Below are 72,089 nucleotides of genomic sequence, written 5' to 3' on the forward strand. Positions count from 1 at the left end.
GGAAACTCATCTAGGTAGATCCTTCCAGTTTCATTGACAGTGTTTTCTTAGTTCAACACTGATTCTTTTTTTCTTTTTTCTCCAAAATGCACACTTTCTATGTGTGTACATTTTCTTTACTGGTGGATCAGTCTTAGTCTTAGTAGTTTCAATTGATTAAGTTATTTTAGTCACATAACTCAGTGTATCTGAAGATTGAGAAAATCATACAACTAAAATTATATATGACTATTTTGATAGTAAGTAATTATGGAGATTGAGTGATAGACTGAAAACTTCATTTGCATAAATGGAGATATACTAGATTGTTGATGGCTTGGAAGGAACCCCACAGCAGAGAAGTTTGTAGTGCAGATGGATACTTTGACGATAATGCATTGAAACCCTACAAGTCTCCTTACTGGAACTCAATGTTCCTAGTGAGAATATGGAATTTGACGGTGACAATATGGTGAAACCCTAGAAGCCTACTTGATGCTACTGGCAAGAATAGGGAGACTCGGACACTCTTTGAGGACAATCGAATAGGAAACCTTCGTCACAAGAACTCACTCGATATTGCTAGGCGATTTTCGACTAGAAAAAAAGATCAATTACAGTGATGGAATAGAAAATAAAAATTCAGAGATAAAACGTCATACACCACCGATCGCATCTATTTGAAAAGGTAAAAGCATACGATAAGAAATTACTTCAAGTAAAGCTGTTTTTTTCTTAGGTTTAAGCCTATATGAACTTAGTCGATTTTACAAGGATAATTTTATTTTATTTTTTAAATAAGGATTTTCTGTAGAAAAAATTTAATGTAAAAAATGCTTTGTGAGAAATTCTTAAGAGTAAAGATTTTTCATGAAAATTCACCCAAGAAAGAGTGATAATAGGAAAAAAAAAGTAACAGGAAAGCGATGACTGTGATCTCTACGTGCATGTTAATGCATGCAACGTATGTAGATGTGACGTGGCCTCAGGGAAAGATCTATTCATCTACGGTCACTTGTAAGTTAAATTGTACATTAATATACTTCATATGATGAGGAGGTCTACAGTCACTATTGACCAAATATGGAACATCAAAATCATTACTAAAATCAATTTAATTCTCTTTAAATATTAGAAAAAAAAGATAGATGAGAGAATTACATCATATTGAACTTGTAACATTCAGTTCACTAGAGAGAGAGAGAGAGAGAGAGAGAGAGAGAGAGAGAGAGAGAGAGGTGCTCAAATTGTAAATTTTTTTGAAGGAAATTCTATTTGGATGTTAAAAATCCAAAATGAAATGCAAAACTAAGTTACATTCACAAATTTATCTGTGTTAAATTTGTATCTTATGGTGATTCAACCACTACATTTGGTCAATACAGCTTATAATATTCATCAACATTTTTAGAATAATTAGTGTTGTTCATTGATGGTATGCTAGATTTCTAAGAAACAGTAATAATTTTCCTTTTATTTTTTTTTTTCTGTTGATCAGACTATGACTACGTTTTGTTGCAAAGTCCTTTATAGAATTAATTTTCGAATATAAAAAAATTGATTTTAGGATACTATATTTAAATGACTAAAATATTCAAAAGTTCTACATCTAGGATCAAGTTCTACAAAAATTATTCATGGCTCAATTTTTTTTTGTCATAAATCATATTTTCTCTCTGATTAAATTATTTTACAAAAAATCATAAAAGTTTTAACTTGTTAAACAGTATTGTACTCAGGCTACATTTGAAAATATATTTATAACTTTTATGTATATTTAGAGAGAGGGATTTGAATGAATGTGTAGTTGTCAAATATTTTGAGTGTTTGATAAATAATAAATAAAAACTGTATTTTAAATGTGCATTGACATAAGTGTTACTTGGTAAAATTATATTTAAAAATCTATTAATTATTATATGATAAATCTATCTTTCTAATTAAACATATTTTTAATTTAAATTAATAAGTATATATATATATATATATATATATAATCTTACAAAAAAAATTATATGGTTTAGATATATAATAAATATAAATTATAATCATATAAATAAATATAATTTTATCTTATAGAAGATATAAATTGTTTTGGTTTCTCACCAAATCATATATATAGCTAGTCTTATGATATTATAATCATATGATATTTTAAAATTAAAAAAAAATTATATTATCATTTCATAAATTCTGAAATACTAAGACAATAAAAAAAAATATATATATTAAACATCAATTCATATTTGAAATATGCATTGGACCTTAATACACATTTCATTTTCAAACATACCCTTACTATCACTTATATCCTCATTTAATTATTTTGTCCCTTACATCCACTCTCATCAGTTGCTTCTGCGGTCTGACCTGACCCAAGTCAATTTCACCTAATTGCAACCCTTATTACATTTACACGAACCCGAACCCAAATCTAACTCAACGATTGGGTCTATTTGCGAACCCAAATCTCGCCTCGGATACCACCCGTTTTATCTTTCGCTATGTTAAGAACACTCCTAATTGAAGCACAAAAGTATACAGCATTTACGCTACCAAGTGTGCCCCCTCCCCACCCTTGACGTTGTTTTTCTGTCATCTCCAAGACAGGAAACTTATTTCCTACAAATCACATGGATACAGCTCGACGTAGTTCTTGGGTCGGTACCATCTATTTGACGGAAAAATCGTGTTTCCTACTCTTCATGAAACAGCACATCTATAACGCCCTTTTTATCGCTCGACTGCTTCCCTGGACGATTTTCCTGTATTTCTCAACCCAGAGAATAGAGATTTCATCGAATCAGATAGATAGAAGCCGACCTATGGAGTGGGGTCCATCTGCTCTTCGCGTAGAGCATGAGTGTTTCCTACAATAGAAGATGCAGGCAATCTGAAACTAGTGGTCGCTCGTTCGCCTCTTCACCCACCACTCTCGCGGGGCCACATATTTAATGCGCTTCCCCCTTCTCGCTTTATAAACAATTGTAAGAAAAAGGCAAGAAGGAACGCGAAAGCGAGAAGCAAACGCAGTCACTCAGCCCCCATCCTCCCCCAAAACACAAAATCCACACTGCCTACAGATTCGATCCCTTCGCTCCGGAGTCGGGATCCGTCGTCATTGTCGTCGATGTGAGCTCCCTCATATGGATCCGCCGCCATTGATGCCGCAGCTGCCGGAGATGTGGCGGTTCCCGATGGTCGCGGCGCCGCCGCCCTCGGCATCGGGGCCCAGGGCTGGGCGGACGGGCGGCGACGCCTCTGTGGCGGGGTCCACGGTCACGGAGCAGAGCGGGCGGAGTAGGGGGCGGCGGCGACGGGGGGACCCTCCCCCCGGTCGCGCCGCCGAGGACGAGTCCTCCAAGCTTGAGTCTACCAGCAGCGGGGACGACCTGGTAGTTTCTTGGGAACCTTGTTGATGTGGTTATCTTTTCGTGATTGGTAGCTCAATGCGGTCGTGATCTGTGCTTTATTGGTTCGAATTGTGGCCTGGATTTACGTGACATTATGACGCGATGGGTCAAAGTCGTGACTTTTAGTTGTTAGTTGTTTCGAAAAGTTGATATTTTGATTGTGTTAGTTGGTATTTCCACAAGGCAGGTCTATTTGGTTGTATTTGATGCTGATGGCGTCATAATTGTTGTATTTGGTTTTTCTTGTTTGCTTAAATTAGCTATTAGGAGCTTTCCCGTCTTTCAAGTCCTTATTTCATTTTTGTTTATCACCTGCTGCTATTCTAACCATTGAAATAGCAAAAAACACTAAGGTGACAAATTCTTTTACTCACTTCAAGTAAATGAGGTTGTTTCTGAGTACAGCGCAGTAAGCTTTTAAATTAAGCTTGTAAATCAAGCTTTTAAAGACTATAGGTTACATGAAGGATTCACTTTTAAGTCCTTTATCTTTTCACAATTGTAATAAATGACCTGATGGGCATATTCACAATACACTTGCTTGATTTTTGTTATGTGCTAATGATATCGTTTAAATGAGGATAGTTCAATTGAAGCTAATTGTAAGCTTGTGATGATGTCAAAATTGGAAGCTAAAACTGAATATACGAAGTGCATTTTAGCAATAATAAGAGAAGAATAGAGGATATGCTGACATTGATGGATAAGAAGTTCTAAGAACATGAATATACAGGACACGAAACTAAACAGGATGATATCAAATGGAGATGGATCCCGACTTTTGTGTGGTCGTTATGTGCTTTTTAAGTTAAAAGGAATATTTTCATATTGTGGAGATAAAGATGTTGAGATGGATATGTGGTGTTACTAGGAGAGAAAACAAGAAATGTCTACATTCATGATCAATTGAGTGTACTTTTCATAGAAGATAAGATGAGTAAAATCCATTTACAAGTGTATGAACATTTCCAAAGGAGACTTAATATGTATTGGTCATATAGTATATATTAATTATGATCACCGGTGTGAGAAAAGGTATAGGAGTAACTAAGAAAAAATTATCATAAACCATAAAGATGGTCTGACTGTCCTTAGTAATTGCAAAAAAGAAAAAAAAAAACCCATATAGTTGGCCCAAATAGGATGGACACTATGGCTTGTCACTGTTGTTATGTACTAGATGTGTTTATAAAAGTACAGAAAGTCATAGTAATCATATTTGTTTTGATATGTTATGAAAAATGACATGGTTTCTTGAAACCATATTTCAACCCACTTTATTGACTAAAAATTACAAGTTTTATAAGTTAGAGGATGTCTTTTGTAACTTGTAGTCATTTTTGGGGCTCAACATGCAATTTTAATTATGCCATTTTCACATAAATGTTTTATGCCAACTGTAATTTTCTAGAAAATCACTGATATCATTGTTTATAAAAAATATCCCTGTTTGTAGAATCTTATTTTGTAAAGCTTTTAGATAGGTTTTTCTTCTAGCAACAACTCAATTGAAAATGTCATAGGTTCCTTTATAATGTTAGTTATATTAGGCTATAATCATATAGATTGAGGATGTCCTGCACGTAGATTCTGTTGATGGGCAAGATCATTATATTGAGCAATTAGAGATGTTAATGCATAGTTATGCTTGTCAATTATTACCCTCGTAAAATCTTGTACTGTTTACTCGATTCCTTTTATAGGCAGCTTGTAGTCTCCTTACAACCCAAAGCATGTTAAGTTTGAGCTACTGAGCTGATTGTTAGCATTTTTTTTCTCTTAAGACATAGCTGGAATTTTAACTATAGTTAGCCTTTCTAACTGCTCCAGTTTTAGTTTGAAGTAGACAACTTACCTCACATGCTGTAGTTACATTAAAAAGAGAGCTGCCAAAATCAGACTTAACACCTTTCACTACTAGCTCAACAACAATAGGAGGAGAATGTCAAAAAGCATCTGAAACAATCTCTTTGATGGATGTCCCATCTTTAATGAGTATCCATACCAATATTCTTTTATGTAAACATGGGTTACCATTTTGAAGCATCTGTTCATGGTACACTTACTGCTGCAAACAACTAAGTTATTTATACATGTATTTTTCAGCATTGCCTTGTCCTTTATTGTTTCTTTCCTTTTGAAGGATTTATTGCATAAGTATGCCATGCAAACACCCCATGTCAATCTGCTGCACCTTAGCTGCTAAATTATTCTGCTCATATTTCTATATTGTGACCTTTTTTGTGCATGCACCTGCCAAATTCTTTTTCTCTAGTCAACTTTTGCCCCCCTTAAAAAGTTTATCAGTTTTAGATGGTTCTTTTTGTATGGCAAGTCAAAATATTATGCAGTACCTGTTTTCAAGATTAAATGTATCATGCCTTTTTACTTCAATTTACCAATTGGAGAGATATTTATGAGAAAGTATCAGCATGAATATGATTATACATATTCCAAGATAATTTTTTAAATAATATTATTAATTTGTTCGGATTTTCTTTATATTTGATTGGTTTGTATATTTGTGCAGACTGATACTGAGGCTAAACGTCTAAAGACCTTTAAGTCTACTGATGAAAATGACGATATAAAAACTGAGGCTGAGGCAAGTTTGGGCATCTCTAGCAAGCTAGCTGACCAAAATCCTCAACCTCCTGAGGCACCAAAGCAAGATTATATCCATGTGAGAGCCAGAAGAGGTCAAGCAACGGATAGTCACAGCCTGGCAGAAAGAGTAAGCATGATTGCTATTAGCATGATCGTAACCAATACATTGGTATCACCAATTTTTTATCAAAGTTTTGAACATGAACATTAAATGCCATTTTTGAGTTAAACTTTGATATTTTGGAAATAGTAAAATTCATGGATGATAAAACATGGAAGCATTGCTTAGACAAAAAGTAATAAAACATGCTTAAGCACTTTCTGGATTATTGGTTGCTGAAACTATAGACCAAAAATTCGTTGGTATTATTTTCCATCATGAAACATTGAGTCATTATAATGATGTGTATGATTTATCTGTAGGCAAGGAGAGAAAAGATAAGCGAGAGAATGAAGATTCTTCAGGATCTGGTGCCTGGTTGTAACAAGGTACATAGCTAATTCTTCAGTTCGCGTTATTCTTCCGCAGAATATATGAAGGGAAATATTTTTTATGATTTATTTACTTATGATAGTTATGTTAGTCAGGTTTATGTTTGGTTGAGCATTTCTAACAGTATTCTTTCTGAGCAGGTAATTGGTAAAGCATCGGTTCTTGATGAGATAATAAACTATATTCAGGCTCTACAGCGTCAGGTTGAGGTATGTGATTTTCAAGCATTTCACATTATTTTTTCCTATACCTCAATGATTCTGCAGTTAATTGGCAATCTTGATGTTGTAGTTTTTATCTATGAAGCTAGAAGCTGTTAATTCCCATATGGACACTGCCATTGAGGCATTTCCTCCCAAAGATGTAAGTCTAACATCACACAAACACCAAATGTTCACTTTATTCATGTGCCTAAATATTGATTAAGTAACCTTAAACTCTTTATTGACACTTTATTTGGTCTGAAGTAACATTAAATATGCACTTTTTATGGTCTGTCAATAGGGTGTTGGAATTTTTTTTTTTAATCTCAAAAACCTATGTTTATTGACTCTAACGAGTATTATTCTATTTCAGTTGCATCTAGCTGGCCAAATATGCTTCTTGAATAATTTGTCACTGAAGCAATGATTGCTATTATATTTCGTACCACTCCTAGCCTGAATGCTCCATATTTGTGAACATTTGCTCTGTAGCTATAAATGTATACGTGATTTAGTCAAGCACATTTCCACATGGTAGTGAGGCTTGACCTGACTCAACTTTTTTCCTCTAGAAGATTATTGAAATGCCACTTTGACCTTTAAATCCTTCCAGTAACAACCAAAGTTTCCTGACCACTTGTTATGCAGGTAGGTTTTAGATTAGGGAACCTTTACCTGTATCTGGGTGTAGGTCAAGTTCAGATTGTACTGATCTTGTGAAGTATACTCAGATCGCGTCATTCAAGATGGTTTTGTGCTGCACATTTACAATTGCATGTCTGTATTGTACATTCACCCACCATGTGGGTTAAACTAACCAAGATATATAAAGCAAAATTGTTGAACTGGTGATGTATGCTTCTTTGACTCAATGGGCCATAGCTTTTTCTACAATTTGTGTGCTTTTTTAAATTTAGTTTACAAAAATCAGCCTAATGTTTCTTTTTGTTTTTTCAGTTTAATGCTCAGCCATATGATACTACCTCTAGTTTGGCATTCAGCTCGCAAGCAACAAGGGAATATGAGCAAGTTTCAGGAACAGAATGGCTTCATATGCAGGTCGGGAGTGCCTTCAAAAGGGTGACATGATTGCAACAGACTACTCTCTCATGGATAATAAGGGCATGTAGAAGGATGAGGTTTAGGTTACTTGTCTTCTCTTTCCTAGGTTAATTATCTTCATGATTTGATTATGCTTAAAGATGTTATGCGGTAATGTCTTGCCATAAAAGAAACATCAAGTAGATCCACTTTGTAGAACTGGATAAGCTAATTTTTGACTTATTTCCATCAATTCTACATGATTTCCTTATTCAGTGGAGTAGCACCCAGATATTAGAAACTATGGAATAATGTAAATTAGCCAATGGATCAATCCAATATCAAGCTCCTCCAGGTACTCCTTGCAGCCACTTTCTCTAATTTCATATCAGGTACACAATTATGGACATGAGTCCTCAGTGCAGTGCACTAGTGCTTTGCTGGTACCTAGAACTGCTAGTTTTGAATTAAAAGTACTGTTGTTTTTTCCTTTTTTCCTTATCTTTCTTGTCTCGTTGATTTTAGTTATGAGCAATATTCTATTTTTGGTTTGATGCTATGTCACTGTTAGTTAAGATGTGTGCATTACATTCTTGCCTATGTGGATCTTATGAGCCTAAATTTATCATATTAGTATGATTTGGAATTGTTACATTAACTATCCATGATTTAAAAGTGCTAGATACCAAAAGGCGCCAAGGTCCAAAAATACTTGAGGCGCTAGACGCTAGCCCGAGCGAAGTGAGATGCTAAAATATAAAAATATATAATATAATTAATAAATATAATTATTTATATAAAAATATGATATTAAATTAAGAAAATCTTATAAAATCACAATATCACATTAACAAAAAATCTTAAAATTTAAAACAATAACAATAATTTCAAATAAATAAAAATTAATAGTATTAAAATCAAAATAATATATTATTAATCTAATAAATAAAAATATTATTGCTAGTATACAGTTAGCAGGATATTGTTAATATATTGTTAACAGTATACTATCGAAGTGAGAAGAGTGTGAGTAAGAGGAAGATCGAGGCTGTTGACTAAGAGCAGTGGCAGCGACAGCGGCGAGCGACGATAGTGGCAGCGACAGCGGTAACAGTGAGCAGCGGCATCAACGAGCAGCGGGTGCGGCGAGCAACAACAGTGGCAGTGGGAGCGGGAGCATCGAGTAGGGTTAGGGTTGGGAAGTCACGAGAGGAAGGTTGATATCAATACTTTAGTTGGTTCGATTGAACCAACTAAAGCACCGGAGATCGAACCAAACCCAAAACGTTGGTTCGGTCGCTTGGTTTAACCCGGGCGCTCGCCCGAAGCACTCGACGCCTAGGCTTGGGCGAGTGCCTAGGTGACGCCTCTTTGAAGTGCACCGCCTGGAAACGAAGCGAGGCACTTGGGTCTCGCCTCGCCCGAGCGCCTAGACGAGCGCCCAGTTATAAGTTCTCTTTCTATACACTTTGGCTCACTAGCCTAAGATTCCTTATCCAAGTTAACTTGAGATAAAACACCAACAGCAATAGTTCTTTATTTTTCTCTCTCCACATAGTTTGATCTGCTACGATATTATGTTGTTTTTCTTGCCAAAGATCTTCTGCTTATGGTGGAGACCTAAAGACTGTTAAGTCTTTTAGTGCGAGTCCTTTTTGCTTCTAGCGACAGTGTATGGAGAGTTAAATGGATAATAACTTGGACCTTCGTGAAACCTGTGGTACCATTTATCATTCATTGTCTGATAACTTGTATGTACCTCAATATGTTTCTTGTACATGCTAAATTAGGTTACTAAAGCTCTTCGATATCCAATAGTTTTCTTTTAATAATCTGTCATGACATGTATTGTAACACCCCTGATTAGTCCCAAATCGAAAGTGGGCAGGATTAAGATTGACTTATAAGAGTCTGATGAGTGTACTATTATCAAGTTCAGCTTAAGCATTTTGGTCAGTGGTTTAGACCAAACGAAATTGATAGGCCAGTTAGCCCATCAGGCCCATGTCTTCAATTATGAGCTCCATATTTAGATTTAAACCATGTAGTGTTTTCATAAATATGTGCTTGATGTTGAAATTAGATAATAGTCTATTTTTGAGCTTAGTCAGTACATAGTAGTACTTCATAAATATGTGCTTAATGTTGAAACTTGATAATAGTTTATTTTATTGAAACGGTAATTACATTACCAAACTGGGCTTGAAAGTAGTTTCTTTTCCTCAAATCCATAATAAGATTGCTTCAAGGTTTAGAACTTGTTAGGAATCATGAGGAAATTTTGAAGATGAATTTCATAGGAAATTTACCTTAGAAGAAAGTAAATTTCCTATGAAATTCGTCTTAAGATCCTTCCCCGCTGTTTCTAGCATTTACTTTCATTCTGTTGTTCGCTGCTAATGGTTAGCACAGCCAGAAGAACAGCAACTTTTAGAGACTACAGTTATTTTTGAAGGTACCAAAGACTCCCTGTTAGTTATTGAAAATAATATTTTGCATGAGGTGGGCAATAATTTTTGCTCATATTTTTAGACCCAAAAGCTTCTTAAAACAAACTTTGGATTCATAGAATGCTTTCCTTTCCATCAAACTCTTCATGCCACTACTGAAAATATACACAAATTGAGTTCTGGGGTGCTTCTACTCGTGCTATTGTTATGCTTTTTTCTCTTTCTTTTTTGTTTCTGATCAGAAAACTTGTAATATAAATTGTACGTGCTGGGATTAAGTTTGACGGAGAAATATTCATCTATTAATCGTTCTCTCAACCCACTTTTCATTTAAATCTTTGCATGGACATATAGGCTTATGGATCTGCTCAATTTAGTAGAGTTGATAACATTCATTGGTATGTTTGGGTGCTATTAAACAAAAAAATACATTACACAACAGTAATAATGGAATGTGCATTTTTTTTGGTTTTTCTGATAGGGGAATGCATAACCAAAAAGTAGTGCGTTCGGTGTAGATAAGCTAATTTATGACTTACATTAGTCGAATGTTGAGCAGTCGATATTTGATTTGTACTATCACTAGAAAGCTCGTGTATAAGGTGAATGAGGGTAATATAATGTGGTGAGAGCATTGGACCATTTGAGGTTTTTTTTTTCTTCGCCAGTGAAATAAATTTTGTGATGCTTTGATCCAATTCAAAGGTTACCTAAGAAGGGTTCTCATGAATCTTGACCATTTTTTTGCATGATTTCTATGCTTAGATGATTTTTTTGGTTACACAAAAGATGTTTTCACATGGTAGATGTGGTTTCATATTTGAAATCCATCCTATATAATTAATCAAATATCACAGGACTATTTATCCAAAAAAAAAAAGAAGTTTTAGAATTTTAATTCGTAGCATCTTTTTGGAATTTATTTTTGAACTGTTAGATCGGTAGTTATTAAATTAGGTAAAAAAACTGCTAATAAAGATTAATGAAATTTATAAATTAAGAAAATACATCTACTATTTAAAATATTAAATAAAGATAATGTTTTGGATAAATTGACTAGATTTATTGATAAAGATTTTGGCTGTTGTTTGAAACTTGTTGCTTAGAGGACGTGCAAGAAATAGTGAAATAACTTTTAATATTGAAAAAATATAACCTGTGGTACATTTGTTGTTTATATGAATGTTGAATTCTCGTTATAGAGAGAAAAACAAAGGCTTATATTTTACTATTAAAACTGCTATTATATTTTTATTGCTACCTTATCATATTTCATACTTATTTAATTATAAAAAATATTGGTTTATTATTTTCACGTCATCCAATGTTATAGATTTTGTGGATTTAGTTATATTTTCTATTAACATTAATTATTATCAAATATATAAAGTATTTAGTTACCTTAAACCAGTCCAAGAAATACCCCAAAAGAAATATGAACGTCTAAATTGGTGAAAGTAGAAAAATTAAGTCACTGTAAAAAGAAGGAATATCTTTTAAACGTATTTTAGGTATTTGGAAAAGGGTTAAATATTCTCCGTTGATTGATATCTTATTCCCAATATATATATATATATATATATATTATCAACATCACTCGTAATTTATGTTATTCGATCTCATTCATTGTATCCTTGATTTCATCCAACAAGGATTAAGGGAAGAAAAAAAAGCCAAGGAAGAAGAAGATGAGGAGGGAGAAAAGAAAATTATTTATATTTATTTTATAAAAGTAAATTTATAAATATTAATAAAAAATAAAAAAAATAAAAAAATGGACTATAAATAGAAATATTTAAAAAATAAAAATTACGTTCTAATATCCCCATAATTCCCACTTGTGACCTCATAAAAAATGAGAGTAAGAGATAAAATAAATATAAAAAGATTAGTTTAATAGATCTGAAATCCTCTGATGCCCTCCTCTCATCCTCCCTCCCCCGATAACAACGAGAAAAAGACCAAAGTTATAGGAAATTACCATAATACCGTCAACTACCTCCTAAAGAATAAATAATGAAAAAAGAGAGAAGTACTCGAGGAAAAAAGAGTAAAATGTCTATATTACCCGCCGGCGTCGTCCAAAATGAGAGAGGAAGAAAAACACAAGTTAAATTGATCCGAAATCCCCATAATACCCTCCTCCAAGCTCGCCCCAATGCCTCTTCCCTCCCCCTCTCTTATGGCCTCCGCTTCTTCCCCATGCCGTCGCTTCCTCCCCGCCTGCTCTTCCTCCTCACTCGAACCCTTTCCCGCCTCCGCACCCGCTTCCCCGCTGCTCCCGCTTTCCCGATCTCTACCCTTTAACCCCTCCCTTCCCCTATGTCCGACGATTCCCCTACCGCGCCGGCCCCGCCAGCGGACGGATCCTCCCAACCCGAGGACGACTTGCGGCCCCTTCCGCCTGAGCCTTCCCCACCCGCCGAACCCTCCCCCCGCAAGACCCGCTTCCCTCGTGCCTGCAACACCCGCCCCGCCGCCGCCGCCGCGCTGCCGCCGCTGCCGGAGCGCCGTCCCGTCACCCGGAGGGAGAAGGAGGAGCGGCAGAAGGCTGGGAGGGTGATCACCCCGCTTGTCCGGCCTCCGCCGCCGTCGCAGCTGCTCCGGTGGGAGCTCCGCTCGATGTGGGAGCTCGCCGCCGTCCTCGACTTCTTCCATGTGAGCGCCTCCTGTCGTAAAGGTGTCTCCCTTTTCAGGGATCTTTCTTTGTTCCCTAGGGTTTCTGAGGGTTGCTCCTGTTCTCGTTTTTGCTTCCCTAGACTTTCAGGCCACTGTTGAACATCGCGGTGGAGTTCTCAGCGGAGGAGCTTGAGACGGCGTTGATCACGCCCAACAATACGCTGGATGATGTGCACATGCCTCTGCTAAAGGTTCGTTCTTTTTTTGTTTGGATTTAAAGGTTGTAGCTTTTTCATCACAGCTGCTTGTCCTGCTCTCAGTTACATTGCATATTGGCTTTCAAGAACTGTGAAGTTTTTGGCTAGGAAAATAGTTGCAAGTTCTGATTGGTTTTGCCTTTCTGAGAAATCGTTCTGTTCGAGTAGAATTGTACCGTGAGTTATCCTAAAAAAGCATTCAACTTCTTTTCTTTAATTTCACCTGGTGATTCTTAGCTAACAAAAATATTCTTTGATGCAACTTAGCTAGCTTACTCGGTCAATGCTTGTTCTTACAACCATAAGCATGATCTTTATATCATTCAGTCAGTGATATTTTGATTCGTTAACATGTTATTCTTGTTTCACTAGATTGCATATGTTCCATCCATAGATTGCATCTCTTTTTATGTGGAGAACTGCACTTAATTGTGCTTTCTTTAAGTACCAGGTTTTGGCTTTTAGTATTTTGTTCTAGGACATTGGTTGTGAGATAGAGTGTCAGTAATATGACATTGCAGATTTAAGTTAGTAATATGTTTTTCTTGCTATCAGTTTAACGGAATTGCATATATTGATTGTTTTATTAATGATTTTTGGGTTGTTTACAGGATCCAATGGCTTGAAATGTGACATGATTCTCACTTATTAGTATGACTAGTCTATAGTCCTGCTCTCTATTGTGTCTGATGTTAATTGTTTACACAATTTTCTCCCTCATTGGATATTGTGCCTATTTGATGGAAGGAGCAACATCATATATGTATGATTCATACTTAGAATTGATGGTCATGATACTAGGTTCCAGAATCGAGCCCTGGTCAAGTGCAAAGCTATTGATATATGTCCGTGTAGAAGATACAAAGATATATGCATGTGAACCTGCTCAAAAGCATAAACATTGAATATAATAAAATGGCAGTGAGATGAATTTAGTTGCTCTAGTATTATTTGCGTTCATAATCATTCTATTCTTGTGAAACTTCTAGGAAATATTATAAGTCAAAATTGGCATATTAGTGTACTCCTTGAAGTTTTGCAAATTTAAAAGGTCCTGTCTTTCCAAGGACATGAAGTTTATAACCAAGTGGGTCACCATGCCATGTTAATTAACATGTCATAGTACTAGGCCCATGTTTAAACCCACCATTATTTTTTTGCTTCCTACCTCTCTTACCTAGTCAGTTTTTGGTGTCCGAGTATCCTTACAGAACTTATAATAACATTATCTGACAAATGTTTCTGCACTGTAAAAAATGTTGAAAATGGGTAGGTAGTTTTGTATAATTACATTGATGTCAATACCAGGAGTGTCTGTTTTCAAATGTTGCAATTAATGCTGAATTGCAAAGACGACTAATGGGTTTGACATATCATGTCAATGGTTTTGATGCTTTATTAATCATTAGTTGGTTTGTGGATTCAACCATGGCCAAGAAAGTTTGTCCTGCTTTCTGCTTATTTGGGCCAAAAGTTCCATTTTGATTGGCATTAGACTGTTTTCTGCAATTCAATTTCACGATTGGAGATGCTACTAAGAATCCATGGAAGATCTATGTAAAAAGAAAATGACAGTAGTTGAATAATTTATGCAGATATGTGCCTTGCCATTAAAGAGACTACTGCATATTTCTTGAATTTAATTTAAAATAATTTTAGTCATTTTTGATTTATATAGTAGCTGTTAGGTTATTATCTTAAATAAATAAAAAAGAATTTTGAAAGAAAGAAGGAGAGCACAATTTATTAAGAGATTAAAATTAGGAGCACTAGTTTTTAATGGTACACTTGTGAGGTCTTATTTGTTGATGATTTGCATTCATGTGAAATACAAAACTTTTGCTTTTGGACATCCTTGCTTCTCTTGTTTTCCTTGATGCTTCATGGAATTTAAGAAAGGTCGATGAGTCCGTATTCAGTACAAAATCTAAAACAAATAACACATTCAGAAAATGGATGTCAACCATTTTATGGTGATTCTAAATCAACTAAGGGTATTTTAGTTTGAGATTCTTCTTGGGATAATATGTGTTTAGTACTACCACAAGCAATACTAATACTATGATATTGAGAAATTATTCTGAAGCACAGGTATCTTAGTTCAGATGCTATTGATCAGTCCTGATGGCAACAAGTGAACTACCAAAATTAGTGACTTGGAAGAACTGTCATATCTATTGAAGCTTAGGTCAGTTTAAATTTGTCCCTTCACCAATTTAAATCTTGTTACATTGTGTCTGACATAAAGATAGCTTAGCTCCTTAGAACAGGAACTTTTTGTTTTTTCTAGTTATCCAAGTCCAACAGTTTTTTTCTTGGTGGGTGTGTACGTGTTTCATGGTTGCATAACCTAACAATACAATTAATCCCCTTTTTCTTGGTGCCCCCAATTAGCACTCATATAAGCCCCTCTTTTGCCCTAATATATGAGTAATCAGCATTTGCTCCAGTTTCTCCAGGATCAGTTGATCATGTGTTCATTGTAAAAAATGTTTCGTAATTTAGAGATTGCTCTTAAGATGTGAAGCTTAGTTAGAGATTGCTTCTAAGACGGCAAGCTTAGTGTTCTAATAAGGTTGCTCCTGTTTGGCCTAGGTGACCAGGGTTTGAGACATGAAAGTAACATCCCTATTTATAGGAGTAAGATTGTATGCATTGACTCTCCCTAAACCCCATCTTGGTTGCTGCCTCATCCAATAAGTTCTTTTTTTAAACTCAAAGTGTTGCTTAATCTTAGAACTCAGGTTGATTGTAGACTTGTAGTTCAATGATGGCACACCTTTGTCTCTGAGTTTTGGGAGTTAAAATATTTGAATGAAGTGCCTTAACTTGTTATTCAGTGCCTTCTATAAGACGATATGAGTTTTTAACGGTGATTTAAAAAGTGTTAGGTTCCAAGTTCCAAAAACTCCCGAGGCACTAGGCGCTTGCTCAAGCAGAATGAGGTGTTAAAATATACAAAATATATAATATAATTAATAGATATAATTATTTAAATAAAAATATGATATTAAATGTTGAAAATATGATATAATTATTGTGATTCTTGCAAGCTGCTGCATCCGTGAAAATTCCTACTAGATATTTTTTTTTTGATGTCATTGGAGAATCTATTGAGTTACTCTGTACATTTATCATTTATCTTGAAACCCTAACAATAATTTCAAATAAATAAAAATTAACAGTATTAAAATCAAATAATATATTATTAATCTAATAAATAAAAAATACTGTTATTAGTATACAGTTAACAGTATACTAAGTCGAGTTGATGTGAGAAGAGAGTAAGAGTAAGGCCGAGGCTGCTCACTGAGAGCAGCGGCAGCGATAGTGGCGAGCAGCAACAGTGGCGAGCGGCGACAGTGGTGAGCAGCGATAGCCGCGGCGAGTAGCGATAGTGGCAGCGGCGAGCAGCGACAGTGGCAGCGACAGCGGAGAGAGGCAATGACAACGAAGAGAGATAGCGGCAGCAGAGAGGAAATGTTGGCGACGGAATCGCGAGCAGGGTTAGGGCTGGGGAAGTCATGAGAGGGATGCTGGGAGGCTGATATCGGTGCTTTAGTTGGTTCGATTGAACCAACTAATGCAAATGCTACCTAACCATACCTAAAACGCTGTTTCAGTTACCTGGTTTAACCCGGGTGCTCGCTCAAAGCACCCAGTGCCTGGGCTCGAGTGATTGCCCAGGCGGCGCCTCTTTAAAGCGTGTTGCCTGGACATTAAACGAGGCGCCTCGCCTCGTCTTGCCTCGCCTCGCTCGAGCGCCTAGGTGAGCGCTCAAGCGCCTATTGAAATTGTTGGTTTTCAGAAGCTATAAAAATTGCTTTCTATGTCTGAGTGTGCAAGCTTGTTGTACAATTAATCTCTTGTTGAAAGTTGAGGACATGAGATTTTTCAATTTCATCCTCCTAATAATGATCTTGTGTAAAATGACCAGAAAATTAATCTGACAGCATTGCCTATGGCAAACTGTTAAAAACAGTGAATGATTCATCCGATTTGTCCTCCTAGAAGTACTTTGAATATGTTTTGTACTTTTTGACTCCCGAATCTTGTATACCAGTTGTAACACATGAAGAACATTGTTTTTGATATAATGCCATCTAGGAAAACAGTTTTTCAATTGAAGATAATTAATTTTTAGCAATATGTTATTGTTTCTTTTATTGAGAATGTTACTTTCCTGTTATTTTCAATTGAAGCTACATTTGATTGCCAGAATTTGAGTGCCTGTAAAAGGACAGATGTACCATAACACTTTTGGCATTTTAGTTATTAGCAAGAAGGCTATTTCCATCTCTATGGTACTAAATGAATGACTGTTTTCTGACACGTGTAACACTGACATGAAATTTGGGAATTTTTATGATAAAAAAGTACATAAGTAATCGTGCTAAATGTTTTTATCACAGTAGGTATTAGTCATGTCAAAAGCACTGCCAATTCCATTTATGGAAATTCTTGTTCGTAGGTCCATCCAGAGATTCATATAGCTCAAAGTCATGACGGTTTGCAGATGGCCAATAATTTTTGGGAAATTTGTGGTTAGTTATTTAAGTTAGTACAAGATCATTGAGGAATTACTGATGCAGTATCGTATGAGGTATATCCTTCTGATATTCTCTAAATAATAACGTCTAGCTGGTTTGTGAAAATTAAGCTCGACTGCCTAATCAATCATGGCTGAGCTTGTAATCATGTAGGGAGCTGCTTGTTGTTTGAGATGTATTGGGACTTTTATCAGTTGATTAAATTTCTTTAAAGAACAATATGTAGATTTATTAACAGGCATGTTGACATGGTGTTGGCTGCTATATAAATTCTTCGATCCTGTCGATCACCAACAACAAGCCTTTGTCTGTACTGTTGCCCAACCATTTAGTTCAAAGTTGGAAATGCCACTTGTTATTACCTCTAACCTACTTGTATAAGATATTATTTTTTCTAACGCTCCATCTGGAGGCTGTTTCAATTACATGAAGAGGCTGTTGATTAGGTTAATTACTAAATTGTCATTCTGTAGTATTGATATATTCAATTGAGTCTTTTATGTGTTTTGTCCATAAAAATGGAACCATTCTAACTTTTTCTTTCACACCTGAGTTTATCCAATATAGGGTTACAGTTTGGTTTGGATGTGGTAGAAATAAATGCACTCTGGTTATTGTTTGTAGCATAATTCATTGCATTACAGTTTATTTCTGGTGAGCTGGAGATTCATACTTGCTAGTTAGGAAGGTGTCTAAGCATCCATATAATATCTTTCAGTGTCTTATATGTGATATAAAGAGTTACATCTTATCAAGTAAACTCCATTATTTTGCTTTTCATATTAGTTTACTGTGTGGTAGAGATTATCTTGCTTAGGGTTTTGGCCTTGGTTTTTCTTTCTGTTTGTGCTTAAGCCATGAATTGCATTTAAAATTTGTTTTAGATTATTACTGTGTTGTTTATTTTTTCCTGTAATGTAACCTGATAACCATCCTGGCTTAGGAGCATGGATCGTCTTACCGGTCCATACCGATGTCTTAACCAGCTGTCGGTATGGTATGTATCGAGCTATATCAAGCCATATCGACATACGATATATGGGGTTGTACCTATTTACTGCCCATATCAGTCTCCTATCGAATCAATATGTACCGCCCATACCGAGTGGTACGCTGTGATATGGCGAACCTTGCTTAGGAGATGATCTCTCACCCAGTAGCATTATTAGGGTATCATTGTGTCATTCCTTATTGTTACTTACATGATTGTAACCTGAGGGAATCTGGATTTGAATAAGTTTGATTATTAAAATTTCAATAATGCATTGTAGTAATTATCGCTCCTATTGACATGTTGACAGGCAATTCCTCCTGTTACTCGCATGGCACTAGGGCGTGCAACCTGGGTTACAGTTCTCTGTAGGAAGTTAAGAGATTGGTGGCACTGGGTATGCTGTTTGTTCAATTTCTTTGCTGAGAATATTACAGCAAAGAGATGATATCATGGAATAACTAAGCTGATGATCGATTACTGCAGGTTGCTGATGGGGAGATACCGATTGTTGCATCCCATGGGTAAGTTCTTCAATTATATGGAGGCTCAAGTACTTAAAACATATTCACCTGATACCATTCTGAATTTAAACTTTTTCAGGACGGAGATTGAGACGTATAAGACTCTTGATCCTAGGACACGGATACTGATTTTGAAAGCACTATGTGACATCCGTGTTGAGGTGCCTTATTGTAGTAAATGCTAATTCTCTAATTACAAAGTCTTAACATTTTTTCTTCCAACTGACAAACTTCACCAGTTGTGTATGTGTTCACATTTCTTGGACCTTGTCTTCTACATTGCACATAAACATAAAGAATGTATTGCTAACACTTGCCTTGCAAATGAAGTTCATTAATATTTAGACCAAGGTTTTTAATTTCGAATAATACCGCTCGTACCGGGCGGCACGTACCGGTCCGTTAGTAGACCGGTACGCGGACCGCTCGCTATCGAGCGGTACCGTCGATTGGAGTTGTTTCCGCTCCATTACCACCTTAAATCGGTTGATGACGGTCGATTTTGACCGTCGCTGCCCGCTACTGGGTAGTATTAGCCGAGGGAGAAGAAAGAAGAGAGAGAAGAAAAGGGAAACCTGGAGATCCGGCATTGCTTTTCCTCGACGATCCCGATCCGTCGCTGCCCTCCCTTGCCGGACACCGCAGATGATGTCACCTCCTCGTCTGAGGCGACGAGGCCTCGGTATCGTCGGTGACTTCTCATTCGCGTGGAGAGAGAAGAAGCCTCGGCGACGTTGCGGGGAGAAGAAACCGAGCGTCGTCAAGGCAGCATTTCTTCTCCCCACGCTGGCAAAAGAAATGGGGCGACGAGGCAGCGTCGTCGCTTCATCGCCCTTTTTTGCGTGGGGAGAAGGAAACCTCGGTTTCTTCTCCCCACGCGGGCAGAAACCGAGCGACGTCGCCTTTTTTTTCGCGCGAGGAGAAGGAAATGTCGGTTTCTTCTCCCCACGCAGGCAGAAACCGAGCGACGTCGCCTTTTTATTTTTTGCACAATGTCGCTGAGGTGATGTCGCCTTTTCCTTTTTTTTCTTTTTTTTTTTGCGCAAGGAACCCACACGAGCAGAAACTGAGCGCAGGGAGTATCGAGGCGACGTCGGTTTTTTTTAACTTTATATATATATATATATATATATATATATATATATATATATATATATATATATATATATATATATATATATATATATATATATATATATATATATATATATATATATATATATATATACCGAATGGTATATCGAAATGTACCGCTCGGTATACTGTACCATACTGTACCGAGCTGAGCTCGATAATTCGGTATGGTACGAAATTACAATCATTGATTTAGACCCTCTTTTGTGTTGTTTCTTTTCTTTTTGGGTTGTTTTAAAAATATGATTTTTTTTTAGTTCTTGGTACTTCCCTTATCTGTCATCATTTTCATTGAAGAGGAACTTTGCTCAAGCAAGAAGAGGACTCAGTCATGTTCCGGAAATCTTTTCCTCCAAGATCTCAAAGATAATGGAGATGTTTCCACAACAAAATAGAAAGAGACAATGTTGCCAAACATGTTATGTTGTGTCTTGCTTTTCAAGCTTTTAAGCATTAATCATGCCATAAGCAGTTTTGGTTTTTGAAATCAACATGAAAGAATTTCATTATCCATAAAAAGACCCTATATGCCTTGAAAAATGTGGTGTTTGTAGTTTTTAATAAAAGTCATCTGGGTACTTAGAGTCTGTTAAGAGCAACTTTTCTTTAAAAGCATGTGGCCTGGTTGTTTGCTTATATACCACTTTTAGCTTTAGGTAGTAGCAAAATTTGTTCCCTTTTTAATTTGGTTTCTGACTGTGAATTTAATTTTTCCATATTTAATCATGTTGTCCAGACTTTTGTATCAAAGGATCATGAGTTATGTAAATGAAAAAGATAACTATCAAGGTATTTGACTATACACTGGTAGTCCATGATAACGTTATAACCTTCAATCTCGACTACTTAGAGTTGGCTGCATGGCTTCTTCCTGCCTTTATACTCTATTAATTAATGAAGGTTCTCAGGTACTGTTTGCTGCTTTTATCACAATTTTGTTAAATGATACATCTCCTTTCTAATAATGCTTATTATTGCTAGATAAATCAGATGGTTCTTTTCATTTGTCATTGTAGTTCTCTTCGGTGTACTACATTAATCAATACTATCTCCTAGGAAACGGTTTTGGCTTGTGTGCCGTATAGACCATCTGATAATCTTTAACTTATAAATTAGTTTAAGCTTTTCTGCAGACTTTTTGTATCATATGCTGCAGCTGTTACATATGATATAATTGTCAATTCTGGATGTAAGATTTCCAACTTCTTGATGAATCAACAAATGATGACTTTACTAATTGAGTTATGAAAATGTAGCCTTAACTTCATTGATGCTGCTTTAAATTACTTTCAGATGGGTCCATGTTGTACTAGATGTTGACTTCATTTTTCTATTTTGCAGCAAGAAGACATTCGAAATTTTATTGATGATTCTTTGAAACGAGGCATTCAACTGTCAGCTTTTCGCAAAGAAAGGATCGGTGGTGATTCACATGGGATTTCTTATTGGTATCCTGACTAACTTCATGGTTATCTTTAGAAGTGACCCAAATCACATTCATAGTTATTTCCAACTGCTTTTCACATAGACATATTGCATGTATCATGATCATTTCCATCATAATTTCATTTTTTTATTACTTAGGTATGAAGATGATCCAATTATTGGCCATCGATTGTACCGTGAAATTAGACAGGTTGAGGTAAAGAAGGTCAAGGGAAAGGGATCATCATCTGTTCCACTTATATCCATCCAGTGGGAAGCTGTTGCGACCAACTTGGATGAATTTCGAGAAGTTTCAGTGAGTTTCCCCATTGTAGTTGCTGCTAATTTTATCTGTAATTTAGCACTTTAAACTAATGCTATTGGTGATGCAGCTGAATCTGTACTCTATTTAATTGTTATGAATAAAAATGAACTATAGAAAATCAGCACATAACATTATGAGGGAAAATTCTGTTGTATCTTAGGAAAGTAAACTCCATCTTCCTTTTTCTTTCGTTTATATTGATAGTTATTGTTATGCTTTGCTTGTTAGGGGGATAATAGACACAGCTGGTTACTTTTAGTGAAGTTGGTGAGAATTGGGAACATAACTAAGCACATAATGTACAATACAAACAGTGAGAGACCAAAGGATCCATTTTTAGAACTTTATATTGCCCTTGTCCATTTATGATTTTGGCTCAATCATGAGAATTCTGGTTACTCTCTTATTATTCTTTTCTAATTCTTACATGTGTACTATGATCTTGGGAAGTTGTTGAATCTTTTCTTGATTAATAACGGTTGTGCTAAGGAACAGGCAAGTAGGATAAAAGGAAAATGAGGATTTGACACAACCGTTGTCTCAGAGAGAGTAAAGGAAATGCACCTGGGAGAACATTTTTCCGTCAAAACTTTCTTGCTCACTGAGAAAGACAATATAACGGTAGAACGACAATGACTGCTCAGCAATGATAAATTTGTGAGTGGCTAGCTCAAAGGTAATGCGGCGTCATGTGTGGTCCATGACCAGAAAAAGCAGAGCCATCCTCTCTCCGGAGCCTGTGACTGGAAATGTGATGATTATGATGATTGTGGTACATCAGTGGTGATGCACGTGTCGTGTGGCAGCATTAATTAGCCCATGGCCAATGATGCTGGTGCACCGGGGTGACAATTGCAGCCCATGGGCAACATAGCTTGTGTGCCACAATGAGACTCGTGGTCCATGGCCAGTGGTATTCAGGTGTGGTGGTGGTGGTGACGTAGCACACAGTTGCAAGTTTTCTTAATAAGGACCAGCAGCTTGTGGTCAATACAGATTTAGCAGCTTGCATTCATTACAGATTTGTGGCTTAGCCTTTGGTCTATTCTTGTAATCCCTTGGGTTACTATATATTTTGCTGGAAACTCTTACATTCCAAACTCCCTACTTCTGTGACTTGCTAATTTAGGGATTGGGACCTCTCATTCTTGCTACTTGTGTCGTGATAATTTTGATGACGCTGGCCATCTCTTCTTTAATTGCCCTTTCTCACGAATCTGCTTAAATCAAAATTACATATCAACTTCTCTTTCTTGGATGAGTGGAAATTTGGTACTTGGCTTCTAGAGGGACCAGGAATGACCAAAGCTAGCAACCTAACACTGAGGGGTCTTGTGACTTACAGCCTTTGGATGATTTGGAAGGCCTGGAATGAGTTCCCCTTTAAAGGGTTAAAACCTCCCCTAATTGCTTTTTTGATGAACTCTAAATTTGTAAAACTGTCTTAAGGCAACAGTGGGAATTGGGTTTCTAGATCTGTCAAATGGTCCAAAACCCAACATGGTTGGGTAAAATTGAATTCTGATGATGCTGTTAACTCTTCCACAGGCAGAGGTGGTATTGGCTATTTAATGTGTTCGAGTAATGGGTACTGTATCTTGGCAGGCTGTAAACCCGTCCATGAACCAGTATTGGGATTGAACCAGGCTCAAATAGAAGGTGTATCAAAGCTTGAGGTTGAAGTGGATGACCTCACTCTTATCAACATCATGAATATGAAGGAAACTCCACCTCGTATAAATTTCCCATGTATATCGTCAAGGAAATAGATCGGCCCAGTGTTTAGCTGTTCATGCTAAAATTTTTTATGCTGGTCAGATTTGGAAGTCTAACTGGCCTCCTTTTCTGAGTCCGATGTTGTGCGCTGAAGAGTATAGTAATTGTTGTACTCATACTTTGATTTAATTTTACTTCCTTTGAAAAAAAAGAAGGGGGAGTGAAGAGAAAAGGTAGGAAAAGAGGGATAGAGAGAATGAAAAGAAAGAGAGGAATAAGTGTCTCCCCTTAGTTTATCTTTTAATTATAAAAGTACCTAGCACTTTCCAAGTTCGGTATATAGCAGGAGACGAATTACAAAAGTAGACAATGCCATCTAATTTGTTCTTTCTTCTCTCTAGGAGTGAGCATTTTATAAAGTAAATGTGTATTTACATGATATCACAGATTAACTATTTTATATATCTGAGCCACAGTTCTTTTTTATTTATGGAGAATTTTATGACTTTCAAGAAACTCTAGGGACTTAAGAGTTGTGATGAAAAATTCAAAATGAGTATGTTTGCTGCATCAACGTTTCTCTGCAACATATTCTGTTTATATATGAATGTTATTTTAGATGTACTTCATCAGTTCAATAAGTTTGGGTTCTTTTCGTTCATAAATTAAACTCGTGACATTTCTTTTGAGTGCTTTATTCAATTAGCTACTAGATTTTGAAATTTTAGGGCCACTAGAGTCAACCTCATCATACAGTAACTGTTTGTGTTACTTATTTTAATAGTTTAAATTATATACTCTACCATAATATTCAATACTATGGTCATATTGTGTTGTCTTATGTGTGTGGCTGCTTATTGCATCTATCTTCATATTAAGGTTGTCTCATAGCATACTGCGTTGTGCTGGCATGATCTTTGCCTATCAGTAGGAATTGGCAATGAAATACGGATGATCATAAGTGATGCTATGCCATCCCATACTGCGGTAGCATGCTTTTTATGCCGATGTCCTGTTGCATAGTACTTATGGCTGAAACATGCAAGCATGTGAAACTAACTTTTCTTGTTCTTTATCCTCACTAGACATATCATGAATTGATTTCTGTTGGTAATGATCTCAAATTTGTTCTCGTGCTATTTCTTTGCCCCCATATAGTGTTAAGGAATATCTTGTAAAATTTCATTGGTGGTTGTTCAGTCTCTCTTTTGTATCTTTCAGGTTTTCTTTCTTATTAATTTTGAATCCTTGTTTTTAGGAAAAGCTTCTTTCAAGTACAAACAGAACGGAAGCCTCGCTTGGGAAGAAATTAAAGTTTGACTTCCTGCCGGAGATCGAGAAAATTCACAAAGTATGGATTCTTTCCACCCTAATGTTTTTGGTTGCAGTTTACATGAGCATGGATATACTGCAAATTGGTTTCAGGGATCTTAAAGTAATTTTCTCAATGGTGTGTATTTTGGTCATTGAACAGAAAAAAGAGAGGCTGTTGAAAAAGCAACACAGAGAAGCCCTCCTCCTTGACACCTTTGTGACTGCAGATGGGCTTTGCTCTGGTCGCTCCCTCCGTGACAGAAAACCTGTCACATATACTTTTGGTATGACCGTTTTTTCTACTATTTCAAGTTTAATGATTTTCTACTATGATGTTCTAAGATATAATTAATAATATGTTATACATAATATTCTGGTCCACTGTTTTCTTATCTCATTTTTATCATTTTTATTTGATATTAAGTGCATAAACTACCTGTTTCTCCAACATATCTATTTTTCTTTCTTGTTGGTTAGAGGAACCCTAGAATCTCCAGAAATTCTGGGATCAAGAATATAATGTATCATAAACTTATTGTACTTTTATAGATTTCGAATTGGCTGATGCTATACTCATTCCCTCTTCTGTACAGTATTGGGCTACCAGTGTGGTTGGCAAAATCTATATATATGCCATATGCCTTTTTTCTGGAAAACCCATAGATCCACAAGTTCATTGGAATAAATACAGGTTCATAAAAGCACTTACAGAACATTTTTTGTCCTTTACAAAATGATCCAAGGACCTCTGCGTCCAATGGAATTGGATATAGAATATTAAAGTAGATTTCGTTGCAATCAAGATGACTGGTATAGTGAAATAATTTGACAAACATTATGATGACATACATGATCTGTAATCGGGATGTTCCGATTGTGATAAGTTTGTGGTAGAAGTTACTAAACTGTCTACTGTGAAATATTTATTTTGGATAAATTTCTAGCTTGTGCTAGAAATTCTAAAACTCACTATAAAGGGCTTAAAGAAGTGAGATTTAGAGGAAAAATATGGGAGGCTTAAGATTTAAAAAGCCCCTATGTCTCTTCGATCAAAGGAGCAAAGATTCATGATGAAGATGCATGCCGTCCTGAGCCAAGCCACTACACATCACAAGATCAACAAATCTAAAGGAACCTTGTGATGTCATAAGGATGGAGAGATGCTGGAAGAAGTACCAGTTTGCACAGTTGAGCAGTATGGTCTTGCATCTACTGGTAAGTTCTATTGTAGCAAAGAAATTTGAGCTTTCTGGCTTTCCTATTCAATCTGACATCCACAGACAGACTCTTACTTTGCTCACTTGGTTAATAGGAAAAAGAAACGGTTTGCTTGTCTCAGTGATTATCAAACTGAAGAAACTTTTATGCTGGCCTTTGACCGATGAGGATAAGAAATCAGAAATCTATCTTTTCATATAATTCCTTGATCGATATTGGATGGTTTGCATATTGGATAGTGAATTGCTACCTAGTCACAAAGGATAAAATATGCACCACTTTGGTGCCTTCGTCGGGCACATGGTACATCAAAGTTGCCCAGTTGTGTGATACCTTAAGCCTAGGAAGTATTTACAATAGTCATGGTCTAAATTATGCATTGATTAGGAGGTTTTGTAGGAAAAGTGATTGCTAAATGTGAGTACTGTTTGACATAATCTCATTGTTTGGAGACTACAGCTATAGGAGATTGGCCCAAACCTGATCATTGTGGATTTAATTTTGAGTGAAATAAGTGGGTGTCAAGTTGCTAAGATTCATGGCAGAATATACCAAGAAAAAATTAAAGTAGATGACAATAAAGACAGGCGCAAGGGTTGTCATGATATGGGTCTGTTGATTATTTCAGCATCACACAATGTTGCATCAGTTGGGACACCCCCTAGCACAAGTCAAAAATTGGCTGAGCCATATGTCAACACGACTGTGTTTTCCTGTACCAGGCAATGCCTAGCAAGACAAGAATACAAGTATACTTCCATTGGTATGGTCAGTATACCACCGGTAGTCAAAATTGTGAATCTTGCGCAAAACTATGCATATTATCTCTTGTCATAATTAGGCCTGATGGTGTAACAAATGCATTATTTAAACCATTTACTTTAAAATGATTAAACCCAAATTAATGATTGTAGACCCATTTTAGTCTTATAAACTAGTTTAATTGATCTCCCACATCTAATGTGGGACTAAACTTGCGATGCAACAATCTCTTCAATATAAGATTTGATATCCTTGTTAAGGTCTAATATAGCACGCATTATCCAAGTACAGTGCACGTGAGTCCTAGCATAGGGTGGCTCCATACTATAATGTGCTATAGTGCCTTCAGCACCATCCACAAGTAGTCATTTCATATTGGGAACCCTCATCATGCTCAATATTGGGTCTGCTTTAATGTCAATTGTCAACCTAATGAGATAATTCACTTATTAACTTGATATGCCTGAATCAGTGATCCAAAGTTCTTAACCCCAAGTTAGTAGTAGCTAACCAACTGTAGCCCTACAAACCAACTTAATTGGCTTTCCACATTCGATATCGGAGTAAACTTGGGGTGTCACATCTTTTGTCGTGAATTGACAACCTTCTATGTATAAGATCATTTCTAGATATTATATTTAATTTGGACTATGTATTACAAATAAGAAAGTTAGAAAACTATGATTCTTACATCCACACTCTTGTCAAGGTTTTTGTATATAATATTTTTTGGATAAATTCTAATCGCTATTTTTCCAAACATGAAACACTTTGTCACTAATTGATATGAAAGTTTGTTTGGTACCCAAAATTAATGTCATAAACCAATTGATATGCCCTTGACTTAAACTTGATCTGCCTGACCATTAACACTTGCTGGACTTGGCATTGCAGCAATTGTTTATGTTGCAACTCATCGTGCCACTCTTGTGTTCGATGATCATATATGCTACTCATCATGCCTTCATGATACATATGATGAATATATGCATTCATCATATGGCTACGTGTACGAGATTTGTTAATTAGATACATGAGAGGTGTCCTTTTGATCGAAACTTTGATCAATGCCTCTTATGAGGATGACATGCAACTGAAAAGACTGAACAAGTTTGATTGTGGAATGCTCAATGCTGAATTGTATCATAATTGATTCTTTCAGCTTGATTGATAAAATATTTGCAGCAATAGGTATCTTAGTCGATGTTCTTCTGGTTGAGTATGTTTGGTATTTATTAATTAATATTAAGGAGGGTTCAACCTGAGTTATGTCTAGATCTACTTTAAGATCTAGCTCTATCCTGCTCTCCAACCTTAACCGCCTCACCCCACAAAAGGAACAAAAAGGACTGAAAAAGAAACAAAAGCATTAAAACTTGTTAAAGAAGAAATTCCTACCGAACAGATGATGGGAAGAGATCCATGGGCTACAATTTGGTGAGGAGTCCATATCTGATACAAACAGTGATAGGATAGATTTTGTATAGCTGCAATTATGTACAATTGGTTGGTCAGAAAGATATATGTGATTTTTTTTTGTGAGATTCAAGAATACTACCTATAATGCTCTCTATCCCTGACTATCTCTCATGTTTTTCTCTCATTGTCTGTTATCTTTTTATTCTTGCATTGGAAGTAAGTTTAATAGTCCTTTTTGACCTGATTCTGGTCTAGCTATATTGTAAAAAAAATTGAGTCTTGCCATATTGGTGGGCAACTGCACACGGTTGCATCTTGAATAATATCAGGGCTGATTGATCGGTTGAGGCAATCAAGACCTTTTCGTGTTTCTGTGCCGGATGTATGATGAAACATATAGATATGAGACTTGTTTGTATTTAGAGAAACTGCAATTTTTCATGAAAATGAAAATGCCATCACTTGATAATAATTTGGGCGATCTATCCAGATTGTCTGACCTAATTTCCATTTTCTTTTAGTTTGTTAATAATATTTTCTTTTCATAAAAAAAAGATTAGCCATTTGAGGCTGCGTAACTGTAGATTCAGAAGAAACTTTGAAACATTAGAATCCATCATGCTATAGAAAAATAGACTAGGTCACTACGATGAGTGAATAGTTGAGTAGCTAAAGATCTATCTAGACTCACAAGCTTAGATGCTGACAGTCAACTACCTCTTAGTATGTGCTTCATACCATGGATTATAGGTTTGCATGATTTTGCCCAATATTGGGTGGAACCTTCTTGTAAATGGGTCCCTGGCTTGAGAGACAAGGGTCTTGTTCTATTGATGGACAAAAGGGTATAAGGCCAGTCTCTACCATTTCTCAGACTCAGAGGGAGTCTATGTGGCTCCATTTTAAGATATTCCTAAAACTTTACTCTTAAACAGAGACCAAATTGGTCTTAACTTTTACTAGTCTTTTATAAGTTAAGATCTGTTGAGGCTTTGTTCCTAAAGGACGAAGAGCACTTTGTTCGGGCTAGGGTTTAGGAAGCACAGAGTTTGCTTTATGCAGAAACTATATGTGCCACTACCCATTGAGCTTGATGTTTGATGTGAAATTGGAGTTAGCAGCAGAATAGGCATATCCAGGTTAGCATGCTTACTATTTGCACTTTTAATTCATTTTTTTGTGAACCTTTGTTATCTTTTTTCTTTTGAGCTTGCTGCTTTATGGGCATACCACCCATGCCAAAACATGGCACAACACTGACATGCCATTCTAGCGTCTGGATGGCACTTGGTGTATTGTCAAGACTTGAAACCTTCATACCAGTCAATATAAAATTTCAGTCAGTCTTAAAAGAGGTTTGCCTCAGCTCAAACTAATTGCTTTAGTTGGTCCAATCTGAAGAGTCCCATTCAATTTCATATGAACTTGGTATCTTTGTCAGTTTCAGCTAATTTTGCCAGTTTTGGAATGTTTGCATAAATAATAGTTTGAATCCTAAAATCTGGATATTGGTTATAAATTATTGTTTTAATTGTAGGTTTTTAGCTTCTCTTTTCTTATTTTTGACCAAACTTAATAGTAGTTTGATGTTACAACAAATTTTCAGATGACTATGACCGCTCCATCAATGAAGCGATCAAAATAACCAAGTATGTATGCAGTCATCTTCTTTTTTTTCATTTATCTCCTGCATTAATTAACTTTTTGAAGAGTATGTGTTTCTACTTTACCGCTTTGTAATGCTTCAGTGCTACGTCATATGTTTTAGGAGAAGACAAAGTTCACCTGAGACTGTTATTAGAAGAGAAGTTGTTGGGAGGCCTGAGGTATTGACTAATGGTAAATGGAATGGCTCTTCGCAAGTAGAGCCAGTTAACCATGATGCAGGGTCCCCAAAGTCCAATGACTATGAAGAAACTGATATGGAACAGCAGGACGAGCTTCTTGACCGCAGGTTTCTTCCTTTCATGTTTGTCTCTTGATGTGTAGTTTGTTTGTAATTTGATTCATCTTACTGTTTTATTATTTGGAACTCAGCAATAGGCGGAGGAAAAGGCCTCAGAGATATATGGAGAAAGATTTTGTTGATACTGTTTCAGATATCGATGCAGATTTTGACAGTGATGATGACATAGTAGGAGAAGCAGTGTATGATGAGGAATATTTGAGAAGTAGAAAGCAGAGAAAGGTGTCAAGTGGCTCGGAGGGGGATGAGGAGTATCATTGGGAGGAAGAAAATGCAGAGGATGACGAGGAAGAGGATGAATTCTCCTTGAGTACTAGTGAAGATATAGTGGAGCAACAACGTCATAAGAAGTTTCCAGGTCGAACTAGGCAGGAAACGAAACTGAGATCAGTCGATGGACTCCAGACAGGCCTAAGACGTAGCAAGAGAGCTACACGACGAAGTGTAAATTACCAACAGTATGAGCTATCAGATACAGACACAGAATTGGCGAAGCCTGGCAAGTCAAATGCAACATATGCAAATTCTGATGCATCAGATGATCTACAACTTTCAACATCTAGTCAAGATTCTCAGGATCAAGAAGACAATGGAGATATAGCTGATAACAAAGTGACTGAGGACCAAATTAACAATACCAAGGCTGCAGATAAAGAGCAGCAACCAGCTACTCAAAAAGCAGATGTCAATGGGCATGAAGCAGATGGTGCCCAAAGAATTAGGTTCCTAGACTTAAATGAGCTCGCCCCAGGCACGAGTTTTGATGATGGCCCAATCATTAAAGATGAAGACAGGGACAACTTTTAGGCAGTCTGTTTTCATTCATGGCGCTGTGCGAGTATTCGCTTGCAGTATTATCTGGTGTGTGGAACTGAAAGGCTTCTAGTTCATGGAAGCTATCAGCTTCACGAGGCCGGTGACAAGATTTGTTAGCAAACAGGGACTGCTTCCAACTTGTGGCTTGGAGGTGAAACCTGTAGCTGGGTGCTCAACCTCCTCAAAACTTTGAGATCCCAACTTTGTTCAGTACCTGATGGAAATTTTGAGGAAGAAATTCATTGCATCCTGTGCTACGTGTTCCGTGTACAATACACCTTTTGTGCTGATGATTTGCCAGATTTCTGGATTTACTTGTTGCCTTTCTTTTCATGCAGAGGCACAATGTTCAATTTAGCTGAGAGGACATCAATCCATGTATCAATTTTAACCGAAAAATTAGTCGTATTCTAAATTTAACATGTACTTGAGGGACAAAATTCAAGGTTCTTTTAGTGCCTTTAAAATCTAGTGTCTTTATCTCAGTTCTTTACCCTTTCTCATTGCCGACTTGATGTGGCTCATGATGGTTTTAACTGACTGCTGCATCTCAAGGTAAAATACATTTTTTGTTGGCCACAAATTTATCATTTGGTCCTCACCAGCTGCTTATCCAATTAAATTATGATTAGAATTCTTGTGTGCTGCCAGCTAAAATTAGCACCTACAGCTGATTATCCTAATGTGTGGTCATGTTATTGTTAGAATTGGTTTAAACTGCTGCAATTTTGATGACTTATCGTAAACGAGGGTCGATAGAGATGTGTGTGCTCATTTGTTAGCAAATTATTCTGAAACCTCAAAACATACAGATCATGGAGGAATGATTGACTACCAGACTTGTCTCTATATATATATATAAAAAATTGTTGGCAATGCACAATAATTCAAAGCATCTAAAAACATTCAAGTGCTTTGATATTATCACCTCCTTGGGCATAAATATGATTCTATGAATCTAATTACTTGATTCTACATCACTGAGATTGACAAAAGCACGATCAAACAGCATGATCGTCACACCCGGCGAAGCTGCACTCATTAAAATAATTGTTTTGTTTAACTTCTTTATACCTTTAAATCTTATCTCAATGTTCGTTCAGGCTTGCGATTATCTTTTATTATCTAATAAAACTATTATAATCTTTGTATTGCTTATGATATTCATGTTCTGATCAAATTTTACAATATCGCATGGCACGATTTAGTACGAATAATATTTATAAATCAGACAACCTATCAAATACTCTACTGAAATTCGTATATATATCATATATCAGTATATCAACATATATCAATATGACTATATATCAATGACTTAGAAACATATACCAATCCGAGCAGACCGGTATGAGCTGATACCCAATACATGTCGATACATACATACATAGTGAAGTGTCCCCTGATTCCGATAACATCTTGTATTATATAATGACTTCAATCCATTTCCAAGATCAGATGTAAAATGACTCCTGACGATATGATTATGATCATTAAATGATCTATTGGCTTAAATGATCTGATCATGATCGAATCCACGCAATAGTAACTAAAAAATATGACAGCTAAATGATCCGCACAGCAGTAACAATTTAGTGTAGTTGCCATACACGTTTCTGTTGAAAACATGCGAGAATTCAACCTGATCACAATTTGTTTATAGGCCAAGCCAGAAACCAATGGTGGGCGCAATCAGGTTACATGACTCGTCTCGGGAAAAAGCCAAGAAAGATGATTCCAGGTGGAACAATAATGGGATGGGGGCAACAGCTGCCTTTACAATTAATTGACAATGTTCTTTTTTTTCTGTTGAGTATATTGACAAGGGAAAATACCAGTTTTGCCTCATCTCCCTGGTAACAGTAAGCCCTACTCATCGAGGGCACCGAGGGCCTTCATGTCCTCCAGGAAGGCCATGTATGAGTCATCCATACTCTGCAACTTGGGGGCTGATGTGGTTGCTGTATCTGGTTTCCCAGCAGATGTTAGAGCGGAAGGTTTTGTAGCCGGGCCCATTGCAGCAGAGGGCTGCGGCTTTGGTTTGGCTTTCGGAGCAGCAGTCTCTCGCCTCACGCGCACTGATGCAGGAACCTGCTCCAAAGAATCCAAAGGAGGATGTTCATAAAAGAAAGGATCAATAAAGCCTAAGAAGTTCTATGATTAAATTGCAAGCACATGACATCGGCTTATGTACAACAAAATTCCAAAATTGCTACCTAGTGCCTTATGGTTAAATTTTTTCATATTAAAGAATAATAGAAGATGCCTCGGTGGTGTTCGCCTGCTTAGTGTACTCAAAACCTATCAAGTTATTAAGAAGGGATACCTCAACAGGCCATGCTAATCTTAACTGGTCAACATGTACCTGGATCGAAAGCTAGAGGGATATACTTTGCTACACCGTACCATATCAGGGAAGTAACTAACACACCCTCATGCCATGACATGGCATGACAATCCATCAAAATATTCATTAGATCTATATTTGGGTGCTTAGAAGGGTCCTGTTTTCAATACAATAAAATGACTGGGGATACTTGGTCAATACTACCTCGGAAGACTTTGTTTCTCTCGATGCCACTCTCTTGATGATGTTCCAAATCAATATGGCAGCAAATCTGTTGAATGGTGTGATTCATGTTGAACATCACACTAATCTTCAAAGGATTCTTGTTCCCTCTAATCATTTACATAAACACTATGTAGCTACTAAAAAATTTCTGCAAGCTGAATAATCTGGGGGTGCTCATCAACTACCTGTTATGAATTATACACTATGTTTCTCTGTATCTCCAAGTAAATGACAATGTTCTTAATACAATGTCCCCAACGATGATGTTTATGGTCAAAAAATTGAAGTTATTGTGTTCAAAATGTGAAACCAAACCATTTTTGTTGTCAAGACTGGCATCTGCCAACTTCAAAGAACATAGATCAGATCATAGGGACTGTACGAACCAGAAGACAGTGATCTTGGGTTACCTAAGGTGCCAGCACCATGAAGATATATCATATATATAATGCAAAGTAAAACAATCATAAAAATGCCTGTAAGTTTGAGGTCTAGCCCAGTGCATAAAAAGGTTCCATACAGTTTAGTGCAATGCTAATACAATGACAATTAAAAGGAAAAACACATACCATAGCTGTTAGTTCTGGATTGTGCTGTGCTAATGGTCTCTTGACAACAGTTGATGCTGCTGACTTGACAAACGATGGCTTCTGAGGCACTGAAGGCCTCAAGGCATCAAAATCATCTTCATGTTGGATCAGGGGACCTGGCTGAAATGGGGGCCTCGGATAAGGTGGTGGTCCTGGAGGTGCAGCAAACATTGGCCTAGCAATTGTTGGTGGAATAATTCCTGGAGGAGGAGGCGGCAGAGGTCTCCCAGAAATACCAGGAACTACCAGTGGCGGTCTCAAATCAGGAGGAAAGTGTGCAATGCCATGAGGCGTCATATCAGGTTGCAAAGGATTTATCAGAGGAATCCTATGAGTCATAGGTGGTGGCTGTCTTGGAGGTGGTGGCAGCAATGGAGCCATATTTGAACTTTCATTTGAGCTTGGAGCATTGTTGGGGACAGATTCAGATGACGTGGAATCAGTTTGGTGGTTTGCTGATTTTGGTGGCAGTCCAGGGGGCGGTGGCGGAGGAAGTACGGCTGTAATCTACAAAAGAAAAAAAAAACATTAAAGATCTCTAAAAAAGACAATGACAGCTCAATAATAAATCGACATGCATAGTGAACAAAAGGAAAGGGAAAAAATACAGACACAAAAAAGACTCATGCATCATGTCAGGATGGTAGAACTTCAAAAACAAGAATGACAAATTAAGATTCCAAAGAAGCATGACAAGACATGGCAAATATAATCTCAAACATACCATATTAGAATCTTTTAATACTGGCCTATCTGATGAGTCTGCAACTTTATCAGCTTCCTTCGCTGTGGTGCCCGGTGGAGGTGGTTGTAAAGGCTGTTGGGGTGGTGGTGGTGGGGTAGGCAGCAAAGTTGAAGCTGGAGCTGGTTCTTTGGGCAGGGGTCCTGGAGGAGGCGGTGGTGGTAATGATGCACTTAAATTGTCAACAGCCTTCAGTTGAGCTGGTGGTGGGGGAGGCAAAGGTACGGATGGGGGTATGGTAGTGTCATCACGAGAAGTCAGTTCATCAACACTTGGTAAAGGTGGTGGAGGTGGAGGTGGCGGTGGTGGCACAGATGAAGAAGCAGGCAATGGGATCCTGGGTCCTGGAGTACGATAGAATGAATTAGATAGAAAAAAAACACTAATGAGAAAACACAGGCAAAGGAGAACACAATAATGACCTATAGATGATTTGTACATTGGAGGTTTTCCAGGAGGCGGTGCCCCTGTTGGGTTTAATGTAGGATGATAGTAAACAGAGTCCTGCATCCACAAGCTAGTTAGTTTGATCAAAATTGCATTTCAATTACACAACTTGATCCAGACACATACCTCAGGCTTTGGATGTCTAACCCTTTCCTCTTCCTCTGCATTTGTTCTTCTTCGAGGGGGCCCCAAGTGGCTGGTAACAGCAAAGATGATGAGTGTAAGATTAAAAATATGAAGCTAGAAAAATAAGTTAGTACACAAAGAACTCATGACATAACCCTCACCTAAACATCACTGGTGCTTCACCTTTTTCCCTCATTTTCTCTTCATACTCCTGTTCAGAAGCTACATGTAAGCACATTTACATATATTGACATACAATATTAACACATCCATACAGCAATGGTACAGACATCAAAATGAATCACCTAATTTCATCATGAGCCTAATAACAGTTTGTTTGCATTCAACTTCACAAGTCACTTAACTGAATTCAACATTGCATAATAATTTTCATCTTCTCACTTCCATTCAAACTTCCAATCTGAATCTGTTCCTAGTTTTTCCAGTGAATTAGAATTCCTCTGGCTTCTTATCACATCATAACATTCAACGTACAGCATACCAAGATAAATTATAATATGATGTTGGTCCTAATTGTACATGAGAACCATTCTAAGTTCCAGAAATGCAACCATTAACATTATACAATGGATAAGCAAAACATACAAACAGATCATTGCTACGGAGGCTCAAATTTTGAGTAATCATTTGACCAATCTACCAAGAAACAATTATTCACGCATAAGAAAGCAATCCTATATGTTCTCTTCAAAAAAACTGTCTGCAAGAGGGAAAACATGAAGCTTAACTAACTGGGAACCTTATCATTTCATAAAAGAAGTAGAATTTTGCATTTCTTCAATAATGGAAGACAGATACCATCAGCAAATATGCAAACTGTTCCTTGGAGTACCGACATTCTAAATCAATCCACATTCAACTTCAAGACTCTAGTGAAGGATAAAAAGTACCTCTTATTCACACTTCCATTTTCTCATTTTCTATGACAGTGCTGTAAAAGGTTTTCCATCTGTATGACCAAAAAGTAGCAAGGGAGCTATGAATCACTTATTCTCTTTGAGATTAAAATAGCTGAGATGATTTTTTGGACAACTAAAAGATCACAGTCCAGGATTCTATTTGATTAATATGAAACTTCTTATTGTAGTGCGTGGTGTACATGACCAATACAACTATGTACATGCTTACAACAGGATATCCCTAGATAAGCTGGCAACTGGCTGATACATAGCTTTCATCACGGAGAAGAAACTAAACAGCATGAACCCTGTATAATAAAACATAAAACTCATGTTATCAGAGTCCTCATGATCCACAGGCTGAGACAAATAAATATGGGTCAAATCTAATTAGTTTGTGATTAATAAGACTTAAAAGAAGAGAGGAAAATTGAAGGCCAACCCTAATACAAAGCAACAGACATCTTATGACCTTGACCCAACACAAACTATTTTCAAATGGGAATTTTCAATCATGACCAACCTGAGATCAGGTTGATGACTAGTTGGATTAAGTTGATTCTGTTGGGGATGGTTCATTAAGAAAGCACATACCCTAAAATAAATGAGGATAGGAATCTATCTTAATGTTTACACAAGATAGTAGGAAAAAAATTACATTTAGTAAAAGCAAAAGAAGAACAACAGGTAATTAAAACCTTGATTCTTCCAAATCAAGTTGGACCTTTTAATCTCAGTGTGGTCATTGTTTTCCACAAAAGAAAATGAAATGGGCATAAAAAACCTTAGTATTAAAATAAAATAATTTACAACAAAAGGTATGGATATGAAAAAAATTATTTACTTTAATCTCGATCCATATTTTCTCTGTGCTTGCTGATGTCTATACAGTGATTTCATGCTTCACTGTAAAAGCAAAAAAGAAAATATCTATATGATCATTGTTTCCCACAAAAGAAAATGAAATGAGCATCATAAACCTTAATATTATAAATTCCAACAAAATATAAGGATATGAAAATAATTTATTTATTCAAGTAATTGCTGTAGTAATGATATCATTACTGTATTAAAATCTACATTTGCATATAAATATTATACAACATTTTCTTTTTTCTAATATCTAAAACTTCTAAATTCTAGCGCTTATACGGCTGAAACAAACTCAGACTTAGAACTGTCAGACCAAGCACAACATTATACACCCACCAGTGACTGAATCCAAATCATGATTGGAACCATGTTTTTAGTCTCTCATTATTACTTTTCTTTTCCCATTTGATGGATTTAAAGATAATTCTTAATCATATATCTTAAGATATTATCCAATATATAAAATCATTATTGCAGGTATATAATCAACAATGAACACTCATATTCGCTTATCTTAAATATCTTATGGACTTTATCTAATTCATATCATTGTATTTGGTGCAATCGAGGTCTGAGTCCTAGATAAGTTTAAGTCTAATAAGCATCAAATTAATTCTAATATAATTTAAATTTATATAATATAATTAAGACAAGTTTTTGTTCCATCGGGGGAGTCTTTGGATTAATATTTCATGATGGATTTTCATTTTCAACAGGTATTTTGGGTACACTGAGTTGAAAAAGTATATAGGCCATAAGGATATTACGGAATTTACTAATTTTTTGGATAGTTTCTATATTAAAAAATTAGAAGCCTTTTAAGAATATGGCAAGGCTAAACATATCAATCTCTATTGGTGATTGAAACAATATTTTGCTAAAACAAACAAGTTTTCTAAAGGCCAGTTGTCCTAGGGTCATTTTTGCTATATATCATGCGATCCCTCTGGCTTCCACCGCCATTTCCATGTCCATGACTTTTGTCACCATCAATACTGATCTCTCCGTTTATATTTATATTGTTGCAGTACTATGAAAAGTCAGGAAGGAAGATAGAATTTGATTGTTACAACATGTCACGCTAATATGTCAAAGGCCCACCAGAGAGCTCTAGATCCCTATCAATATTTCTTTCCATAACCATTCTCTAATTGTATGTAAATGTATATTTATAAAAAAAGCAGATACAGATGTGAAAATTCCAAATTTGATCAATGTATTTAGAGAATGAGAACTAGGGTAACATTCATCTACGAAAGGGAAGCAACAAATAAGCAGAGCTTTAAGTTATCTTCTTTTTACAAAAACATCTGTATGTACTAAAATAATACAACACAAAAATGGGAGATTCAAGATTTTATTTTATTTTTTAAAAAGTAACCTGACAGCTGCTTCTAAGACTATCGGAGAGTGTAATCAGCATTAAGGCAAAACAATAACGAAATTGCAAAAGAAATAAATAAAAGAACCTTTCGTTTCTTCAACACTAGGTTCAAGGTATCCTCGAGTTGTCTTTTCTTATGCTTCCTTGCCTTGTCAAGAGCACCATCTGCCTCTGCACCATGACAGAATCAGAGAACAATTTACAGACCCTGAGATAACTCCATCTAATTTCAGTGCAAGGGATATGACATTCTCTTAAAGATATCCAAAATCCTTAGCACTTAGTTCTCTGGTATCTAGTTAACACACAACATTTATCCAATTTAATCACCCCACAGAAAAAAGGCTTCTTGATGACTCAGATATCTTATTAGTAATAATGTTCATGAACGAGTTCATGTTCAATATTAAATCTTGAACTAGAGTTATTTCATAAAGTCCAATATGAGTTAAATTACGTTCAGTCCATTATACTTGGATTGTATCATAGTAATGTATAGAAGATTGTTCTCGTTCTTTAAACTAAAGTTCATTAGCTAAATTCCATATACAATCTAATAATTGTGTTAGAAGTCATAAAATGACGTCAGATTAAATAGGCTTCTTCCAATATCTTGCCTAAAATTGTTCTAATTAATGTATTTTAAGCTGCTGAAAATTAGCAGCACTTGGTAGCACATTATCCCTAAACCACAAGGCACGGAAGAAAATTTTCACCAAAAGACAGTGGGATAGAAATGTTTGGTAAAGTGATTCATTCTGAGGATCCCTACCATATTAAAAATTTTAGTCTTTATTTAAACAGAGATGACTGAGCTGTGGTTAATGAGTTAGTATGCACAATAAATACCAAAAAAGAATATCCATGTGCCAGTTAAGCCTCATCTATATTTTTTTTCTGTTCTCTATTCTCCTAAATATTTACCTATATCTTATTGCTTTTCTAGTGTTGGAATCTATGCAGCAGCATCCACAGAGAAAAAGTCTAGTGCACCAACATGATTCTTTAATCATAAACCCGTTAACTTGATATCAACTATGGAATGATGTCAAAGCTATCACCTTATCCTCCAAATACAAATGCACAAAACAGCACACACTTTTGTTCAAAAAAATAATCTGTTGAGTGTAATTTTCAGGGTAACCATCAACTCAATGTACAAGCACATAGTCGGTCAAGCGCATAGAAGGAAAATAGCTTCCTCATGAGGCAAATGAAACATTGGCTGGTCATTAACGACCTCAAAAATGAATGGAAAAACCTTTGATCGTTATATATAAATGAGGGACCACTTGACCCCCATTGGTCGTGACAGATAATAAGAAGATGAAGGAAAGCAAAGGAACAAGAAGGGTACAGTCCTCTGACCCACTCTGCAGCTATCTCAGACAGCTGTTTCTTAATCTCAGCCAATTATTCAAAGAGAGTCAATAACATTTCTTATGACTGACATCCTTAAGGATGCCCCTCGTCATCACGGTAAGGTTGCACCTTTGCAATTGAATGATCAGGGTTCAAGCCACAGAAACAACATCTGCTTGCACACAAAAGAGCCTGTATTGGTGGGACCTGGTGCACTAGCAACTATTTTTACTTATATATGAGACTACTTGAGAAAAAAAATTAGCTACTTAATTTCTGAAGAATAATGAATGAGAAGTTCTCCCTAGATTCCTTTTGTCCCCTTCTCTATATGTTCCATATCCTATCCCACTGGAGTGAGAAGTCTTTCAAAACAAGTACATCATCAAAACAAGAAAATTGATTCGTTCTCTCATGCATCTCTGTTTTTAGTTATTTATAAATGATTTCAAACTTTTTTATACAGTTGATGTAAACTTTATTCATATTGAACAAGCACATGGATGAGCCCTTTCCAAGACTTTCCAACTCACAAAAATACTATAATGTTTGTCCATTTTATTTAAAAAATCACCGCTATAAACACTATCATAACAATATCTATTTCATGTCATTTCCCATAGCTGTTTTATATATTCCACTAAATAGTTACCCACGTCTATAGAAAGGTCATCTGTTTTCTCACGTCACAAATTTGGGGACATATTACTATCATGGTTCCAAAAGAATTAGCGTAAAAACAAATGGCTGGCTTTGTTATACCACCAATAAAGTATCCTTCTGGAAGTAAGCATAATATGCCAACTCTAACCAATAGAAAAGAGTTTCTTAGAAAACCTGAACATAATTTGATATTTTGATTAGCACAAATATCATATGTCACCTATCATGCGTCCCTTCTCTAGGCTCTCTCTACAACTGAATTAAAGATCTAGCAATACTGAATAACTAGGAAGTGTGATCATAAATAAAAAAATTGAGATCAACGAAGAGCAAGTGGAACGGATACACTTGGGTCAACACACACAGTAGGCTTATGAGTTGACTATTTACATCAGACAGACTTTGTGATTCCTAACTCAAACTTCCATGAGAACATGAAAGAGGCACCTAAATTACCAGTGTGGAACTCATTAAACACTTAACCATACAGAAAAAGGTTATTTTAAAAAAAAATAAAATGACAGTTCGAGCTTGCCTGCTGTATGAATAATGCACGTACATAATAGGCTGTGTGAAATTCTAATATACTGGAAAGCATAGAAAATCATCCACAGTAATTTCTCTAGAAAAACCTAAAATTTGAGCATCCTGGTTGAATACTTACTCATTTTTTCCAACTTCTCAATTTGCTCCCTAATAGCTTCAGGGTCCTTCTTCAAGATCCCAACCTCGCGCACCTTCTTTCTTTCCTTTTTGTTCTGTGAAAGAAGTTGTATTAAAAAGAATCAAGTAGCATAACCATAACTAACTGATTTTGTTGGCCGAATCATGGTTCAAATATGGCTGTAAGCAGGAAAGCTGATACAGGAGTCAACAAAACAGAAGCTGAGATTTCAGAAGTTTTTCAAATAAATATAAAGAAAAAAGACGATCATAGCTTGTATGTGTATGTATCTGTGTAGATGTGCATATATACATACATACGTAAATATACAAATACATAAATGTTTCATAACACATGCTTCATAAAAGTTTAACATGTTAGGTAATCTGTTATTTTCTTTTAAGAAAAATAAAATTATAAATAATAATGATATCAAACAGAGTCTAAAAAGAGAGGCACTTCATTTGGATATGTGAAGCCAGATACAAAATAAATATCTAACAAAGTTCATTTCATGTCAATTTTCCAATGAAATGCAAGACATCTCTTGTCCATGCCAAAAAAGAAAGCAAAAGGAGAACTAACCAAATTTATTATTATCTGTGGTGCCAGCAAGGCAGATGCATAATTACCAATCAGCAAGGAAAGGTTATGACATGGATCATTAATAAACCAGAACTTCTTAAACCAGCAAAAGGATGATCACATGAATATAAAATTAAAACAGTAAAACCTGGCCCTTTAAAAACACAACCATATGAGGCACAAAACAATATAATCGGGGAGCTTAACGGATGGCTATATCCTCACGAGCAGCTACAAAACAAAGGATCTTAACATTTGGCCATTCTAAGCACTGTAGTTAATATTAGCACTAAATTATCAAGGAATGATTTTAACTTAACGGTCAGGTACACGGCATGTACCACCCTGTACTAGGTGTGCCAGATGGTACAAGTCCTGTATCAGGCATGCCGGATGGTTTCCCTTAGTCCGTGTACCAGTAGGCTGGTGAACCAGTAAATACTGCCCAAATCAAACCTTGAAATGAACTGACAGCTATTCACATATAAAAATTTGCAGCCCCAAGTAATTCCAATATGCTTATGGAGTTAGTTAGCTTTTCTTGCCATGGTGATATAACATGACTATACTTTGAGATTTCTTAGGATCTATAACATGGAGGCTCAACATTAGACTGATATAAATTCTTCTAAGGTCGAGAAGAATGTGCATAGGTTCTCAATTACAATTTAAGTGGTTGATGAGTATGCATGATTCATGAAAGCCCTCAAAAAGAACAGGTCAAGGTTGACAACTGATACAAACTTTTATAATTCCTTCCTGACCTCTTTTCTTGTTCTGTATCTTCAATGTTCAATGTTCTTTTTTTTATAGAGTTTCTCTTCACTGTTATGATTTTCCTCATATCTAAGGTTTTGTCGTTTCTTCATAGAAGTTTTTATCTTCACTAACACTATTGAGTTTATTCAATATTTCAGTATTTTCTCAAAAATGTCAAAGTCAAATCACATCTCAAACTAACAACATAGAATAGGTCTTTCTCTTTCTACAGAGTAACTCCAGATTTAAACTAACCTGGACCAGACACAACTTTGATTGGGTTGGGGCCAAATCCATTCAAACCGAAGGTTTAGAATCTCAATCTGGCAACTATACCAGTTGCCGTCAGACCCATAAGGTGCCAATAGAGATTGCCATAATGATACTCAATACAGGTCAGTATTGCTCAGACCGGAGAGAAACTGAGAGAGAAGGGAAGAGGAGGAGGAGGGAAGGAGGAGAGGAAGATGAGGACAAAGAATCACAGGACAAGTAATCTTATCACTGCAAGCAAAGAGAGTTTCCCCGATTTCAAACCTGATCGCCTATGTTGTAAAGAAGAAAAACCTAATGGGGCCCATTAAACACAATGGAGAACAGCAACCAAATCCTAGTTTCATATGAAATCAGATAAATTCAGTCGAATACAAATGCTTCCTACTCATTGTAATTGCAATAACTGTCTTTTCTTACCTTGCCGGGAAGGGATGAATTGATCAAGTTTGTCATTATAAAGTTTAAAAAAAAGTTTTTTTGTGATTTTTCATCAAATAGGTTCAGAAGACCAGTCAAGAGTATGCAACAAATTTGCTATTCTAAGCAAAAGATATGATGAAAGACAGTCATGTGATACATTGATTCCTACTGGTTGTAAATACACTTCCACCAATCGAGAATTAAAAAACAAAGTTGCGATGCTATTAAGACGAACTATGATCAGATTTCATCAACAACAGCTTGACATTGATTCTTGACATTGACACTGATTTCAAGAATTATTTCGAAGATAAAGAATTAAACTTCATATATAATCATCGGATATCCTCCATTTAGGAAGGGAAGAAAACAGGCAGACTAGGTTATAGCAGAAATCCTAATGATTTCTCGACACTGATTCCAAGAATTATTTCGAAGATGAATAATTAAATTTCCCAGTTTTACCAAAAATTCGATGTTTCTTAGTCGAAATTCGTAGAAACTCCAACATATATAAAATCATTGGATATCCTCCATTTAGCAGGGAAAAGAAAAAACAGGCAGACTAGGTTATAGCATAATGATCGAGAAGAAGGGAAAAGAACAGGGGGGGGTGGCCCGAAACAATTCTGGCATCATAAGAAAAGGAAACCCTAAGGGCAAGATCGAATCGAGGGAAATTGGTCTTTCGTACCCGCTTGAGCTCCTTCTTGCGGAGCTCCTTCCGGTAAGCGTCGGTAGGGTTCATCACCTTCCCTCCCTTGGTCGTCTTCATCTTGCCCTCCCTCCTGCCGCTTCCCCTTCCGAGAGATCAACCGGATGAGGAAACCCTATAACAAATCCTTCTCCTCTTCCTCCTCTGCTTCTTCGCTTTCCTTTATCCTTGGCGTTCCGTGTTCTCGGACCCTAAACCCGGCCTCGACACGTCCTGATATTTATAGAGGTGGCCTGGGTTATCATGGACCGGGTTGGGCTACGTTGGGTTGGGGCCTTCTTAATATGGGTCTGATTCGGGTCGGTGAGATTGGGTCCGGTATTTATCTACCCGAATCCGCTTTTGTTTGGCATGGTGTCTCGGTTTGTATCCTTTTGTGGCGTTGTATTTTATAGTATTTTGTGGCGTTATATATATGTTTTTTTAAGTAATTTTATAGTATTTTTGATACCTTGATAAAATATTATAACTCTATTCATCAAAATTTTACATATTATTATTCATAAATCAATAAGAAAACCTATCTGAAATTCAACAAAGGTTGATGAATTAATTTGCATTTTCTTACCTTAAAAATATGTCAAAAACACTTTAATTTTATTTAAAATTATTGTAATTTATTAGTAATGAATCCATTTACCTTATGATGGGTGTCTTTTTTTCTTTTTTTTTTAATCCTGCTAAGACCATTTTGGGATTAAAAAAAGGGAAAAATGATGAAAATATAAACATTTTTTTGTTTTTTCAAATTTAAAAATAATCTCAGAAAAGCAATCTAAAAATAAAATGAATCAGAATCAAAAGTGTGAACAAATTGAATTGATCTTATCTATGATTATAACTCAATTTAAAGTCAACATAATTAAATAGATATACTTTCTAATGACAAAACCATATACTTCTTTTCGGGATTCCAACATTAAAACAAAATTAATAGTTTGTATCACCTTATCATTTATAAGAAAACATTGGATTGATAATAGACTATATATTTTCTTAAAATTTTAGGATCCTTGGATCTGATCGATCGGATCAATTAAGACATGTGTTCCAAAATATGATTTGGCGAAGTTGTATTAATTGGAGTGATTAGTTTGTGCCTTAAAGCAACCATTATAAGTACATTTGTAAATATGGTCATAAATTAATTGCAAACAAAAACATGCTAATTGTTAGAGATAAAACAAAAATAGAATTCTGCATATTATATATGTATAAATTATCTTTCCCAACGCTCAATGGAATGATATACATATTATATATATATATATATACCTTGTATTGTTTATATATTAAAGGATGACTTGACGTTGACTTGATTTCTAGATTATATATTATATAATACAAATATTAAAAAAATATCATTCCATAACTGTCTATTATTTACATGTGATACTTGTATTGTTCATAGACTATTCAATTTGATTAACTAGAAAATTAATACTTTTACTTTTACATGTCTTACAAAATATGGATTTTCCTCAGTTGAAGTGATTATTTTATGAGGATTGTCTAATCCTAAAAAATTTTATGGTACAAGCTTTGTGTTTGGTGAGTTTTGCATATTTCTTGGTTGAACTATATATATAAAATCTGTACTATGCTATGTTGTAAGGATAATGAAAATATTTCAATAATATCATATGTATTTGTATAGATTATCCACATCAGGATAAGTTGATAATAAAGAAATTTTTTTAAGTACATTCTATTAGAAATAGAGATGTAACGTGAAAATATTAACACAAATTTAACATATCTTAGATCTATGGAAAATGATATATATTTTTATTCGACATGCTTATGACTAATCAAAATATCTCTTACTGGTTTTCGAAACTAGTCCTTATTATCTCTCTCCTACTTCTCGCAAAGCTATCATTATTGATAGATTTATACTTTAAAAATATCACAAAAATATAAAAGTCTCTATCTATTATGAGCGAGATGATGGAGGGTCTAGAAACACATCTCATATATTCTCTTCGATTAAGATCAATATTTAATTTTTGAATATGTATAAATATTGATATTTAAATCTTTTATTAAAATATAATTATTATTCTTAATATACCTCATCAATTAGGTTAGGAGCCACGTGTATGAGTACATTCTCTCATTTAGCTCGAAAAAAGATATAAAAGAAAACTTTTATTATTATAATAATAAAATAAAATTTATTTTTAAAATAATTTATATGTTCATAATTTTAGAAAACATGTCATAATATAGACTCTTGGTGCGAGACGATTGTATATCATTCGTGTCATGCTTTCTCTATATACTACAATTAATCATTTTCAATGCAATTCATAATGATATCTATAATTTATCTTGTCAAGATAATTCAATTATCATGTACAAATATAATATATATATATATATATATATATATACATAAATTAAAAATTATTGAATCTCGTATTTTGATGATGAAACCACTTGATATGTGTTTATATTTTAATCTGCGTTTTGAGTGATGCGGGATGCTTCGATCAGGATGAGATAATTAAAGCAGGAAAAATCATGTTGTGCCGGAGGAACATGTCAGAAGATTGGATGTCGGGCTGATGGATCGGTCGACGTATCAACAGAAGGCTTCGGGCCGTGGACTTGGGCATCGGGCCAAGAAGAGCGGGTATTGCGCCAAGGATATCGGAGTTGTGGAGTCAACTGACCGATTGGGCAATAGGCCGCAGGAGAGGATGATGCGCCGAAGAATCGGACGAAGCGTCGAGGGACCAATGACATGCCGGACAACTTAGTTAATTGCTTAGGATTAATTGTCTCGATCGAAGTTTTGTTTTAAGTGTGCAGGATTAACTACGATGAAAGTAAGATATGCAGCAGGAGTTGAGCCGGAGTCAAAGACTATGATCACATTGGGAGTTCGAGAGCTCGACAGAAGTCCGGACGGTCATCGGAGGTTCTACGGGAATAAATCCGAAAAGTCCAAGAGCTTGCTAAAAGAAGCTCGTCGGAACTCGCCAAGTGGATCGTCGCAAGTCCAGGAGTTTACCGAAAGTCCATCGGAGCATCACCGGAGGTTCGTCGGATGTTCGCCGGAAGTTCGCCGGAAGCTCGGCGAAAGAAGCGATTGATGCACCGGAGCAAGTTGTAGTAAATGTCTTAAGAATTGTCGTAGTTAGCATGTAGATTAAGTTAGGAATGGGAGGTGATCCCATTAACTTAATCTAGGGGCAATTGGGCCCTTGATAGACCCAAATTGGGCCGAATGGATCAACCCATTCGGACCAGAATTCCTACAAGGCGGTCGCACCGCTAGGGTCGGCGGTGGCACTGCCCAAGAAAGGGTTTCCCAGGAAAGCTGGGCGGTGCAACCGCCCCAGGCAGGTGGTGGCACCGCTTGGGCTCAGTCTTCGAGCGAGACTGGGCAGTGCAACCGCCCCTAACAAGCGGTGGCACTGCCAGGGCTCAGTCTCTAAGCGAGACTGGGTGGTGCAACCGCCCCTGTCTCTCCGGGCTCTGCCAAGCGGTGGCACCGCCTAGAGGCTCAATCTCCGAGCTTTGCCAAGCGGTGCAACCGCCCCAGTCAGGCGATGCAACCGCCAGACCCCGGAATTCCGAGAGATGACAGTTTTGAGCTCGGAATTCAAACTGGTTTGGAGCCTATAAATACCCCTCTCATCCCTGGGTAAAATATACAAGCACAGAGAGATTAAAAGAGAGAAAACGCTGCTAGCAATCTCTAGAATTTCTCTCCTCTAGCTAAAGTGTTAGAATTCTGTTTAAGAGAGGAGAGTGAGTGCTTGTAAGGGTTGTCTCCTAAACCCAATAAAAAGAGAAGAGGGGTGTAAGAAGGAGATTGATCTTCGCTTAGTAAAGGAAGATCGTTAGTGGATACCGGTGGCCTCGACGAAAGAGGAATCGGAGGAGTGGATGTAAGTCACGATCGACCGAACCACTATAAACTCTCGTATAATCTGGTTTGCATTTACTTTAAGCATCTTATCTTTACTCAAACCTCCTCAGTAGCTTACTGCCTTCTGCTCATTTATAAATGTGTTTCTTAGTTAAGTATTTTCCGAATCGGCGTTAAGACGGAAATCGGTTTTATTGTATGAACATCATATTTCAGTTTGCGCTTACATTCTAATTTCTATCTTAACTGCAAACTGCATTCCTTACTTTACTTCAAATATGTTTTCGTAAGCTTTCAAAGTTATTATCTGCACGAAATGACTTTTACGTCGAAATCGGATTTCAACGTACGAACGCAGTTTTAATCGTCGAAAGTTTTCCGCTGCACTAATTCACCCCCCCCCCCCCCTCTTAGTGTTCTTAATCCTAACAAAAATATGATAACATAAATAATAACTTTAATTATATAAGTAAAAATATTTATTATAATATATATTCAAAAATACATTATCATATTTTTATATATTACTTATAAATCTAATCATAAAAATATATTATTTAAATATAAGTTTTAAGGCCTTAATGAATAGACTAACAATCAATATAGTGAAACTCAAAATATTATTATTTGAAACTAATCTAATATATTATATATGTGAGTATATAATCTTTCGTTCATTACAAATATCTTTTTTTTTTTTTTATAGCCTTCTAATATTTCATTCTTAGTTAACTCTAATGTTTACTCACTATTCTGATTATAAAACTAATATTTGGTTTGATATAAATTTATGCATATAGTAGATTTTTAATTGTGCATGCATATGGAATATCATTGATATGATTCCTTCCCAAATCATTTTTAGGACATTGGTTTATATTAAAATTTTCAACAAAAATATATATTGAATCTCTTCAAGATTTAATCAATATATCATTTCTGAGATAGTTTTAGTAATCGTTCGGATTGATCTCTAAGGATCCTTATACCAATAACATAAATGATCTCATTTATATCAATAATTTAATTTTTTTAATGAAAATTTTCTTGATTTCGTACAATAAACTAAGATTATTATTAGCAAGTAAAATGTTATGTACGTATAAGACCAAAATAATAAATATACTTTTATTAATCTTCAAATATATATCAATTAATAATATTTTTATTAAATTTAAAAAAATATAATAATATCACAAAACTTTATATATCATTGTTTGTAAACTTATTTAAGGTCATCAATAGATTTCTTAAATCCACAAACAATTTTTTTTCCTTTTCTACAAACCCTTTAAGTTGTTTCACATATATTCTTTATCTAAATTCTAAAGTCATTTTCATATCCATAACAAAATATTATAATGAGTAATTAAAGTTATGACGATAAGTAATGAGTCTTTTTTTAGAAATAGGAGAAAAATCACATTATAGTCATTTTTTTAAAATAAAATCTTTGACCATAAGTCTTGCTTTATATTATTAGATATTATCTTTTAAATCAAGTTTAGTCCTAAAGACTCAAATATAATCGACATTTTCAGAATTATTGTGTAACTTAATGATATCCTAAACACTATTCTGATTCATAGATTTTCTTTAATGTTATTGTTATCTAAGAATTTATTCAATAAAATGATATAATAATAATTGAGCATAAATTTCAATAAACATAATCGGATAATAGCAACAATTAAGAATAAACATCATGCTCTCATGTGAAATTAAACCATATTTCATAATTTTTCTTTTATCCTCATGTATTTAGTAGCCACATAAATATCTAAAAATAATAATTATTTTTTTTGATAATATAAATAATTAAATTTGAATAATAATAAATCATATCAACAATAAAATATATAATTTATATTAAATTAATAAAAATAATTTATTATTTTTATGACAATTTCTGTTATTTTGGTTGTTCAAACAATAATGCTAAATCTGAAGGGTATAAATGTAAATATATGATATCAGCCTAATTAATTTCATAAGGGTAAGATTAGAATTAAGGCTAATCCATTGGAATTAAATGATTGCAAGATGGTAACAGCGTCCTTTTAATCGGTGAAAACACCCTAATCCCTAACTCCTTTTCTCCACTGCAGCTTCTATACTGCGTTTCACAATGGCATCTGCCAGCGCTCTTACCCGCCGTTGGCCACGCAAGCTCTCCGCGGCCGACCGGCAACCTCTCGGCGCATCCTTACAGGGGTCGTCATCCGTCGCCGTCGCCGCCGCTGCCGCGCAGTGATCTCCTTATCATGGTCATTTCTGCCATGCATGGCTTCCCGGCGGCTATCCCTAGCACCAACGGCGGTACAATCGCCTCCATTGTCGTCGGCTTCACAGGCGACCCTCCACCGATCCGGCGATCGACTTCATGGAGTCGCACTGACTGTCGCCCAGCGCCGCAACATCAAGCCGACCGCCAACGAAGCATCCGAGAACGCACCAATGGCCGCCGCACTTCAACGGCGACCGTGCAGAGTTCCCCCTTCTGCTCCAATCATCAACACGGCAGCACTACCGCCCCTGCCTATGGCAGAATCGGCAGCCACAGTAGGCCGCCGCGACCGCTGGCCCGTCGTCGCACTCAGCAACGCCGCCACCTGTGCAGTAGCTGAGGTCGGAGAACAACCGAGGCCACCACACCCATCGCCGCTTCAGCCGTTTCACGCAGCCCGACAGGGCCGATGACCAAGGTAGGCCGTTGCCCGTCACAGTGCGCGACGACGTCCGTCGATCAAAACAAGCAGCACGCTTTCCAACACACTTTCATCGGTGTTGATCCCCTGCTAGCAGGCCACGAAGGATAGTGTCACGGAACGAACATAATACATCACATTAATTCGAAAATAATATTTAATTTGATAGTAAAATAATAATTAAACAAATTTAATCTCTCTCTCTCTCTCTCTCTCATATATATATATATATATATAATGATCTTAGATAATTAGATTTCATTAACATATTATTCTCATATCAATTGTTAGAAATAGATATGTAATTTGAAAACATTAACACAATGGATTAAAATCTAATATATCATAGATATGTGAAAAGGGTGCCTATCTTTATTTGACATGCTTATGTCAATTTTCAATACATCTTCGATTCTTGTAATAAGTTAGCCCTCTTCGTTTCTTTCTTTTAATTTTGTATTAGTATAGATTATCCACATCAGTATGAAATCGAAAAAACTAATATCCTTATATGTATAAATATATCTCTTGTGGGAGTCTATAATAAAGTACTTTTATAGAAAATATGAAGAATGATAATGAATAATATTTTAGGTCTCAGAGCTTCGTAGGAGAGGACAATTGCCAATTATTCTATATATACCTTCCACATATTAACTAATTAAATTTGATCCACTATCATTCATAAAATAAATAGGGATGATTATAACAAGACACTATTGAGGAACTCGTGCGCCGTGGCTGATGAGTCAGCATGGCCTGGTCCACGGGTTGATGTTGGGAGTCTTCGGTTGGCTGAGCTGGTTGCTGAGGTCGGTCAAGCCCTCGAAACAGAGTGTTGACGCCAGAATGTTGATTGGCGTCTCTCGGTCCGAACACCCATTAGCGGCTCGTCGTCGGGATGCTGGTTGACTACTCCAAGGTTGGAATGCTCATGGCTCGAGGGTGGTCGCTCTCCTGCAAGGATGGCCCTCGTCGGGTGAATGTCGACTTTAGCCCCTCCGACAAGAAAGTTAGTGGTGGGTTGATTTGTTTCTTTGCCTCCCCCTGGGCCGGATGCCGACTAGGGGCTTTTATACTACCGTACGAGGGTCGGTCGTACACGGGTTTGGTGTGGCGGCCGATCCTCGAGGGGTGAGATGGTATTTTTATGCGATCGCCGCATGACACCGTCCCGAGCTTTCCGGGACGAGACGTACCGAGCAACGCTTTGGTACGGATTCTGGCTCGACGTGTGGAGGTGCTCTTCTTGCTGACTTGGTTGTAGCATGGTGTGGCATTGATCATGATATGGCTTGGTCCCAAAATATACCTTATCACTTCTCCCCCTGGATGTGGCCGCGGATGTATTGATTGCTTACGAGGGAAAGTTAGATTGGCTCGTAGTGAGGCAGTTTGGGGGGTGGCGTCCTGTGCTTTGGGAAGGGTTAGCACTGTTGGTTGGGCGGCTAGGCCTAGGCAGGATAATATTGGTGAGTCACTAGTCAGGGGATCAAGTTGTGTGACTCGGGAATAGATTGGATCTGTTGGCCAAGTAACTGATCTAGAGCTCAGGTTTGAGACTGGCAAGTCGCAAGTCAGGGGACCGATCTGGCATGACTTGGATAAAGACTAGTGAGTCGCAAGTCGGGGGACCGATCTGGCGCGACTCGAAAAAAGACTGACAAGTCGCAAGTCGGGAGACTGATCTGGCGCGACTCATAAAAAGACTAACGAGCCACAAGTCGGGGGATCGATCTAGCGCGACTTGGAAAAAGACTGGCGAGTCGCAAGTTGGGAGACCGATCTGGCGTGACTCGAAAAAAGATTGGCGAGCCGTAAGTCGGGGGGCCGATCTGGCACGACTCGGATAAAGACTAGCGAATCGCAAGTTGGGGAACCGATCTTGTAACACCCCTGATTAGTCCCACATCGAAAGTGGGCAAGATTAAGATTGACTTATAAGGAAGGGTCTGATGAGTGTACTACTATTAACTTCAACTGCATCATCCTCGCCATTGTCGCTTGGAACACCTCAGGTAAAACAACCGAGGGTCCCATGGTAAGTCCAGGGGGTGACAACCTTGGATCGTTGAATAAGCGCTAGTAGTGATCTGGTGTCGAGGCCAGGATCCCCCCGTCTCTAAGGACGGGGAGGGGCTGATCTTCGGGCCTAATAGAGGGGTGATCGACCGGTGGTTCTCCCTCAGGGAGAGCTCCTACAGGATGCTTCTACAACATGGTTCTCCTTTTAGCGCCAAAAATGTTGAGAAACTGATGCGCTATGGCTGATGAGTCAGCACGTCTAGGGTCGGTGGCCACTTTCCTGTAAGGATGGCCCTCGTCGAGTGATTGCCGACTTTGGCCCCTTCGACGAGCAAGTCAATGGTGGGTTGATTTGTTTCTTTGCCTCCCCTTGGGCCGAATGCCGGCCAAGGGCGACTCAGCGCGTGGGGGTACTCGTCTTGCTGACTTAGCTGTAGCGTAGCGTGGCATTGATCATAAATTTAGCTGACTTAGCTATAGCGTAGCGTAGCGTAGTATGGCACTGACCCAAAATATAGCGTAGTATGGCACTGACGTAACGTAGCATGGCATAAACCCAAAATATACCTTATCAGACACCTATAAATTTCATATCTTCATATACAAATCCAACTAAACACAAAGATACAATGGCTTTTATAAAATTTTCGGCTCATATCTATTCAAAATTCGGGGAAAAAACACACTATTATCATATGGTATCCCTTCCACTCAAAACAATGCAAGGTGGATACCACTATGACAGACATCGCCTTCTATTTTAAGTGACTCTTTTGTCTTGTGCAGAAATTTCCATGCAACTTTTACTCGGAGTCAAAACCACAAGTTGATTGAATGAGACGTTCTTCTTTACTCGGGAGCCAAATCAATGACGTCTCCATATCTAATTCATTATTATTACGTGGAGTTGGGAGGTGAAATTGTACACGACTCTCGAATCACTCATCATCGTTCTTCCTTGGACAGCTTAACAATGGTAAGGACATCGAGTGAGTAATGCCCACAAGTCTTGTTTTCCTTTTTGTTTATCTAGAACGTGACTTTTAGGTTAAGCACTGCCTGACTTGGATGTTCGTCCAATGATCTGTGTCTGTAGTTAATGCAGCTTTGTTTGGCAATATCGACAAATATATGATGAGTAGTTTGTAAGAGCCTAAGTAATTTTTCCGCTTGTTATTAATTATTATTTGTTATTGTTGTTATCATTATGATTGTGTTTATTTTTGCTACACATCGATGGTCGATTTAAGACTGATTTAAAAGATTTTTGTATTATAATAATAAGATTGCATACGTACATATATGTATATATTCCTTCAATCTAGTAATTTTGGATTCTTTCTAATAGGAATGACATGTCTGAAGAATTTAAATATTCAAAAGGTTTATACATAATAATTTAATATTTGAAGGGATAAATAAGTTATTTTAAAAATTTGAAAGTCGATTAAAGAGAGAGAAAAAATGTAAACATTTTTAATAGTCATTAACAATTCACGCTCTACTATTTTTACATTGAAAAGAAAAAAGAACAAAAGTTACTTTTTTTTTCTTTTCTTTTTTTATATTAAATGCATGGAATACTCGTTGTTTAAGTATTTAAATCGACGCATGCAGAAAAAAAGGTGATGAGCTCAAAAGTTGGGGTATGCCATACGACGTCATGCCGGTCTACGTCATGTTGAGACAGCGTACAGGATTGCATGAAATAAGACGGGTCCAAAATGTACGTAGTGTGGTGGTCCCACCACAAATGTTAGCGGAAAACATGGTGAAACCCGATTGCGGCGCCGCCCACGGACGATGCTGTTGGCTCCAATCTCCTTCCGCCAATCGGTTCCGTTGGCCGACACAGCACAGACAAGCAAACAGACAATTAGAATGAGTCGTCGACCTAAACAGGAGGCCTTGGGAATCTTCCGACGAGGTGTCCCTCGGACTCCTCTGCTTCGCACCACGAATCCACTGATGCCATCTTTATAAAGAGCGGCCATCGCTGCCCGTTGATGACCCCACGAAGCCACTGCGTACTCCCACAATGGCGACGCTGAGCGATCAGTGGGCGAGCCTGGGCTCCCTCGTGGCCAGCATCATGTTCCTGTGGGCCGTCGTCGGCCGCTACGTCCCCCTCCACCACCTCGAGCACTCCCTCACCAAACACTCCCGCCGCCTCTTCGCCTTCGTCTACCCCTACGTCAAGGTCACCATCCCCGAGTTCTCCGGCGAACGCATGAAGCGCAGCGACGCCTACACCTACGTCGAGGCCTACCTCAGCAACTCTTGCTCGCAGAACGCCAGCAGGCTCAAGGCCGAGCTCGGCAAGGACAGCGGCAGCCTCACGCTCAGCATGGACGAGCACGAGGAGGTCACCGACGAATTCGAGGGCGCCAAGCTCTGGTGGGCCTCCGTGTCTCGCTCTCCTCCCCCGCAGTCCATCTCCTGGTACCCGCCGCCCGATTCCCGGCGGTACTATAGGCTGACCTTCCATCGCCGCCACCGCGATCTCGTAGTCGGGCAGTACCTTGCCCACGTGCTGCGCGAGGGGCGCGAGGTGGAGCTCCGGAGACGGCAGCGCAAGCTGTACACCAACAACGCCGGCAACAATTGGTATGGGTCCAAGAGTACGGTGTGGAGCCACGTCGTGTTCGAGCACCCGTCCACCTTCGACACGCTCGCCATGGATCCCGGGAAGAAGCGGGAGCTGATGGACGACCTGATCGCCTTCCGCAACAGCAAGGACTACTACGCCAAGATCGGCAAGGCGTGGAAGAGGGGCTACCTTCTCTACGGCCCGCCCGGAACCGGAAAGTCCACCATGATCGCCGCCATCGCCAACTTCCTGGACTACGACGTCTACGACCTGGAGCTGACCTCCGTCAAGAACAACACCGAGCTGAGGAAGCTGTTCATCGGGACGACCAGCAAGTCCATCATCGTCATCGAGGACATCGACTGCTCGCTCGACCTCACCGGCAAGCGGAAGCGCACCAAGAGCAAGAAAGAGGACGAGGGAGGCGAAGACAAGACGAAGCTGCCGGGGGAGGAGGAGGACAAGGAGGAGAGCAAGGTGACGCTCTCCGGGCTGCTCAACTTCATCGACGGCCTGTGGTCGGCCTGCGGCGGGGAGCGGCTCATAATCTTCACCACCAACCACGTGGAGAAGCTGGACCCGGCGCTGATACGGAGGGGGAGGATGGACAAGCACATCGAGATGTCCTACTGCCACTTCGAGGCGTTCATGGTGCTGGCCAACAACTACCTGGGCATCGACTCGCACCCGCTGTTCGACACCATCAAGGAGCTGATGGAGGAGGTGAAGATGACGCCGGCCGACGTGGCGGAGAACCTGATGCCCAAGTCCGTGAAGGACGATGCCGGTTCGTGCCTCGAGGGCTTGATTCAGGCGCTGGAAATGGCCCGGGGAGCGGCGGCCAAGGTAGACGACGGCAGTGGCGCGGACGAGACGGTGGAAAGTGAGTAGATTGATGAGTAGGCGGAGATGGAATAATTTGGCGTTAATAATTTCATCTGATCACGACTAGTTTTGTCGCCACAGTTTTGTGGCGATTCGAGAAGGGGCCCGAAGCAGATCGGCCAATCGGTTGAGAGATCATGTCGGCTCCACCTTATTCTGCGTATCCTCTTATCTTAAATTAAAGCCTAGTGTGTTGTGCAATTGATACTCACCAATAATGATGACTATGTATTACTAAGAGCTTGGCACTATCACAGCTACAGTAATTCTCCATTATCACTCCAACATAAATAGATACGTACGATAAGGTAATTGCTAATTGATTTAGGAGAAATGATGTATCTCTCCCAAACAGAATAGTCTTCTTGGTACAGTGACATTGGGATTATCAAGCTCATTTACATGGAGCATCCTTTAGCTTGAGCATCGAAAGGGGATTGTCATTCGATCGCTATCTAGCTCATATATCTCTTTTCATTTTGCATACATCATTAGATTAGAAGGATCCATATCTCTGATATGATGTCATCTTCGTCAAACTCCCAAGCATGATAGGGTTTGCTCAGCATCACTTAAGTCTATGGTTGGAATAGCGAAGCCATAGAATGCAAAAATAGATCCAACCAAACTCCCCCCATCATCGCATGGATAGGTGACCTATGCTGATAAGGTGAGTCTAGAATTGCCACCTTCTATTAGTAATAAATTAGATTTTTCACATATTTTGGATCAAAATAGGTCAAAGAGATACAATTGGTCATAATTGTTGTTGTCAATCTTTGACATCTCTATCTCTCAACCATCATCATTATTGAGAGTTGAGAAGTAAAAACATATACTCTAATATCATTCATGATTGTTCTTTCTTTGAATATGTTGATCATAATAAATAAACCGAGTGAATAATAACTATAAGTCTTCTTTTATTTAGAATATGACTATGAAATATGATGAGTACTTAATTTAATTCTGAATAATTTTTCCTCGGATTTCTTATTATTTTTTATAATTTTGGTTAATTTTGCTACATATTAATGGTTGATTTAAGATCGATCTAAAATATTTTTTGTATTTTAATAATAATATTACACATGAATTACTGATTTTGCATTGGTCTCTTTAAGTTTAAATTTAGTATATATATATATATATATATATATATATATACTAATTCACAAGTTGTTGTAACATGGAATTGAGGTGTATATTGTAACCTTTTTAAAATATAAATATCGCTCCTAAATTAGTAATTTTTCACATGCCCATCTAAATTTAAGTTTAAAAAACAAAACGTCAAAAATAGTACATAGTGAACGTATAAGGAATATATTCGGTATTTAAAATTTTAGTACTTACATATATTGATTAATAATCATGATAATTCAGGTTAATTGAATAATTCATAATAGGAACGACATTTATCTGATAGGATAAATAATAAAAGCTCCTATATTAATTGATGAAATAGAATATAAATGATACAAAACATATTTAATGGTTATATTGAAGAGACAATTAACTTTTGATAACTTGATCATTGTTGGGAAATCATAGGGGGCGACATCATATGCGCAGCGGAAGAACAAGAAAACAAAAATCCCCGATTCCCAAAAAGATGTTCGTCGTCGTGGGAAGATTGGTGCGCAAAAATCTGCAAAATACAAAACTGCGTATAGAGATTGTGTTACCTAGGGAGATCGTATATCCCTGTTTCCTTGCAGATCCTTAGGAGAGGGTGAAGGAGGTCAAGCGTCCTCCTCTCTAGCGGTGATCCACACAGCAGGGTTGCGACGACGCTCCTCAAAACTCCAGGCCTACTCTGAGGTGGAGAGGGAGAGGAGAATAGCAAAGGCAAGCAAAGACTCTAGCCTATGAGGCTGTGAATCCCTCTTATTTATAGAGGTCCCGTGTCAAACCCTAATGGGTCCTCCCCTAATGGGTATTGGATCTGCATCCAATAAGACAAGGGCTCCATCAGATATCTCATAACTGAACCTCTACTCATCGCAATGCCTACTATATGTGTGTGACCCTCTAGGCCCAATATCGAGCTGGCCGTGAGTCATACCTGTCAGAACTCCTTCTAACTCAGTGAATTATTATCTCTGTAATAATTCACTCGACTCATCGACTACGGACGTACTAGGCCACTACGCCGTAGTCCCCAGACGATACAGGGGAATCCAATCCATTGGACCTGTCTGTCCTCAGTTACCGTGTACCTATAGTCCCTCATCCATCTAATATCCCAGAGACCGTATATCGAGCATGGTGCTGTCAGACCCATACGGTTTCTACTCGAGTCTCGCTCTAATCGGATTCTCCCGGAGAACTCTTTCTCTCTCAACCAGAATGACCCTGGCCAGGGATTTGTCTGAGCAAGAACACATAGGATATTCCTCTCATGACGCCGAGAGTGGATGATCCTCTATTGACACTCAATAGCCCTCGTAAGGTCGACTACCACTCCCAATGACCAGCTGTACTAGATCTGGGGACAGCCAAACCTATAAGTCTGGTATCAAAGAGTGGAGCACTCATACAGGACATCCTTGGTGTCTCAAGTCTAAGGACCAGATACACCACTAGGACTACGGAATCGCTGTCTGACAATAAGGCATCATCAACCATCCAGCATTCCGTAAGCGGATCAATCAGTGAACTCATTCTCCAATGAGCACCTGTACTGTATCCCTAGTGTCCCTACACGAGCAGCTATGAGACCAGCTGCATCCATCATATGGACGGGTATACAGCACACCAGTCTATCCGGTTATCACGATGTCCCTCTCGAGTAACCTATGACCGGGATTATTTAGGATATGTGTTTAAAGGTGAATCGATCTCATTATCGTGATCTCATCACGATCCGATTCCCATTGCACAAATCCAAGGACATCACAATATATATATGCATTTATGCAATAGTTATAAAGTGATATACGCCAAAATATAATAAGCAAAAAGATTCTGTATCAAGTCACACGTGCCATCACTCACGTGATTGGCTTGCTGGGCACCTATGACTAGCAATCATCACAATCGTTCTCCTTGAAGATGCTAATCTTGATGGAGTATCTGTTAGGACTATTCTTTCTGGTCATACATCCAAATATTTAATAAACTCAATCTCTACTTTGTTACATATAAAAGAAAAAACTAATATGTAATTGTTTTTCAATGTTTTTATTTTGAATAATATTGCTTGTACCGGGCAGTACATACCGGTCTATCAACAGACTGGTGCATTGACTGTTTACTACCGAAAGGTAACTTCGATTGCGACTGTTTTCATTCTTAAATCGATCAATGACGGAAAAGAAAAAAAAGGGAGAAGAAAGAGGTCAAAAAGAGGTCAATTATGGAGAAGAAATAAGAGGAAAAAGAAAAAAAAATCTAAAAAACTGACACGACGATGAAACCTTGGTGACGTCGCTTGGAAAAGCAATTTCTTCTTCCTAGCAAAAGAAACCGAGCGAGCGAGATGACACCTTTTTTTTTTCTTCTTTTTTTGCGTCCCCCCCCCCACCCCTTCCCCCCCTTTTTTTTTTCATGTGTGGAGAAGGAGGGAACCCTTCACGCGGGTAGAGCCGTCATTATATATATATATATATATATATATATATATATATATATATATATATATATATATATATCGAGCGGTATAACAAAATGTACTATTCGATATACTTATACCGTATTATACCGAACTGAACTCAAAACTACGATACTTAATTACAAACCTTGATTTATTTATTAATATAAAAATAATTTTTTTTCCTGAAGAAAGAAAAATATATTACAAATAATGATCTACAACTAGTAAAGTTTGCCATCAGGCAAGCCAAAAATTTCAAATGCGCCCAAGGAGCAACCAATGTGTAGCTTAGCTACCCTCCCTTATAATACGTGAAGATTAACAACATTCAAAAGAGGTCAAGGATTATAATATGTGAAGATTAACAACATTCAAAAGAGATCAAGGAAACATATTGAGACTTTGCCAATTCGAGTAATCTAGACTAGTGTCTTTGGTACGTCGAGGCTTGATAAGGGTAACTGATAATAGCTAAGATTTTCCTTGATAATAGTTAAGATTTCTCCAACTATATAAGAAAATATCGTAGTTCTGTTAAGGAAAATCCTTCCTCCTAACGTGTATAAATATGGAGCACCATATTAATAAAAAATAATATCTTCTTCATTTCATTTCTAACATGATATTAGAGCCAAACTTAATATTTCCACGGTGACAACAACTATGATCTCGCAGCCATTGTTGCTACTGCGGCACTCTATTTATACACGTTAGGAGGGAAGATTTTCCTCAATAGAGTTTCGATCTTTCCTCATGTAGTAGGGGAAATCTTAACTATTATTAAGGGAAATCTTAGTTGTCATCATGCCCCTGCAACACGGTGCTCTTGTCAAGGATGCGATCTTGGATCGATGCAATAAAAATGGTTTGCAGGTGAGAGGTTTCGTGAGTGAGTCTACTAGTTGATCAGCCATATATATGTGAGAAACACACAGTTAATATCTGACAACTTGTTCTTACACGAAGTGAAAGTCAATGACTATGTGTTTCATGCGTGAGTGGAATACTGGATTGGTGCATAAGTAAGTGGCTTTGACATTGTCACAATATATTATAGGAGTAGAGGTGGAGTTGATGTCAAGTTCCTTGAGTATATTTATAACCCAATTGAGTTCTGCAGCAGCGGTTGCAATGACATGGTATTCAGATTAAGTTGTAGATCGTGCAACTATCTTTTGCTTCTTAGAATTTCAACTGATTAGATTAGCTCCAAGGAAGATAATATACCCTGACATGGATGTTCTGTCATCAAAATTTCTTGCCCAGTCAGCATCAACAAAGGCATGGAGATGAATAGGGAAGTGTTTGCAGAAAAAGAGGCAATGATTGAGAGTCCTATAAAGATATCACAAGATTCATTTAACTACAGACCAATGCATAGTATATGGTTGATGTATGAATTATGATAATTTATTGACCGCAGATGAGATATCTGGATGGGTAAGAGATAAGTATTGTAAGGAGCCAAGTACTTGGCAGTATTGAGTTGGGTCCGTAATAGAGCTTCCATCATATAGTTTGAGTGACTCGCTAGTAGACAGAGGAGTTGTAACCAATTTTGCGTCCTGCATATTCGCCTTTGATAACAGATCTTGAATATACTTTCTTTGTGATAGGAAAAGTCCTGAAGATGTGTATGTTGCTTCCACTCCAAAAAAGTAGCTCGAGGTTCTTAGATCTTTGAGGGAGAAACGATCTACCAAGTGCTTGAGGAATATCTTGATTTCTAGAGGATCGTTATCCATGACAATAATATTATCCACATATACTAGAAGATATATTGTATTTCCACTTTGGTGATAGAAAAATAGCGAGGTATCATTTTTGGAGTTGATGAAGCCATGTGATGTTAAAAACGAGTCAAGTTCGGTGTACCAAGCTCTTGGAGCTTGACAAAGTCCATAAATAGCTTTTTGTAGTTTATAAACATGCCATGGATATTGAGGGTGGATGAAGCCAAGAGGTTACTGTATGAAGACATCTTCAGTTAGAGTCATATGTAAAAGGGCATTATTAACATCGAGTTGTTGTAAATGCTAGCCTTTTGAGATGACCAAACTCAGAATAAGTTGGATCGTTATGGGTTTAACAACATGACTAAATGTCTCTGTGAAGTCAACACCAGGACGTTGATAAAACCCTTTGGCCACTAGACACACTTTATATCTAGCAACGGATCCGTTTGGCTTCTCCTTAATTCAAACGACCCACTTACACCTAATGATATTTTGTGTCGAATGAGTGGTACAAGGGTCAATATAGAGTTATGGAGAAGGGCGTCATATTCTTCACACATAGCTTTACACCAGTATAAAGAGTTTTAGGCTTGAGTAATTATGGTAGATTCATGGGTCTCTGATGAGGATTTTATGATAGTATGTAGGTCAAAGACTTATTGTGGTTTAAAGATACCACTTTTGGATCGTATTGTCATTAGATGCCTAGGGGCTATAGGTTATGTTATAGGTATAGGCGGTGGAGATGTACCAACACGGGTTGGAGGTACTTCAGTGTCACTGGTCCCAAGTAGTGGTTGTGTTGGCATTATTTCAATAGTAGGGGAACCTTGTGAAGAGGGGAGAGAAGCAATGATGGGTGTGAGGAGCTACTGAATCGGGAGAAGAAGAGAGTGTGGATCCTAAGGAGAAGGACTGAATGATATTGTGGGAGACTTATTTAACGGGATCGGCGGTGTACTTCAGTGATGTATATTTGTTGGAGTAGGGCACATAGCAGGAAACTCAGGGTTTTGAAATGGAAAGGTAGACTCAACAAAAATAACATGACGTGATATAAATACTTTTTGAGTTTGAGGTTCATAGCATTGAAAGACATTATGTTCAAGAGAGTATCCAATGAAAGTGCAAGGCTTAGATCTTGATGTTATCTTATGTGAGGCATAGGGACGTAGCCATCGATAACATAAACAGCCAAATACTTTGAGTTTTTGAATGTTTGAGGATTTATGAAATAGTTTTTTAAATGGTGATTGGTATTGGAGGACTGGAGTGAGCATACGATTGATGAGGTAGACAACAGTTTAAAAGGCTGCAGACCAAAAGGTTGTTGGCATAGAGGCTTGATAGAGGAATGTGAGACTAGTTCAATTATATGTTGATATTTATATTCAGCAAAACCAACTAGTTGAGGAGTATGTGAGGGTGACTTAAGGTGTTATATACCACAAGCAGAGAGACATGTTGTGAGGGCATGATATTCACCGCCACCATCATAGTAAACTATTTCGATTATAAACTGAAAGAAGTTCTCGACTACTTTACTAAGTATACATAGTTATTGATAGAATGAAATGTAAAGGCAAAAGCACACATCAATTAGTTTGATACAATATCTATTTATACATGTTGAAAGAGAGAAATTCTCTCAACTGAGCAGCGAGATTTCCTCGTGCAGTTGAGGAAATCTTATCTACTATACAGTTAGGGAAATCTCATTAGTTATGTAGTTGAGAAAATCTCATATGTTATCATGCCCCCACAAGATTAAGCTCTTATCAAGGATGCCGATCTTAGACTGATGCAACAAAAATAGTTTGCGGGCGAGAGGCTTCGTGAGTAAGTCTGCTAGTTGATCAACCATATATACATGAGAGACACATAGTTGATATCTGACAACTTGATCTCACACGAAGTGAAAGTCAATGGCAATATGTTTCATACGTGAGTGAAACATTGGATTGACACATAAGTAGGTAGCTCCAACATTGTCACAATATATTGTAGGAGTAAGGGTAGAGCTGACGTTGAATTACTTGAGGAGATTTGTAACTTAGTTGAATTCAGCAGTAGTGGTAGCAATAACACAATATTCAGCTTTAGTTGTAGATCGTGTAATTATTTTTTGCTTCTTAGAACTCCAAATGATTGGATTAGATCTATAGAAAATAATATACCCTAACGTGGATGTTCTATCATCAATGTTTCCTACCGAATCAGCATCAGCAAAGGCATGAAGATAAAGTAGGGTATGTTTGCGGAGAAAGAGACCATGATTGAGGGTCCCTTTAAAATTCATTTAACCATAAACCAATGCATAGTTGAAGGCTAGTGCATGTATTGAGATAATTTATTAACTGCAAATGTGATATCTGGACAAGTGAGAGCCAAGTATTATAAGGAGCCAAGTGCTTGTCGGTATTGAGTTGAGTCCATAGTAAGGCTACCATCATATAATTTAAGTGATTCACTAGTAGAGAGGGGAGTTGCAACATCTTTTACATCCTACATATTTATCTTTGATAATAAGTCTTGAATATACTTTCTTTGTGATAGGAGAAGACCTGATGATGTAAATGTTGCTTCCACTCCCAAAAAGTAACTTAAAGGTCCTAGATCTTTGAAGGAGAATCAATCCGTCAATTGCTTTAGAAATACCTGAATCTCTAAGGGATCATTGCTTATGACAATAATATCATCCACCTACACTAGAAGATATATTATATTTCCATTTTGTTATCGTAGGAATAATGAAGTATCAGACTAGAAGATACATTAGCAGATCGATACATGGACTATCCGCTACTGAGCGGTAACATCGATTACAACTGTTTCTATTATTAAATCAATCAGTGATGAAAAAGAAAGAAAAGGGAGAAGAAAGAGGTCGATGATAGAGAAGAAAGAAGAGGAAGAAGAAAAAAGAAAAATCTAAAGATCTGACGCGACAATGAAACCTTAGTGACGTCACTTGGAGAAGCGATTTCTTTTTCCTAACAAAAGAAACCGAGCGAGGTGATGCCTTCTTCTTTCTTTTTTTTTCACATGAGAAACTGAGAGACGTTGCCTCCTCCCCCTTTTATTTTGTGTGGAGAAGGAAGGAACCTCCTTCTTCTCATGCGGGTAGAGCCATCATTATATATATATATACCGAGCAGTATAACGAAATGTACTGCTCGATATATTTATATCGTACTATACTAAACTGAATTCGAAACTCATATGAAATTATAAACCTTGGTTTATTTATCAATATAAAAATAATTTTTTTTTTCCTGAAGAAAGAAACATATATTGCAAATAACAATCTATGACCATTAAAGTTTGCCATCAAGCAAGTCAAAAATTTCAACTATGCCCGAGGAGCAACCAATTTGTAGCTTAGCTACCCTCCCTCATGATATCTGAAGATTAACAACATTCAAAAGAGATCAAGGAAACACATTAAGACTTTGCTAATCCGAGTCATCTGGACTATCGTCTTCTGCCCTTGGTACGTCAAGGCTTGATAAGGGTAATTGATAATAGCTAAGATTTCCCTTGATAACAGTTAAGATTTCTCCAACTACATGAAGAAATATCATAGCTCTATTGAGGAAAATCCTCTCTCCTAATGTGTATAAATAGGGAGCACCATATTAATAAAAAATAACATCTTCTTCATTTCATTTCTAACATGGTATTAGAGCCAAACTTAAGATTTCCTCGGCGACAGCAACTCTGATCTCGCAGCCATCGCTATTACTATGGCACCCTATTTATACACGTTAGGATGGAAGATTTTCCTTAGTAGAGCTATGATATTTCCTCATATAGTTGGGAAAATCTTAACTGTTATCAAGGAAAATCTTAGCTATTATCATGCCCTGCAAGATAGTGCTCTTGTCAAGGATGTCGATCTTGGACCGATACGATGAACATGGTTTGTGAGCGAGAGGCTTCGTGAGTGAGTCTACTAGTTGATCAATCGTATGTACGTGAGAAACATGTAGTTGGTGTTTGACAATTTGTTCTCGCATGAAGTAAAAGTCGATGGTTATGTGTTTCATGCGTGAGTGGAATACTGGATTGACACATAGGTAAGTGGCTTTGACATTGTCATAATATATTATAGGAGTAGAGGTGGAGTTGATGTCAAGTTCCTAGATTTGTAACCCAATTGAGTTCTACAACAGCGGTTGCAATGACATGGTATTCAATTTCAGTAGTTGTAGATCATGTAATTGTCTTTTGCTTCTTAGAACTCTAACTGATTGGATAGCTCCAAGGAAGATAATATACCCCGACGTGGATATTCTTTCATTAAAATTTCTTACCTAATCTACATCAACAAAGGGTTCATTAAAAGAATATCCACGCTATACATTCCTTACGGGATGGTGTTGTGGGAGAAGGACTGGATGGTGTTGTGGGAGACTCGTTTACGGGATCGACGGTGTACTTTAATGATATATATTTGTTGGAGTAGGGCACACAATAGGAAACTCAGGGTTTTGAAATAGAAATGTAAACTCCACAAAAATAACATAGCATGATATAAAGACTTTTTGAGTTTGAGGTTCATAGCATCAAAAGACATATGTTCAAGAGGGTATCCAATAAAAGTGCAAGGCTTAGATCTTGATGTTATCTTATGCGAGGCATATGGACATAGCCATGAATAACATAAATAACCAAATACTTTAAGTTTTTAAAGGTTTGAGGATTTGTGAAATAGTTTTGATGAGATAGATAATAGTTTGAAAGGTTGTAGACCAAAAGGTTGCTGGCATGGAGGATTAATGGAGGAGTGTAAGACTAGTTTTAACTATATATCGATATTTGCATTTAGAAGAACCAACTAGTTGAGGAGTATGTGGGGGTGACTTAAGGTGTTGTATATCACAAGCTGAGAGATAAAATGTGAGGGCTTGATATTCACCACCACTATCGGAGTAACTGTTTTGATTGTAGACTGAAAGAAGTTCTTGACTACTTTACCAAGTATACATGGTTATTGATAGAATGAAGTGTAAAGGTAAAAGCACGCATCAATTAGTTTGATACGAAGTCTATTTATATATATTAAAAGAGAGGATTTTACTTAACTGAGAAGTGAGATTTCCTCGTGCAGTTGGGGAAATCTCATATGTTATGCAGTTAGGGAAGTCTAATATACTATGTAGTTGAGAAAATCTCATATATTATCATGCCCCCGTAAGATTGAGCTCCTGTCAAGGATATCAATCTTAGACTGATACAACAAATATAGTTTGTGGGCGAGAGGTTTCATGAGTGAGTCTGCTTGTTGATCAGCCGTATATATATGAGAGACACATAGTTGATATCTAACAACTTGATCTTGCACGAAGTTAAAGTTGATGGCAATGTGTTTCATATGTGAGTGAAACACTAGATTGACACATAAATAGATAGCTCCAACATTGTCACAATATATTATAGGAGTAAGGGTAGAGCTAATGTTGAGTTCCTTGAGGAGATTTGTAACCCAATCGAGTTCAATAACAGTGGTAGCGATGATATGGTATTGAGCTCTAGTTGTAGATCATGCAATTGTCTTTTACTTCTTATAACTCCAACTAATTGGATTAGATTCAAGGAAAACAATATATCCTGACATAGATGTTTTGTCATTAAAGTTTCCTATCCAATCAACATCAGTAAAGGCATGAAGATGAAGTAGGGTATGTTTGTGGAGAAATAGACCATGATTGAGGGTCCCTTTAAGATACTGTAAAATTCATTTAACTGTAGACCAATGCATAGTAGAAGGCTAGTGCATGTATTGAGATAATTTATTGACTATAAATAATATATCTAGGCGGGTGAGAGAGTATTGTAAGGAGCCAAGTACTTATCAGTATTGAGTTAAGTCTGTAATAGGGCTACCATCACATAATTTGAGTGATTCACTAGTAGAGAGAGGGGTTGCAACTTCTTTTGCATCCTGCATATTTATCTTTGACAATAGTCTTGAATATATTTTCTTTGTGATAGGAGGAGACCTAAGGATGTAAATGTTGCTTCCACTTCGAAAAAATAACTTAAGGGTCCTAGATCTTTGAGGAAGAATCGATTAGCCAATTGCTTTAGAAATGCATGAATCTCCAAGGGATCATTACTTATGACAATAATATCATCCACATACACTAAAAGATATATTATATTTCTATTTTGTTGTCGTAGGAATAATGAGGTATTGGACTTAGAGTTGATGAAGACAGTTGATGTCAGAAACGATCCAAGTTCAGTATACCAAGCTCTTGGAACTTGACAGAGTCCATAAATGACTTTTTATAGTTTGCAGACATGTCTTGGATACTAATGATGAATGAAGCCAAGGGGTTGCTGCATAAAGACATCTTTAGTTAGAGTCCTACGTAGAAAGATATTATTAATATCCAATTATCATAATTGCCAGCCTTTTGAGATGGCCGAACTTAGGATAAGCCGAATTATTGTGGGTTTGACAATGAAACTAAAAGTCTTTGTAAAGTCAACTCCAAGTCATTGATGAAACCCTTTGGCTATTAGACGTGCTTTATATCTACCGACGAACCCGTTTAGGTTTTGCTTAATTCAAAAGACCCATTTACACCCGAATGTTTTGTGCAGGATGAAAGGGTTCAAAGGTCCATATAGAGTTATAGAGGAGGGCATTGTATTCTTCACACATGGTTTTGCACTAATGTGGAAATTTTTGGGCTTGAGTAATTGTGGTAGATTCACTAGCCTCAAGAGAGGATTTTATGATAGCATGTAGGTAAAGAACCTGTCTTGGTTTAAAGATATCACTTTTAGAGCAAGTTGTCATTGGATATCCAGGAGCTATAGGTTACGTTATTGGTATGGGTGGTGGAGAGGCATTGACACGTGTCGAGATAGGCTAAGGTACATCAGTGTTACTGGGTCCAAAAGAGGGTAAAGAAGGTGGTTATGTTTTTGAGGACATTATTTCCGTAGTAGATGAAGCTTGTGAAGAAGGGAGAGGAGAAGCTTTCAAGAGAGTGAGGAGCTGTTAAACCGGGAGAACTAGAGAGTGCAGATCCTTAGGAAAAGGACTGAATGATATTATGAGAGGCTCGTTTGAGGGGATCAACGGTATACTCCAATGATGTATATTTATTGGAGTAGCTTGTATGATAGGAGACTCATAGTTTTGAAATGAAAAGGTAGACTCCACAAAGATAATATGATGTGATATAAAGACTTTTTGAGTTTAGAGTTTATAGCATCGAAAAGCATTATGTTCAAGAGAGTATCCTATGAAAATGTAAGGCTTAGATCTTGGTGTTATCTTGTGTGAGGCATAGGGACATAGTCATGGATAATATAAATAATAAAATACTTTGATTTTTTGAAGGTTTGAGGATTTGAGAAATAGTTTTTCAAATGGTGACTGGTATTGTATGACTAGAGTGAGCATACGATTAATAAGGTAAACGATAGTTTGAAAGACTACAGACCAAAAGGTTACTGGCATGGAGGCTTGATGTAGAAGTGTGAGACCAGTTTCAATTATATATCGATGTTTACGTTTAGCAAAACCAACTAGTTGAGGAGTATGTGGAAGTGACTTAAGGTGTTGGATACTATAGGCTGAGAGGCAGGATGTGAGGGCTTGATATTCACCTCCGCCATTAGAGTAAACTATTTTAATTATAGACTGAAAGAAGTTTTCGACCAACTTTTTAAAATTGGTGAAAATTGTTGAAACTTTAGATTTATGATGATGGAGAGAGTATATCCATGTGTACTTAATGAAATAGTCTACGAAAATGACACAAAATCTAAACTTATCAAAGAAGTGATTGAAGCTGGGCCCCAAACATCAGTATAAATAATTTCAAATGGTTTAGAACAAGATATGGAGGATCTTCCAAATGGGAGTCTATGACTTTTATTACTGAGACAAGCATTATAATGAGTTATAATGCTATTGTTTTTAAGAGTAGGAAAAGAATAATGGAAAAGTAATTTATGTTAGATAGATGGTGAGGGTTGACTAAGATGACGATGCCACACATTAATTAGAGTAGCAACTAAAGAATAAATAGTAGGCTATTTTATTTGTGGAACTGACGATCATTCATAAACATTATCCTTACTTTAGCCTCGAATCAAGGAAACTCCCATGCTCAAATCCTTGATAAGAAAAGAGTTATAAAAGAATTCAATTGAGATATTATTTTATTTATAAAATTGAGAAATGAAAATGAGGTTTTGTTTAATGTGAGGTGCATATAGAACATCATCAAGTGTAAAAATTGTGGTAAGTGAATTAAGCGTTGTGGAACTAGTATGAGTAATAGGGATTCCTTTACCATCATTGATGATAATGTCATCATTTCCACTATAGTCGTTGTGGATGGATAAGTTCTGCAGATCAGAGGTGTAGTAAGATACGCTAGAGTTCACAATCTAATTATGATCACTAGTATTTGGAGTAGTCGTGAGATTTGTTTGAGGCCAATGTGATTGAGCAGGAAGTCTGGGTCGAGATCGATAGACCTTTGTAGAGTGGCCGACTTTATCGCATAGTTGGCAGACAACTCTTTGTTGGTTTGTGTGGTTAGTGTTGAATCTTGTATTTTGATGATGAAACTACTTAATATATGTTTATGATTTAATCTGCGTTTTGAGTGACGCAGGATGCTTCGATCAGGATGAGACAATTAAAGCAGGAACATCATGTTGTGCCGGAGGAACATGTCAGAAGATTGGACGTCGGGTCGGTGGATCGGTCGACGTATCGACAGAAGGCTTCGGGTCATGGACTCGGGCATCGGGCCAAGAAGAGCGGGTATTGTGCCAAGGATATCGGAGTTACGGAGTCAACTGGCCAATTGGGCAATAGGCTGCAGGAAAGGACGATGCGCCGAAGAATCGGACGAAGCGTCGAGGGACCAATGACATGCTGGACAACTTGATTAATTGCTTAGGATTAATTGTCTCGATCGAAGTTTTTGTTTTGAGTGTGCAAGATTAACTACGATGGAAGAAAGACATGCAGCAGGAGTTACGCCGGAGTCAAGACAATGATCACGTTGGGAGTTCGAGAGTTCTACGGAAGTTCGGACGGTCGTCGGAAGTTCTACGGGAACAAATCCGAGAAGTCTAGGAGCTTGCCAAAGAAGCTCGTCGGAACTCGCCAAGTGGATCGTCACAAGTCCAGGAGTTTGCCGGAAGTCCGCAGGAGCATCACCGAGGGTTCATCGGATGATCGACGAAAGTTCGCCGAAAGCTCGCCGGAAGAAGCGATTGACGTACCGGAGCAAATTGCAGTAAATGTCTTAGGAAATAATCGTAGTTAGCACAATGATTAAGTTAGAAATGGGAGTTGATCCCATTAACTTAATCTTGGGGCAATCGGGCCCCTGAAAGACCCAAATTAGGCCGAATGGATCAACCCATTCGGACCTGAAATAGTGCTAGGAGGTAGCACCGCCAGGGTAGGAGGTAGCACCGCCCAGGAGGCAGTCTCCGAGCAAGACTGGGCCGTGCAACCGCCCCAGTCAGGAGGTTGCACCTCCTGAGCTCAGTCTTCGAGCTCTGGCAGGAGGTGCAACCGCTCCTGACAGGAGGTGGCACCGCCTGAGCTCAGTCTTCGAGCTCTGCCAGGCGGTGCAACCACCTTAGTCAGGAGGTGCAACCGCCTGAGCTCGGTCTTCGAGCTCTGGCAGAGAGGTGCAACCGCCCCTGACAGAGGTGGCACCGCCTAGAGGCTCAGTCTTCGAGCTCTGCCAAGGGTGCAACCGCCCCAGTCAGGAGGTGCAACCGCCTAATCCTGGAATTTCGGGAATTGACAGTTTTGAGCTCCAAATTTGAACTGGGTTGGGGCCTATAAATACCCCACCCATTCAGCACTGAAAGAGCAAGAACTTACCCGAAATCTTGATATTTTTCAGTGATTTTTAGAGCTCAAAATTGTTGTAAAGGCCAAAAGTTCTCCTTCCTCTTTTCTTCCAAGTTCTGAGTTGTAAAGAGAGGAGAGAAATTTCTGTAAGGGTTGTCTCCTAAGCCCGTCAAAAGGAGTGAAACTGTAAAAGGGTGGTTGGCCTTCGCCTATTGAAGGAAGGCCTCTAGTTGACGTCGGTGACCTCGTCGGTGGAGGAAGCCAAAAGTGGAGTAGGTCAAGATTGACCGAACCACTCTAAATCTCGGTTTGCATTTACTTTGAGCATTTTATCTTTACTGCAAACCTCCTTAATAGCTTACTGCCCTCTGCGCTTTTAACGAACGAGTTTCTAAGTTCAGAGCTTTCCGAATCTGCGTTTAGACGTAAATTGGCTTTTTCGTACGATCATCATATTTCAATTTACGTTTACGTTTAGACTTCAATCA

At 37.5% G+C, this 72,089-nt stretch overlaps 4 protein-coding genes across 6 annotated transcripts; 3 read left to right on the forward strand and 1 right to left on the reverse strand.

Annotated features, from left to right (window-relative positions):
- Positions 1–2,917: 2,917 nt before the first annotated feature.
- LOC135651350 (transcription factor BHLH089-like) lies at positions 2,918–8,011 on the forward strand. 2 transcript variants are annotated; one of them, XM_065171403.1, is made up of 6 exons: positions 2,918–3,374; positions 5,923–6,126; positions 6,423–6,488; positions 6,633–6,701; positions 6,784–6,855; positions 7,653–8,011. In XM_065171403.1, exons 1-6 carry the CDS (start codon positions 3,126–3,128, stop codon positions 7,782–7,784), a joined length of 792 nt encoding a protein of 263 aa, XP_065027475.1. In that variant the 5' UTR covers positions 2,918–3,125; the 3' UTR covers positions 7,785–8,011. The 2 variants fall into 2 exon arrangements, with proteins under 2 accessions (XP_065027475.1, XP_065027481.1); XM_065171409.1 differs by lacking the exon at positions 6,784–6,855 and having other exon boundaries at positions 2,983–3,374.
- Positions 8,012–12,343: 4,332 nt separating this feature from the next.
- Positions 12,344–31,715, forward strand: LOC135651360 (DDT domain-containing protein DDR4-like). Its single transcript, XM_065171422.1, has 12 exons — positions 12,344–12,844; positions 12,946–13,056; positions 18,914–19,000; positions 19,090–19,127; positions 19,207–19,288; positions 21,603–21,709; positions 21,846–22,002; positions 24,986–25,078; positions 25,202–25,325; positions 30,047–30,089; positions 30,209–30,394; positions 30,478–31,715. The coding sequence occupies exons 1-12, from the start codon at positions 12,509–12,511 to the stop codon at positions 31,211–31,213; spliced, it is 2,100 nt and encodes a 699-aa protein (XP_065027494.1). The 5' UTR covers positions 12,344–12,508; the 3' UTR covers positions 31,214–31,715.
- A 1,066-nt stretch (positions 31,716–32,781) lies between these two features.
- Positions 32,782–44,507, reverse strand: LOC103981908 (protein EARLY FLOWERING 5). 2 transcript variants are annotated; one of them, XM_009398667.3, is made up of 9 exons: positions 44,300–44,507; positions 41,566–41,659; positions 38,962–39,047; positions 35,861–35,910; positions 35,700–35,769; positions 35,549–35,630; positions 35,109–35,470; positions 34,364–34,891; positions 32,782–33,313 (listed from the first exon to the last, which is right to left on the reverse strand). In XM_009398667.3, the coding sequence occupies exons 1-9, from the start codon at positions 44,378–44,380 to the stop codon at positions 33,092–33,094; spliced, it is 1,575 nt and encodes a 524-aa protein (XP_009396942.1). In that variant the 5' UTR covers positions 44,381–44,507; the 3' UTR covers positions 32,782–33,091. The 2 variants fall into 2 exon arrangements, with proteins under 2 accessions (XP_009396942.1, XP_065027504.1); XM_065171432.1 differs by lacking the exons at positions 38,962–39,047; positions 41,566–41,659; positions 44,300–44,507 and adding an exon at positions 36,611–36,669.
- Positions 44,508–54,834: 10,327 nt separating this feature from the next.
- On the forward strand, positions 54,835–56,612 carry LOC103981909 (AAA-ATPase ASD, mitochondrial-like). The gene has a single exon (XM_009398668.3). It carries the CDS (start codon positions 54,975–54,977, stop codon positions 56,415–56,417), a length of 1,443 nt encoding a protein of 480 aa, XP_009396943.1. The 5' UTR covers positions 54,835–54,974; the 3' UTR covers positions 56,418–56,612.
- The last annotated feature ends 15,477 nt before the right edge of the window (positions 56,613–72,089 follow it).

The sequence above is a fragment of the Musa acuminata genome, chromosome BXJ1-4 (assembly GCF_036884655.1).
Source record: "Musa acuminata AAA Group cultivar baxijiao chromosome BXJ1-4, Cavendish_Baxijiao_AAA, whole genome shotgun sequence".
Classification (NCBI taxonomy): Eukaryota; Viridiplantae; Streptophyta; class Magnoliopsida; order Zingiberales; family Musaceae; genus Musa; species Musa acuminata.

Coding starts and splice junctions, on each gene's coding strand:
- LOC135651350 (XM_065171403.1), top strand. CDS start 3,126: ATGGATCCGCCGCCATTGATGCCGCAGCTGCCGGAGATGTGGCGGTTC. Junction 6,127..6,422: donor GTCACAGCCTGGCAGAAAGA/GTAAGCATGATT, acceptor ATTTATCTGTAG/GCAAGGAGAGAAAAGATAAG. Junction 6,856..7,652: donor AGGCATTTCCTCCCAAAGAT/GTAAGTCTAACA, acceptor TTGTTTTTTCAG/TTTAATGCTCAGCCATATGA.
- LOC135651360 (XM_065171422.1), top strand. CDS start 12,509: ATGTCCGACGATTCCCCTACCGCGCCGGCCCCGCCAGCGGACGGATCC. Junction 21,710..21,845: donor TCACATGGGATTTCTTATTG/GTATCCTGACTA, acceptor TTTATTACTTAG/GTATGAAGATGATCCAATTA. Junction 25,326..30,046: donor ACCTGTCACATATACTTTTG/GTATGACCGTTT, acceptor ACAAATTTTCAG/ATGACTATGACCGCTCCATC.
- LOC103981908 (XM_009398667.3), bottom strand. CDS start 44,380: ATGAAGACGACCAAGGGAGGGAAGGTGATGAACCCTACCGACGCTTAC. Junction 41,660..44,299: donor GCAAGAAGGAGCTCAAGCGG/GTACGAAAGACC, acceptor CTTCTTTCACAG/AACAAAAAGGAAAGAAAGAA. Junction 35,631..35,699: donor TTAGACATCCAAAGCCTGAG/GTATGTGTCTGG, acceptor TTGTGGATGCAG/GACTCTGTTTACTATCATCC.
- LOC103981909 (XM_009398668.3), top strand. CDS start 54,975: ATGGCGACGCTGAGCGATCAGTGGGCGAGCCTGGGCTCCCTCGTGGCC.